At 33.6% G+C, this 72,089-nt stretch overlaps 6 protein-coding genes across 7 annotated transcripts; 4 read left to right on the top strand and 2 right to left on the bottom strand.

Moving 5' to 3' along the window:
* Positions 1–8,775: 8,775 nt before the first annotated feature.
* LOC144568583 (protein RICE SALT SENSITIVE 3-like) lies at positions 8,776–12,534 on the top strand. Its single transcript, XM_078318952.1, has 7 exons — positions 8,776–9,253; positions 9,386–9,439; positions 9,550–9,687; positions 10,036–10,141; positions 11,091–11,132; positions 11,268–11,324; positions 11,846–12,534. The coding sequence occupies exons 1-7, from the start codon at positions 9,117–9,119 to the stop codon at positions 12,299–12,301; spliced, it is 990 nt and encodes a 329-aa protein (XP_078175078.1). The 5' UTR covers positions 8,776–9,116; the 3' UTR covers positions 12,302–12,534.
* Positions 12,535–16,313: 3,779 nt separating this feature from the next.
* LOC144568111 (defective in cullin neddylation protein) lies at positions 16,314–20,941 on the top strand. The gene is made up of 11 exons (XM_078318341.1): positions 16,314–16,449; positions 16,792–16,853; positions 17,064–17,200; positions 18,689–18,747; positions 19,187–19,210; positions 19,329–19,411; positions 19,517–19,581; positions 19,695–19,744; positions 20,080–20,181; positions 20,514–20,573; positions 20,701–20,941. The coding sequence occupies exons 1-11, from the start codon at positions 16,444–16,446 to the stop codon at positions 20,809–20,811; spliced, it is 759 nt and encodes a 252-aa protein (XP_078174467.1). The 5' UTR covers positions 16,314–16,443; the 3' UTR covers positions 20,812–20,941.
* A 1,873-nt stretch (positions 20,942–22,814) lies between these two features.
* On the bottom strand, positions 22,815–31,744 carry LOC144568181 (P-loop containing nucleoside triphosphate hydrolases superfamily protein). 2 transcript variants are annotated; one of them, XM_078318441.1, is made up of 27 exons: positions 31,610–31,744; positions 31,290–31,433; positions 30,661–30,807; positions 30,231–30,383; positions 29,728–29,981; positions 29,207–29,373; positions 28,784–28,908; positions 28,445–28,481; positions 28,263–28,354; positions 28,066–28,179; positions 27,725–27,838; positions 27,517–27,603; positions 27,222–27,402; positions 26,961–27,061; positions 26,761–26,859; positions 26,558–26,671; positions 26,368–26,484; positions 26,194–26,274; positions 25,913–25,984; positions 25,720–25,830; positions 25,558–25,643; positions 25,363–25,434; positions 25,045–25,272; positions 24,810–24,960; positions 24,636–24,680; positions 23,796–24,398; positions 22,815–23,381 (listed from the first exon to the last, which is right to left on the bottom strand). In XM_078318441.1, the coding sequence occupies exons 2-27, from the start codon at positions 31,401–31,403 to the stop codon at positions 23,034–23,036; spliced, it is 3,813 nt and encodes a 1,270-aa protein (XP_078174567.1). In that variant the 5' UTR covers positions 31,404–31,433; positions 31,610–31,744; the 3' UTR covers positions 22,815–23,033. The 2 variants fall into 2 exon arrangements, with proteins under 2 accessions (XP_078174567.1, XP_078174566.1); XM_078318440.1 differs by having other exon boundaries at positions 31,507–31,716.
* A 14,402-nt stretch (positions 31,745–46,146) lies between these two features.
* LOC144568550 (RING-H2 finger protein ATL46-like) lies at positions 46,147–47,906 on the top strand. The gene is made up of 2 exons (XM_078318914.1): positions 46,147–47,575; positions 47,716–47,906. Exons 1-2 carry the CDS (start codon positions 46,621–46,623, stop codon positions 47,721–47,723), a joined length of 963 nt encoding a protein of 320 aa, XP_078175040.1. The 5' UTR covers positions 46,147–46,620; the 3' UTR covers positions 47,724–47,906.
* Positions 47,907–51,004: 3,098 nt separating this feature from the next.
* Positions 51,005–51,987, bottom strand: LOC144568113 (uncharacterized). Its single transcript, XM_078318343.1, has one exon. It carries the CDS (start codon positions 51,787–51,789, stop codon positions 51,274–51,276), a length of 516 nt encoding a protein of 171 aa, XP_078174469.1. The 5' UTR covers positions 51,790–51,987; the 3' UTR covers positions 51,005–51,273.
* An 11,729-nt stretch (positions 51,988–63,716) lies between these two features.
* Positions 63,717–67,655, top strand: DHAR3 (dehydroascorbate reductase 1). The gene is made up of 6 exons (XM_078318921.1): positions 63,717–64,108; positions 64,296–64,386; positions 64,676–64,819; positions 64,905–65,022; positions 65,298–65,438; positions 67,384–67,655. The coding sequence occupies exons 1-6, from the start codon at positions 63,937–63,939 to the stop codon at positions 67,468–67,470; spliced, it is 753 nt and encodes a 250-aa protein (XP_078175047.1). The 5' UTR covers positions 63,717–63,936; the 3' UTR covers positions 67,471–67,655.
* Positions 67,656–72,089: the final 4,434 nt, after the last annotated feature.

The following is a 72,089-nucleotide window of genomic DNA, read 5'->3' on the forward strand; positions in this document are numbered from 1 at the left end:
ACAATCAGGGCACGTGAACACATGTAACATATATATATATATAGAGAGAGAGAGTAAGGCTACTCAACTTTGCGAATTAAACAGAGTGTTTTAATTCACGCTCATATCTCTAGTTTCGAAGTCCAAATAGCAGATCCAAACCGTTAGATGTTTAATCTATATTAAAATGTGATTGGAGACCAAATTTTACATTTTTTTTAATTTTTTTACTATTTTTTGAAATTTATTGAAAATCGTTGTTTTTATTAAAATTCTGCACCATTAAAAAACAGTGATTTTCAAACCATCTTAATAAATAGTAAAAAAATTCAAAAAAATATAAAATTTGGTCTCCAAGCACATTATATATATATAAGGGTTCAAATGCCTCCATATGTTGTACCTTCATCAAGCCTCCATTTTTAAAAACTTAAATAACTCAAAGTTTAAAACTTAAACGTCAAAATAAAAATGTTAGATGTGATCTATGTTATTTTCTCTATGTGCTCATAAAAAATTATCACATTTCGATTTTGCTTTTATGTGAATCAATAAGTTTAAAAATCAACGTCTAGAAATTATCCACATTAGTATACATTTTTATATGCTCAAGATAACAACCAAAACAAAGTTGAAATGCCATAATTTTTTACACGTGCATAGATAAAATGATGTAGTTCATATCCAACGATTTTATTTTGAATTTTAAGATCTAAATTTTGAGGTATTTAAATTTTTAAAAATTGAGGCATGATGGAGGCACAAAAAATGAAGACATTTGAACCCTTCTCATATATATATATATATATATATGATTTGGATACGGTGCTATGGGTTGCATAGAGGGATACGGTACGTACTACGGCTCAATATTTGAGTTTTTTAAATCCTAACGGTTGATCCGAACCGTTCATCTTGTCGTCCATATTAATATGTGTTTGGAGACCAAATTTTTTACTATTTTTTTAGATTTATTGAATATCGCTGTTTTTTATGGTTCAGATTTGTCTGAAAAACAACGATTTTCAATAAATCTAAAAAAGTAGTAAAAAATTTCCAAAAAATATAAAATTTGGTCTCCAAACACATATTAATATGGAGAACAAGATGAACGATTCGGATCGACCGTTAGGATTTTGAAAACTCGAATATTGAGCCATAGCACACACACACACACATATATATATATACGGAGGGTTAAAATGCACCCTCTCTTTATGCTCCTAACGTGCACCCTCCCCTCATATCTTCATTTTCAAAGTTCAAATAGTGGATTCGAACCTTCCAACGTGTTCTTCATATTAAACTAAACAATAATAAAAAAAAATTAGCAAAGTGATGATTTTCAAAAATTCTGAAAAAATAGTAAAAAAATTTCAAAAAATGTAAAATTTGGTCTCTAACCACATTTTAATATGAAGAACACGTTGGAAGATTCGAATCGACTATTTGAACTTTGAAAATGAAGATATGAGGGGAGGGTGCACGTTAGGAGCACAAAAGGGAGGGTGCATTTTAACCCTCCTCTCTCTCTCTCTCTCTCTCTTTCTCTCTTTATATATATATATATATATATATATATATATATATAGTAGGGTTAAAATGCACCATTGGTTTTGTGCCCCAACCATACCCCACATTTTATCTTTATTGTCAAAGTTCAAACAGTCGATCCGAGCGGCTCAATATGATCTCCATATTAAAATGTGCTTAGAGACCAAATTTTATATTTTTTTGAAGTTTTTTTTACTATTTTATTAGATAGGTACAAAATCACTTCATCTGGACCATCCAAAAACAGTGATTTTGTACCAATCTAAAAAAAAATAGTAAAAAAAATTCAAAAAAATATAAAATTTCATCCCTAATCATATTTTAGTATATATATCACATTGAACGGTTCAAATTGACAATTTGAACTTTGTAAATGGAGATAGAGACGTGAGATATGGTTGGAGTACAAAACCAATGGTGCATTTTAATTCTACTCATATATATATATTGACCCCTAATTATATATACAGTCATGATCTGCCATACCACTAAAACACATATGCCCATACTCCCACCACCCAAACACAAATTAAAAGAGTACATATCAAGTCTCATGACATTTGTGATTCCACATCCATGCTATTAAAATCTTTACTGGTTTATTATCTGGTTCAGTGAAAGAGAGCTTGAAAATAGAAATCAATAAAAATTTTATGTGATATATAAGAGATAGATATCAAAGATGCCATTTGCAAATAAAGGCCCCCATGCTTGTCAAAGTTAATTGCCTCCCTCTAGCATATGTCACTCTCATCGTTTCTAGCCATGCAGATGCACTTGACATTTATTGGTGCATATACACAACATGTATGAAAATTTTACTCTCTCTCTCTCTCGTTCTCTCCTTCACTCTCTAAGGGGTGCAGCTTCTCTACAATAATTCCTCTACAATACAACCACGTACTGGCTATGGTTAATTATATATGCTAGTTGTATATATCAAATTGTTTTGGGCATTAATTTACTACTAAATTAATTATAGTAATGTTAAGGATATTTAACATGAATGATTGTAGGAGTAGGACTAAATTTTTTTTTCTTCACCTAAGGAATTCATAATTTAGCATTCCTAACAAGTAAGATTAAATCCCTTGGTAGCTCCTACCAAGATTTCGATCGAAAAAAAAGGTAAGATTCTAGGGTGAGAACCCTAGCTAGCTATAGCTCGAAGTAAGAAGGGAGGTGGAATTATAGCAAGGAATAGTGCATGTCCTTGTCAGTACAAAAAGGCTGAGAGATGCTTTGAAAGTGAATGGTTGTAACTTAGAAATTATTTCAACATAGCTTGGTTTGTATCTTAGGGTCTAATATTGATGGACGGAGCACTACCTCAACTCATATATACCAGTTCTGCCACGGTACCAATAATTGTACCAACGTACAAGTGTATGCACTAGCTAACGTTTATATATATATATATATATATATATATATATATATATATATATATATATATATATATATATATATATAGGTGCGGTCAAGGCACAAGCTAGCTAGCTCAGGCTTGGTTATCATATATATAGTCTATAGACTCAAATTTGACGTACAGTGGTGGTGTCGTTAGTGTGTCGGGTCAGAATACACATGCACACACCTTGAAAGAACTTAGGATGTACAAACTTGCTATAATTCCTTGACTACTTAGTATGGGAATTTGAAACGCAAGTATAGCATTCATCATTAATCTATGTTCACATTTGTTATCATAATCACAATATGATGTTGTAACTACGATACATGACGTGAGTCGTGGTGCCATTACAACTATTTAAGTAGAGGCTTACTGCACTGAGCGATACCAATGTGCCAAAGGAGCTACAAAAATGCCAAAATTGAATAGGATATAATAAAGATTTAGTGTGTTACGAAATTAAATCATAGTAATAAGAACATAATTAAAAAAAAAATAATCAAGTATAATAAAGTTATATAATGTACCACCACACAAAAGAAAAATGTGAATGAGTTAGGATAGAAGAGTATAGGATGTATATATATGAAGCACCACAGAAGATCAATGAAGGATTGGAGATTGGAGATTGAGGTGATAATTTTGAAAGATAATCTGTGGGTCAAAAGACTGGAAAACTAAAAAGAGGTTAATTAGGCCCAATGGTGGAGGCTGAGGTTTTGCTTTCAGTGTCAGGGAAAAGGAGAGGAAAAAAGTGGGAAAAAGTAGAAAAAGTGGAGATGAAAAGGCTGCACTGCACTAGTAACTAGTTTTATTTATTTATTTATTTACTTTGACATTTCACTATCTCAATCTCTCAGAATTCTGAAAGAGGAAAAAAAACAGGGAAAGAAAGAAAATCACTCTTAGGTCATCATGCAATCTCAGGGGACAGAGTACACTGCCCCATTATACACTCTCTCAAATCCATCATGCTTCAATGTGGCGCTCGCCGTGTGTATGTTCAAACAGTCGATCCCGTTAAAAATGATCTTTATATGAAAATGTATTTACATATCAAATTGTATTTAATAATGAACTTTTAGATACATAGAAAATCACTACTTTCTCATGGTCCAAAACTTGTATATCAAGAATTTTCTATCTATATGAAAAAATAGTAAAAAACTTGTAAAAAAAATGTAATATTTAATCTCCAAGTAATATGAACATACAGAGACCATGTTCAACTATTCGGATCTAATATATTTTATTTTAAAAATAGGAATATAAATTTATAACACGAGGAAGATCCATAATATGCATATTACCATAATCTTACTGATCATTTTGAAAGTGTCGGTTAAGTGAGATGGTGTGTGAACCGAACCATTAAAAATTTCCATGCATGGGCCTGTTATATATAGTGATACATATTCTGTGAATAAAGCTGCTGCTGGGGGCCCACCAATTCATTAAATGCTGGTGGAGATGCCATGACTACTCAAAGCAGCATTTCTAAGCATCAATTATATATGATGAGATTGAGAGGTTATTTTCTAATGAGCAGACCACTCATTGGTAACTAATTAATAAACTTTGTTTGTTTCTTGTAATGTACGGATCATCACTTTCTTTATAGTTTCTATAACCTAAAATCTGCAAAAGCGAGTACTCAATGGATTGATTTGTCACATCCAAACCACCACCTGACCTAGCTAGCTACTTATTCATATATATAGCAGTCAAGAAAGCAACGTTTGTAATTTTATAATTATGTCAGCCATTCTTATTCTCATATAACATTTAATAAAGACATATATTCTATCTCATATATGTTTGAATAAAGACTTATATATATTTTTGATGTTTTAAAAATAAAAATCGTATAATTTTATAATATGTGCTGGCCTATGGGGCCCATTTTCATCGGTCTAAGTCAGATCTATGCAATGTGCTGGAACTGCTGCTTGTGTTCTCTTTTTTCAAAGTCAAGACAAACTTTGACAAGTAAACGTTGCCCAAAGGCACGTGATTTTCATGCTAAAGAATGCAACTTCTTGGAAATTGCATAGTTAATTATATAATTTTTGGGATATATATACGCGCGTATATATCACGAGAGAAGGATTGGAGGAATTATATATATTGACTTGATAAATATGTGCAACTTGAAAACAAAAAAACACTCAATACCTAATTAAGTTTCTACAACTTGTAAAGAAATAACACATAATTAATACCTAATTAAGAAAAAAAATACCTAATTAATTAAGACGTGAGAAGAAATAACACACAATACCTAATTAAGATCCTACAAGCACGTGTGTGTGTGTGTGTGTGTTTCAGAAAACAACAATTATTTAGCATAATTATTCTAGGTGATGAACACAAGTAGCCGTTATATATGTTAAAGATTTGTGCTACTTTAAAATTGGACAATCCATATAATTATAAATTACTCTACTATTTGTAACTAATTAGTTTTCTAAGAAACGAACAATACATCTTTTTATGGTGTGTTGTGAGTTGGATATTACGAGAATTCTACGGCACATATTAGTAAAATTATCTTTTACTGTGCGTCTTGTTAAAATCAGACACTAAGAAACCCCTCTGCTAATGGCAGGCCTTGGAAGCGAAATATTGCTAGGGATGAAAACATATCGGACGTGTCTGATTTGTATCCATACCGCTACAAGAATGAGACAGTATCCGTGTAATGGATGCTGTCGGTATACCATCGCGAATATTACCGTCGCTAATAGAAAAAACACCTTTCTGTTGGTATACCCTCGCAGATAGTCATTTTTTGCTCTCGCAGATATTGTTTCATTTTTGTAGTTAATCAATATATAAGATGTCCAAATTACTTCAAGTGGATACAAAAATGTGTATGATTTTTGAATTTACAATATAGGATAATATCTAATCCACATTTGAAAAATTAGATATAGATATTTGTATCTGAATATTCGAGTGGATACAAATATGAAAATGCTTTTAAGTTTTAATTAATTCGTATTCGAATAGTAGATATATACCATATAGTTTAATATATATTATGAAAACAATTGTCTTATTTACTAGATAAATATTATGAACTTAAGTGTTTTTTAATAAATTTCTGATCCAATATCCTGAAAATAAAAAATAAATATAATTATAATTTTACCGCTAGTATCCGATCCGTTTTCAGGTCTTCTACCTCTTGTCTTGTGGATACTTTTGTGTTACTTTCTGTGTGTAGCCTTAGATCAAACTCATTCTGTGCGGATTTGAGTTTGAAGTGGCCTCGGCAGGTCAAACCTTGACCCCTCCATTAATTGCATTGCATCAGGAGTTGAGGACCCACAAACAGAGGTCTATACTTCCAATTCTGTACCACCACTGTTCGATCGGGTATATTACTATATATATTTTAATTTAAAAGGCTGCGTTAGATCAACGAGATTCTGTAAATAATCGATCGGTGAATGAATGCATGATCATGCATCACACCCATTATTGTTTTACTAAAACTGGTCAATTTTTAAACATACACACACACACACACCACATATATACAAAGTAAATATATATATATATATATATATATATATATATATATATATATATATATATATAGGATTTGGCTAATATGCTATGGGTAGCTAAGAGGCCTCCCGTGCTACGGCTCAATATTTGACTTTTTAAAATCCTAACGGTCGATCCGAACCGTTCATCTTGTTCTCCATATTAATATGTGTTTGGAGACCAAATTTTACATTTTTTTGAATTTTTTACTATTTTTTTAGATTTATTGAATATCGCTGTTTTTTATGGTCCAGATTTGTCTGAAAAACAGCGATTTTCAATAAATCTAAAAAAATAGTAAAAAATTTTCAAAAAATGTAAAATTTGGTCTCCAAGCAAATATTAATATGGAGAATAAGATGAACGGTTCGGATCGACTGTTAGAATTTTGAAAAGTCGAATATTGAGCCGTAGCACGGGAGGCATCTTAGCTACCCATAGCACCGTAGCCAAGTCCTATATATATATATAGGGTCCGGCTAATTTGCTGCCGGCAGCATTTTAGCCGGAGGTGCTGCCGTGTTTTTTTTTTTTTTGTGATGTCCAAACAACAAATCTAAACTATTAGATGTTTAATCTATATTATAATCTACTTCGAGACCAAATTTCACATTTTTTGGAATTTTTTTTACTATTTATTAAGCTGGTTTGAAAACTGCTGATTTCAGTAAATTTTTGCAGCATTGAAATCAGCGGTTTTCAAACCAGCTTAATAAATAGTAAAAAAATTCCAAAAAATATAAAATTTGGTCTCCAAGTATATTATAGTATAGATTAAACATCTAACGGTTTGGATTTGTTTTTTGGACATCACAAAATTAAAAAAAGGCCGGCAGCACCGCTGGCAAAAATGTTGCCGGCAACAAATTAGTCACAGCCTATAAATATATATATATATATATATATATACACTAGTAATCGTGCCCGTGCACAGCAACGGGAGCAAATTATGTAGTAGAAATCATTAAGTTCCTTGATAAGGAGGAGAGATAATTTAAATCAAATTTGTAGAGAAAAATAGTTAAATACTATATTTATCTACAAGATAACACATGTGAACTCTAGTGTAGTGCTAAGAATTTTGGCACCAACAGAACTCAACTGGGTTCGAATCCCGCCTTCAGCAGAAAAAAAAAAAGAAAAAGGGTGCACAGACTCGGTCCGCAGGTGCCGTGCGTCATTCAGAGGCGCGTTCCACATGTGCGACGCACGGTCTACGGGCACTGGGATCATATGCGGCGCGACCAGTGCATACTTAAGTGTTGAAGCTCATAATTTGGAAAATTCATCTATGTGCGATCTGGAAATTCAACGGCTGAGCATCATTCTGAAAAAAAACAGTAAATCAGGACCCTTGCAGGATCTAGACATTAAGCTCCTTAATAAGGATGAGATATATATATATATATATATAGAGAGAGAGAGAGAGAGAGAGATGGGCTATGGTGCATTGCAATGCATGGAGGGGTTTGTGCATTGGGTCATAAATCTAAAATTCAAAATCCAAATGACCGATCCAAACCGTACGTTCATCTTGTTCTCCATATTAATATGTGCTTAGAGACCAAATTTTACATTTTTCTGAATTTTTTGACTATTTATTAAGTATTTTACAAAATTGTTGATCCAACGGTGGCTTAACAAAACAGTAAAATCAGCAGCCACCGTTGGATCAACAATTTTGTAAAATACTTAATAAAAAGTAAAACAATTCAGAAAAATGTAAAATTTGGTCTCCAAGCACATATTAATATGGAGAACAAGATTAACGGTTTGGATCAGCCATTTGGATTTTGAATTTTAGATTTATAGTCTAATGCACAAACCCCTCCATGCATTGCAATGCACCATAGCCCATCTCTCTCTCTATATATATATATATTCAGCATTAAAGTCCAAATAAAATCTTTAAAATATTTCTTTCATTCCAAAAAATAATATCAAAACACATATACTCCCGTGAAATGTGACTTTAATTATTCGGATTAATTGTAATATTAAACGGGGTCCATATCTTCAACAAAAATTATTGAGCACAGATAAAAGGTAGTACAATTAATCAGTGGGGCAAAACTAATTAAAGAAGAATCTTAAATCTTCTGTGCATTCAATGTCAGAACGTATTGCTGCCTACTGGTATAAGATAATAAATTAATACGGCAATGACTCATTACATAAGATAATACACACCAGGGGCGTCACAGAAATCTTGGAGGTGGCGATAGAGGAGACCGTTGGCAACAGATAAATTGTGGGGGCTCTTCATGTCAAATTGCTAAAGTAAGGCGAAAATAATTGTGTTTAATTGGTTGCTCGTGATTTATTATAGTAGCAGTGCGCGGTGCGCCCACAAACACAGATATAAATAAAAGAGATCAGATCATCAGACAGAGAGAGAAAGCAGAGAGGGGGGTATATATTTGGGGCCAAGTGTTGGTTCCCTCTGTGGTAGCCTCACAATTCACAAACAAAGAAAAGCAGAGAGATAGGTATAAAAAGAAAAAGCAATTAAGGATAGGATAGAGTATAGAATAGAGAAGCAAAGATTTAGAGGGGAGGAGATCTTAAATTTGAAAAATATAAAAGAGAGAAATAAACGGTAGGGATTGAATTAATGGAAGAGCAGCTCAATCCATTGGCTGTTACGCATCTCTTACAACACACACTAAGAAGCCTTTGTACCGCTGAGAGTTCACAATGGGTCTATGCTGTGTTTTGGAGGATCCTGCCAAGAAACTACCCCCCACCAAAGTTTATAAGCTCTTTTACTATTAGTTAATAATATATAAATGGTTCATATAAAATATGTACCTTCTTGATCGAAATTAGTATTTTTTTTTTTTTTTTTTTTTTTGTAATTTTTGTTTTGTTCTATGTATATAGGTGGGATCTCCAAGGAGGAGCTTTTGATAGAACCAGAGGAAACAGAAGGAACTGGTACTTCCTTTTTGTCTCTTCATTTCTAATGTTTGCTATGTATATTTATTATGAAGTCTTTTATATATCTTCTTCTTCTTTTATTAATAAATGTGCTTTTTTGCATATAGGATTTTGGCATGGGAAGACGGGTTTTGCAATTTTGCGGCATCGGCATGTGACCAGGGCTATGGAGAATGCGAGACGGGAGGTCTCCAGCCGGAGCTTTTCTTCAAGATGTCGCATGACATTTACAACTACGGCGAAGGGTTAGTACATTTCATTTCAATATGTTAGGAAAGGTTTTCTTAAAATAATTATTTGCATTGTTTTTTTTGGAAATAAGTAATTATTTGCATATTGTAAGAGAGAAATATGCTCCCAGCGCTATATACTTGTATCAGTGCAGCAACCATTTGCAATGTTATAAATAGTTTTATTAAAAAAAATATGATATAGAAAACGGTATAATAGACGAGATTGTTGATTGTAGCAAATATAATACTATGTTACCATTAGAGCACTAGTATATACAGGTACTTATATTATATATATAACACAATCAGTATCTTTGTGAGGTACTTAATAATGCATTAATTTGTTAATTATTTGGCTAGCATGATTGGGAAAGTGGCAGCTGATCACAGCCACAAATGGGTTTTGAAAGAGGCACAAGAGCAAGAAGCCAATCTCCTTTCCTCCTGGAACAACCCTGCTGATTCTGTATATATCTCCTCTCTTTTATTTTCCAATTATTATTGCTTCCTTTTTCTCTGATATATAATTATTACTGCTACCTCCCTTTCTTTCTTTCATACTCTCTCTCTTTCTCTGGCCACCAGTGACAGTGCCACATTACAGTATCAGATATGGAGAGAGAGAGGGGGGGGAGAGAGAATGTGTGAACACTAAATTTACGCGCATATATTTAATTATCAGTTAATGATATGTAATAATGATGGAGTTAAGATTTTCTCAACTAAATGCGCACCTTATATATACATATTGCATAGAGAGTGAGGCTACGTACTATGCATAACATGTACATTAGTACAACACATATTAGTATATACTATGAATTAATATTTTATTTTTCAAAGTCCGGACAATCAATAATAACCATTTAATATGATCTCATATATATGAAAATGTACTTGTAGATCAAATTTTATATTTTATAGAATTTTTTTAGATTAGTACAAAATCATTATTTTTAAAAGATCTACAATCAATCTGAACTATTTAATATTTTATTTTTCAAAGTCCGGACAATCAATCTGAACCGTTTAATATGATCTCATATGAAAATGTACTTGTAATTGAAATTTTATATCTTTTAGAATTTGTTTAGATGGGTACAAAATCTTATTTTTAGAAGATCTAGAATCTTTAAGGGTCTGTTCAGAAGTTACTGTTCACGTGAAAAAAAAGAAAATTCACTCAGACTAAAATTTTTTTTTCTCATGTAAACAATAAAAATCAGTTTAAAAATTTTGCATTCCTATTCCCTTAATTCCGCGGAACATGCCCTAAATCAAGTAATTTTCTACCTATCAAGTATGCCCTAGGCCCCTATGCATGATTTTAATTGTTATTATTTTTTATTTTTTTAAAAGATCATAAGTTTAATTATTAATAAATTGTTATGGTACAACCTTTTTTTCTTTTTCAGCAACCAAGGACATGGGAGGCTCAGTTTCAGTCCGGTATCAAGGTCCACAGATAGTACCACTCTTTTTAGTACTATGTTTTTCTTTTCCTTTTTTTTTTATTTCCTTTGCAATCACATCCTTTAAACGGCTGACTTGCTTTGTTTTGATTCTCTCTGTTTTTTTTTTCTTTCTGGCAGACTATTGCTCTCATAGCAGTGAGAGAAGGTGTGGTACAATTAGGATCCATGAAAAAGGTCTCTCTCTCTCTCTCTCTCTCTACATTTTCTCTTCCTACCAAACCAAACTTCATTCACATCTCATCAACTGGTCTCATTTAATTCATCATCAAATATTCTCATTACCTCATCATGCATGCATTTCTCTCTGTGCAATCATGCGCGTGATCAACGACAAATATGCTTCTTCTTTTTATTATTTTCTTGTGACACGTTTTGTTAAGTGTACTATAAAGGTTTATAAATCATAAAAATCCTTTTTAGAGCAGGTAGAGATTAGAGGCCCCCAGTTGAGACCATGCCAATTCATTCTCCATTTCTCCTTTTTTTCAAATTCTTAATTTCCCCAATTAAAAACTTTTATTCGCTGTTGCGCCAGTGTTTGAACCTGACACCAAACGTGACAGATACCACCTTTTATTATATAATAGAGTAACAGTTCATACCTTTCTATGTTAAATTGAAATCAGATTTAATAGCATGCATGTTATAATTATTTGTTCTATAAAACATAATACCCATGTTATATATATATATAGGTTGTGGAGGATTTGAGTTACGTGGTTCTACTTCGCCGTAAATTCAGTTACCTTGAGAGCATTCCGGGAGTACTTTTGCCGCACCCGTCATCCTCTGCATTCCCGGCATGCGCAAGTGGACCTGAATCTTGGCCCGTGGGCCCGGCAGGTCTAGTCCCGCCCATGGAATTGTACGATCCATTTAACAACCCGGTTCGCATCATGCCTTCAATGAGTAGCTTGGAAGCACTTCTCTCTAAACTCCCGTCTGTGGGGCCATCACCGACAGGCTCCTCATCATCTCAGGGACAGTACGACATCCCAGTGTTCGTACCGGGACAGAGATCGTTACCAGTGGTGGCAAAGGAGGAGATAGAGGATGAATATGGACATGAAAGGGTGGTAAATATAGGAGGAGAGAACAGTAGTTCCATGTCATATTATGTGGATGTGGCCAAGCATAGTGAAGGGTTTTAGTGTAGCAATTGCTCATTGCTATGATATATAATTAATTAATACGCAGTTGTTGCTAGTACTAAGATCAGCTGTCAGTCAAAGCAATTAGTTTAATTTTATGTACTTGCTTATATATTGTTATGATATGATATATAACATGCAGTAGTTGCTAATGCTAAGAGCTGTCAGAGAAAACAGTTAGTTTAATTTAATGTATTAATCCAGTGATAATTAATTTTGTAGTGTGCTTTTGGCAAGTGTAGTTGCAGGTAGGTATAATCTCTCTTTTTTTTCTTCCTTTTTTCACACCTGAGGAAGTACATTGTAGGACTATTTGGTGAGATTAATTATTATTATAAAATAGTTATGAGAATGTCTGTCTACCTGGCCAAAAATTATATTGTATATTTAATTTAATATTTCTTAGCTCTCTTGACATTTTTCGGCTGATCCAAATCATTCGGTGCTGTACTTTACTGTTACTAACGCAACTTAAATTTAAAGTAAATTAATATATAATTAACACTTTTACAATTTGCGCTTGCTAATACTTATTAATACAATTTGTTTATAATTTTATACTCAAAATTAATTGATCGTTGATAATTGATAATTGATACTTAGACGAATTAATAAGTATTAACAAGTTTTGCTAGTATGACACCAGTGTCATTTTTGCCTATATAACATCAACTTCAAAGCCTATCGAATCAGTTTCAAACAGTGAATCAAAATTGTTCAAACCAATCTAATTCATTAATTAGTTGTGCTTTACATGCAAATTTTATAATTTTTCAAATTTATTTACAAATCAAGCAGTCAAATGTAAGAGTTATTAACTAGATTTAATGCATTCATTTTTTTAATATTTTTGACCGCTTGACTTGAAACTAAAATAGCTAAAAAAAAAAAAAAACTTTTGCATATAAATACATCACTCGTAAAGTAAATCGGTTTGAATGGTTTAAATTAGTCATTTAAAGTCTATCTAATAAAAAAAATTGAAGGATACTATCTAATAAATTTTGAAGTTAATGTTATGTAATACCAATGTCATATATACTAGCCGGACTCAGCATTAACACTTTTTATTTTTTCTGCTCTCTACTATTTATCATTTCTTTGGACAAGTCCCACGAGCAAAACCTTTCCCTTTTTAGAATATTTAAAAATCTCCATATATATATATGTACTTAATTTCTCTTGCATCTCGACTCATGATCTTCTTCTATACTTTATAGGAATAGCAATAATTTTAAGGAAATGAATTGGCTGTCTTTTACAGGTAATGTAATGTGTAATTGTGGGAAGCTATCAGATCCGGAACTGATGGAATGTTGTTCTATTGATAAAAATAATAATAATTGTATTGAATAATTTCTTGCGCAGTCCGTACAATAATGCATTACATATATAAATAGTAATAAATAAACAAAAAAAATATATATGTACTTGGTATTTTTTTTCTAAACATGATATTTTTCAACCATAATACTTTATGATAAGTATATGGGATCATGTATTCAACGTTGAGCATATATGTAATATAATTATGAGTTGTATACTGTCATATATAATTGTCACAATTAAGTTATTTAATATGAAATTAAGATATTAGACAATCTATGTATTTAATAGAGTGTGATTCATAATGTGTAAAACAATTTAGATAAAGGTCAAATCATTAATAGATTAATTATGAGATTTGCAATTCAGAAAAATTGTCTTTATAGAAAAATAATTTTGCACCCCTATATAAGGATGGATCACTAAGGCACAAGATACCACGTGTGTAACAACACAATTCAGATTTCTGAACAATAATTATTTTAGAAAGAATTTAAGTGTCTTCTCCTTTCTTCCACCATTAAAGAACTGAGAAAAAATATCCATTAGGAAATTTGGAGATGATTTCTCAAGAACCACATTTTGCTGTTTTGGAAGACTTCGTACACGACCATACGACTTGTCTCGTGCTCACGAAGACGGCTTTTCAAACTTGAGAATTCTATGACCAACATTATGGGTCACTTATAATTATGTTTTATGAGTCGGATTTGATATAGGATAGTCTTTAGATTAAGGTTGGAGAATTGTTTTTCTTTTCTGAGATGTAAGTGTTTGATCTCTTAATTGATCTCTAAATAAGACGTAGTAATTTGTTCTTCATGATTCCTCAACAAAGTAAACAAAGTTGATCGGTAATTAAGGATGTCAGTTTTAATTGAGTCGAACATATTCAAGAATAATGTCTTAAGTTTAGCCCACTGTTGTTGTCTCGGAATCTAATGTCAATGATAACGGATGAAATGAGCATCAAATTAATTCTTGTCCCCATTGAACATCATCATGACAAATTAAAACAATTTGGTTTGGCATATTGTTGCAATTGATAACATTGAATTGGGTTTTGAATATTGTTGCAATTGGTGACAACTGAAAGCGCATTGATTGATACACAGCAACAGGAATTAAGATTTATGAGAGCTGGTCCAAAAAGTCATGCAAAAATACAAAAGAGCTAAATCTATTATCTATGACAACCAACTTATATAAATATATATATATATACCGAATACGGCCTAGGTAACTATGCCTATGTGTTGATAGCTTGAATATTTCCAAAGCAAAGTCATCTGTGTCATAAACAGTGGTAATAATGCTCTCTGTGGCACACCATGAAAGTTTGTGTTGCATTACAATTCATACAGGAATGATATTGATATTGATATTGATATTGATATTGATTGCAAGCATCACTGTAACAATGAAAGAGCGGCATGTACCTGATCTGACATATATACATCACAATTTGATATTGTACCACTCCCGGATCGGAATGGATTCTCTTGACTATGATTGTTTGAATGCGGTTGAATGGATCCCTCCAATTTGGTTTGTGACTGGAGAATTCCTTTGTATTGGATTTGGGAAGTCATGAGTCAAGCGGAGCAATGATACATAAGCAAACTTTACATTAGAATTAGATGCAGAGTCGTGACTGCAGGTGGGTCCCACCGCATTCATTCATTTATTACTTAATGTAACAGTGGTTAGGCATGTTCCTCGCATCTGTGCTCCCCCTCTCCTAATCATGTCATGGTACCCCAAAATAAAGCTGCTGCCAGCTGCACCAGTGCGCTAATTGCTTTTACCATTGCCATTACTTCACATCACAGTGACTAACATAAATGGAGGAATAGTATTATAGTATTGTATACTACTAGATCTAGCCGTCTAGGCATGTGAATTCATATCCAGTGAGGTAAATGTACTGTATATATGTCAATAATTAATTAACTAAATAACTAACACCTTCATTATCAAGTATCAACAAACAACTAACTAACTAACACCTACCTAGCATCCCTTTTATTCTGCTACGAACAATCTATACCAAGATGACACTGCAAAACTTGATAATGATTTTTCAAAAAATTATAAAAAATTGAAAATAAATTAATTAATAAATTTATAGATATGTTATTGGACATTTAGATAGTCTAATAATAAAATTTGAGTATTAATAGATTATTGGGCCTTAATTTTTTATGACGTAAGAAAACAAATAATACTTACCGGACCTTGACCTTGACCTTAGACATGGATAAATAATGGGCTTTATTTAACTCGTACTTATTCTCTTGGGAGTAATTTTGGGCCTGCTATTGCGTTCAGAACTAACGATCATCTGGAAAAAGCAGATCTTACAAAAAGGCCTGGACCTTTCACGGGCGAATGGAATTATTACAAGGACAGAAGAGTCTTATCGTAATATTGTCTTGTCTTGTTGCAAAAAAGGGACGGGAGATGACTAGATGGGATGAGGACTGAGGAGGCATCGCATGATTCGCATCGCTGCAAGATTGGCTCGAGAGAGAAAAACCCCGCACCGCTAGACATCGTCTGCTCCCGGCCCATGAAATTACCATCACTGGAATGTTGGACCCGCAGTCGGTCCATGAAATAAATCGTTCGAGTCGAGTAGGAAAGAAGGCTTGAAACGAAAGCGAATGACAGAGGCCAGGAGACAGAGAAGAGAGGCGAGGGGAGAAAATCGAAACTTTCTCAAATTTTGAAAAAAAAATCGAGAATAAATCAAATATTCTCCTCCTCTCTTGAAATTACTCTCAGAGGAAAAGATAGGTTTCCTGAACGGATCGATGATGGTTAGTATCTATCTGCTTTTGATTTTTGCATTTCATTCTTTTATTTTTATACTTCAAGTTTAAAGCCAAACATGCTTGATCAATCTAGTTCTGTTTACAATTGTACACCGAAGTTGGAGATTACTTACAAAAGGTACACAAGTTCTAGAATGTAATTTGCTAAAGGTACTGTTGTTGTTCCTAGGGTTTTTGTAAGATGTTGGACTGGAGAAGAACCCAGTTCTTAGAGATCCATTTTCACTTGAACACTCTCATTTTTTTTTCTAGTTGTTTAAACAATTCTTCCTTGTATAAGTGATTTAGTAAACTACATGAGTTTTTTGTTGTTGAATTTTATCTCAGAGCAAGCTGGGAAGAGGTCAAAAAGACAAGGTTCAGCAGTTCATGGCCATTACAGGTGCCAGGTTAGCTTCTCATTGCTCCTTAAAATCTTTATTAAGTTTTGTTGATCCTGTACATACAAAGAATTTATGACAACCAACTAGTAATGAGCACATTTTACAACATACGGCTGCAAAATATGTTAATTCCTGTAGATCTAACAGTAAATAAATAAAAAGAATTTGTGTTACAATGAATATTTATAAGTTTAATTTGGTTGGGTCTTGGTGTAGTGAGAAGGTTGCTCTGCAGGCCTTGAAAGCTAGCGAATGGCACCTAGAAGGAGCATTTGATATATTTTATAGCCAACCTCAGATTAGAGCTTTTACTGACACAAGGCACCTGGAAGAACTTTTTAAGAGATATAAAGGTAAGAAAGATACTTCAAATAATATGCTTCTACAAATTTCAACAATGGGATCTTATTTAGGTATTACTAGTAAGAAGCCTGCCCATTGCGCAGTTCCGTTTATTATCAGTTCAGTATACAAAAAATACCATCTCATGTAGTACCTTTATTTTTTTGGCTCTCGAGGTCAGTTGACATATACAAATTTATGGGAATATTGAGGGTCTTAATAATAGTCATTGTGGGCAACTCAATAATTAATTGTTTTTGTAGGCAACTTATCAAAAACAACAAACATTTTGTATGTAAAAAGGAAGATGATAATTTGGACCAAAATTATGTCACCAGAAGTAGGAAAATACAAACAATTTTGCAGAAAATAACTCAGAAGAATTGACAGACATGTATAGTCATTTGAAATGTATTTCTGACCTTTTGATGTAGGAATAATGGTCATTTGAAAAGTTGTAAGCAAATTCTACTGGAGACCTCCAATAAATAACTAATACATTATAGTGTAGTGTACTCTGTGCCGTTAAAGGCAAGCGCCTTATGTGCTTAAGCACAGGGTGAGACAATTTTGGTGCTTCTTGTGGTTAAGTGGAGATTAAATAAGTGTTAAAGTGTCTGACTCTGCGTGAGACATTAAACTGCAAAGAGTGCTTGTATAATTTTTCAACAAGTCAAAATCATGAGGTCCAATTAACACACGCTGCACTTTTCTTTGCTTTTTAATATTTTTTAGCTCTGCTGCTAGTTCTATTTGTAGATTTATCTCTACTTTGCATAATATAGTATGTATTTGTTTTTGAGGCGAAAGATGTATTAAACTGTTATTTTCCTTTATTCACAACCTACCGGCCCACAAGTACATGGTGAACATTATAAATAATTGACGACTTGGTGAGCTTAAGAACACCCTAGTTCTACTCTATACATACATATATGTGTGTGTGTGTGTGTGTGTTTGTTCTATCGCATTATGTTTAACACATTCTCCAAGGACCAAGTTTTGATATTATATTACAGGAAAAACAGTAACAATTACATGCAACTCAATACAATAACACTAAATATAATATTTATTTATTTTTCATAGAAGTTCAGTGTATGTGTTTCTCAAATATTGGAATTAAACTTGATCTATCCAATTAAGTCATTCGTCTTGTATCCAGATAAACACATTTTTTGCACTTTATTCGAAAATAAGTCACCATCTTCATCATTGAATCATTATTACTTTTCCTCAAAAAAATAATATGTAGTGTATGAAAAGTTTTAAGTTTACAAAATGTCCAAAATCTAAATCGCACACCTTGTATAACTCCAGGGAATTTGAGTCATTTGCGCCTTTTGCCTCTTTACTGCATTGAATTTAGTGTAGCATACTGTAGTGTAGGTTCTGCTACGAGTCATGTGTTCTGTCAGTATTTCCTTCATATAAATTTCCTTTTGATATTTCTTTTTTGTCTGAATTCCTTAATCATTAATCCACTCATTTCTATGCAGATCCCGATGTTGATATGGTCTTCGTAGAGGGGATATCTCTTCTTTGTAATGATTTACAGGTACGTTATTTCCAATGCAGATACAGTCCATTGTAATTCCATGCTGTGCTATGTATGTTGCATTCCTTCAATCCTTCTAGTAAGAAGTTTAGTTTGCAAATTGTATCATAATAATGTTTGTTGAAGACTATTTCAACTATGTTTAGGTACTCTTTAAATAGGTTTAAACCTTATTGATAATATTTTTCCCAATAGCACTTACAATATTTCAATTTTGTTCCAAGAGACTGGAAGTTAATTGAAATCAATGTCTCTCATAATTGGTAAAAGTCAGGTCATATCACCCCCAAGAATTTATCATTTACACAGTCGAAAGTCTAAATTTGTGCTTGGGCAAAACCAAATCTAAAATATATTTTAACAACTTAAATAACCTCCCTTTGGATTTATTTGCAATTATGAAACAGATGAAGTGATACATTTTTGTTGAATTGTGCAGGTGGATCCTCAAGACATTGTCATGGTGTGTATTACCCCTTGTGTTGAAAGACAGTGATTACGTTTGTTTTTTACTACAAGTAAATAGCAATATTTATTGATAAGTACTGATCGTATCCAACTACTTCGCTTGTTTTGTTTAGTTGGTTTTATCATGGCATATGAAAGCTGCTACAATGTGTGAATTTTCTCGCCAAGAATTCATTGGTGGATTGCAATCTCTCGGGTAGAAGTTTTGCTTGGAACTCATTTTCTGTTTCCTTTTTGAAATTTCAACCTATGATGATAGAGCAATTAACTTTTCTAAACACTACTTGCCAAATAAAAACAGTGTGGATTCAATTCCTAAGCTCCGTGAAAAGCTCCCATCCTTGCGCAATGAACTCAGAGACGAGCGTAAGTCATACTTGTTTCTCTTCATGGCGACTTAATTGAAAGAAAATAAATTGGAAAGTTTCATTGGTTGGTTTTTGTTTTGTTTAAATGTATGTGTTCTTCTGGATTACCAGATAAGTTTCATGAGATATACAACTTCGCCTTCAGCTGGGCACGAGAAAAGGTAATATTATTTATTTTAATTTTTAGTGTTAGCATCCTGTAGATATTCGATGGATGTTCTCAAGTAAGCATATGAAGTTTTAGTTTTGTCAGGTCGGAAGAAATGAAGAAATATTTGTCGAACTATTCTCGGCTTAATTGTCAAAAACCTTGTTGTATACCATTTTATCATGCTAGTGACTTAATAGTTAAATTTACTTGATTTGTTACTTTTCATTCTGAAGGAATTACTCCATTTCTTTATCCAGATTTTGCAGCATTATATTCTTATTCATCTTTGTTGCATTGTTTTTGTAATTTGCTGAAGACTTGATTGTGAATTTGGCAACTTTGTAGGGTCAAAAATCGCTAGCACTGGACACAGCACTCGGTATGTGGCGGCTACTGTTTTCTGAGAAACACTGGCCATTGGTTGAGCACTGGTGCCAATTTCTTCAGGTTATTATTTCTTTCCCTTTTTTTTAAATTTACTCTTTATGTGTCTTATGATTGCTTCAATATGGGATTTATATGAGTAAGGCTTAAATTTGTATAAAATTGTAGTCAAACAATACAACAAGGGTGGTTAGTTGTTACTCTTGTTGCTTTGGTAGCTAGGTCATGCATCAGTGTATTCCAGTATTTGATTGTGACTGGGGATATTAGTCCTATTTTAGGATTTTTTTTTTTTTAATTCGTTGATATTTCAGTCCCTGTGTTTGAGATAAATTGTTGGTGTTTTATATTTCTCCAATCAGGGATAGTCATTTTCAAATTGGATAATATTTCAGGTTCGGCATAACAAAGCTATCTCAAGGGACACTTGGTCTCAGCTATTGGAATTTGTCAAGGTACACGTGTAGACAGTTTTCACCCCTCCAACCCCGAAAAAAAAATATATATATAACTTTGTTACAATTCATTTTGGTTTCACCAAATCACCTCAATGATTTTTTTTTTACTTTGTTTCCTTTTCAGAACATAGACCCACAGTTATCAAACTATGATGAAGAGGGAGCATGGCCGTACTTAATAGACGAATTTGTGGAGTACCTTACTGAGAATGGGATTGTTCCAAGTAGAAAATGAACATAGGGTTTAAGTACATTTATTTATTATGCTTGCATGATTGCTGTATGCAATTCGACTTGGGATCAACCCTACGTCAGAACTCATATTAGACATTGTTGGATCGAAAAAGGATTTGTTGGGAAGAAAATGATCTCTTGCTCTGTGGCACTTCAATTTGTTTGCTGCTAAATTGAAGTTGTTCGCTTTACTGTTCTTTTGCACGCAATTTGTTTTTTAAGTTGATAGACCTCATCTTTTCTCAAATGTCTTGTTTGTCATGTCTGTGCATGGGGTGGGTTATCTCTTGCTTGGATAATGTTAGACAAAAGTATGACTTGCATCAAATTTTCCCGAATCTAATTTGTTGCTAAGTCTTAGGTAGCAATTTTGACTAGAAATGTTTCTGACGCTTCTCAAAATTCAGTATATATCAATGGAAGATGATATTTTTGATGCGTCAGCGGGTCAAACCTTTTTTTTTCCTTGTTCTAAAAATGTTGATAGCATGAAGGTTGATAGTTTGAGCCTCATCGAATACAATACGGGTCAGGTAAATGGTTAAAAGGGTGCCATTGACACCCCTAGTTTGAGGTGGTGATTTTGAGAAATACGAAATACATCATTTAGGTTTATGGTCTCCTTGGAAGATTGTCAATTACTTCACGGGTAATTGTCGGCTGTCATTTCGAAAAGTATATTAAAATCTGACATGGAAATTTGACATATGCAGCATTTTTTCAGAATAATTATATGAATCTCTACATTCCTATTCTTTCTCTGTTCCCACAGCAACATTAGTGAAAAGTTGTACTATAGTCTTCATTAATTATATAATCTCTCTTTTTCAATCTTCACACTCGTCTTGCGTCAATCTTCATAGGTATAAATATTTGAAAAATAAGAAATAATACTTGCAAAATAAGATATTAATAATTGCATGTGTAACTTGATATGACCACCCTTTTTTTCAATCCTTCAATGGTCCTCGCGTCAACCTTTCCCGATTATCCCTGCGTTAATCTTTCTCTAACAAAAATAGTTGATCACATATGTACCAATACTCTAGGGCATAGGTATAAATACTTGTAATACTTGATATTAATACTTTCACATGTCAGGTAGTGTCACATGTAAAAAATACTTGTAAGTATAGGTATAACTACTCGTACGACGAGGTATAAATAATTGTGTAACGACGAGCCTGAAAGTACGTTATCATGGATCTCATTTGAAAGAGAATTGCGTAGAAGACGTTCGTAGTTTTAGGTTCGCAAAATTTTCCATAAATTGTCACAAATGTGGATGAGATTGAACGAAGACGTGTATGATCCTCATAAATTGTCAAAAAAAATTTCACCTCTAAAAACGTGTATGATCCTCATTTGTAGTTTGAAATTTGATTAAAAAAATTTATTTATGTAATAATTATTCACCTTATAGATATAAATACTTCTATTTTTAAATATATTAGTATTTTAGAAAGAAAGAAAAAATCTGGAGATTTTATAATCCCGACAGTTATGGTGTAGAAATAGTACGGAGATAGAAGTACGGGAACAATAATTATCACGATCTTTTTTTAATTAGTAAATTTTGTGCATTTGACAACCTTCCGTATGTTATATAAAACATTTAAGCTGGTTCTGAATAAAAGAATCCTTACAATAGATTTCTTAACAGGCAGGCCATCCCTATTTCCTCTCATGGACAGAGCACTAAACAGTGGATGGCGCTTTAACCTTTCATCTCACTTAATTATTTTCTTTATGTGACTTGAACAAGAGCAATAGTGGGAAAAAAAAATGACACTGTCAATAGCAACAGCTAATTGCTCCGTACCATTTTTTTTTTTTTTTCAAAAGTAACAGAATTATTATTGTTACGAGCTTGCAAGAATTAGAAGCAGCTCCAAGATCCGCTACAAGTCTTAGGAAAGGAACAGCATGTTTCCACTTTCCATATACCAAAAACCGAGGATGATTTGCTTCTAAAAAAATGAATTCACAGCAGAGACCAATATATATACTAAATTGCTGCTAAAATGGCTTCACAGAAAGAGCATTCCATGCCTAATAATATCATCCCAAAAGTTAGCTCCTAGAGAAACAAATAAGAGTATCCAACAACCACGGCCGATTTCATATCAACAAACGCACAACAAAGATTGTTGCGATAATAACAAAACCGCCCTAATCTCTAATCGACCCACAAAATCCCCATGTTACTCCTGTCACCTGACCTCATCTCAACTCATTCTCTTTCTCATTTGCAGTCTTCCTAAGCCGAGAAGGTGACCTTGGTGCAACGACAGTGCCACCATTGTCCTTGTTAATACTAGTCATATCGTCAGATCTGACAGCATTTCTATCAGCAAGGGGAGGGTTGGTGGGATTTTCACTTGGAAGTGTTGTAGACGACATGGCCCTCGGCAATCTCAAGGGAATATTCTCGCAGCTCCTAGGAGGTGTGTCATTATTTAAAGATACAGATTCTGGAGTTATGGTGGGTCCCACTACAGTGGGAATGATCTGAACTTTAGATTTACGCCAATGCTTCCGTTGTTTCATCTTATCACTGGGCCCATCGGTCTGTTACACCACAACCTAAAAGCATTAGTATGTTTATATTTTATATTCTTAAAACTGGCACAACATTCTGCCTTCAGAGTTCTAAAGCAATGGGTACCCACAAGTTTACAAAGTCCGGATCTTTGAAGTAACAGCAAGGGGTACCCACAAGTTTACGAAGTCCGGATCCTTGAAGTAACTCAAATTTTGAGTTTAGATCCAAATTGTCCCATCGGCACAGGGCCCCTAAAGCAGATCGGAGATCTAAACTCAAAATTTGAGTTAACTCTGGTGATATGAATTCCAAGTTTACCTACAACTAAATTAATCATATGCCTACAAAAAAAGGTACATATTCAGATTTCTGAACATTAAAAGAGGTATGCAAGATCAGTGATTTCTATTCAAGAATAATATGATTCTACAGAGACATACCTTCACATTTCCAATATCACCAAGTGGCTTTCTCGACTCGGATTCCTTTTCCTCTTTTTCTTTTGCTTCAAGCCCACTCTCCATTGCACTCTCGAGCAAAAGGGCTGCTTGCGATGCCATATTGACATTCTTCTCCTCATCAGCTTTGTCGGAAAAGGAACAGCTCTCCTCCTCTCCATTCTTACTAAACCCACGATTGGCACATTTCGAAGCTGAGCAACCGCAAGAGGAACCACACTCAGCACCGGCAAAGCGGCACTCACACTTCTTTGTCTTACAGAAAGACGACTTGGTGCAAGTGCAACACTGGCCAGATGCAGTTTCTTCAGCCCCATCAGATAAAATCTCTGACTTCATGCCTCTGCTTGTAGTGCCCGAGAAGAGATATCGAGAGGGTACAGAAGTTGCTTTTCTATTCTTTTTCCGTGTTTTTTTTATGCTGGTGACCCAGTCTGACTCTTCATCTGCTGGATCACAAGCAACAAAGTCTGAGTCATCTGAATCCACATCAGAGATTTCCATGTCAATTTCAGATTCTGCGTCATCATTTGCTTCAATGCGTACATCGCCAACTTTTTCCTCAATGTTAAGCAAGCCAGAATCCTATGGAGAAAATAATAAACAACAAAACTAAGTAAAAATGTAACATCTCAAAAAGATTGCAATTACCACATTGCTGAGGGTTTTGCAAAGGGCCATGTTCTATGGTCTTCTGAAATAATGTTCTTGGGAACCATCAAAAAAATATAATAATGTTCTTGGGTTCTACTTCTAAACAAGATAGATGAATCACTTTGAAAGCACTATCAAATCAAACAGAAACAAATCAAGGAAACTCACCATAGGTTTCAAATAACGTAGTTCATTGTTCCTAGCAGAGAGAACCTACAACAAGGAAAGAGAAAATAAAGAAAGTTAGCAAGCATATCTAGTATGAAGGCTAGCAATGAAAGTTTAAACTACACAAAAGACAGACGCGGATTCACAAACTAATGCAAGAATTGGGGTTCTGACCTCATTGAGATGCATGTTCTCAGCCTGAAGCTCTCCAGACTGTGCTTCAAGCTGTCTAAAAGTACTTGTCAGGCGAACAACTTTTGCCTTTAGTTCACTGATAAGCATGTCCTTTTCTCTGCACTCAGCTTCCTTGTCCCTGACCTGACATCTGAAGAAAAAACAGACGTTATACTCATGTTGCATGCTTCCGTCTCGCAACATGAAGCATTGGTACATTTAATTGGAGCAATACCTGGATGAAGAGGCAAGATTAAAGAGGAAGTTCAACATATTCTTAGCCTCAGGGAGGGACCGGACTTGATTCCATCTCCCTTTGCTATTGAAGCCCCGCTCCCTTTCCTCAGCCTCTGAGAGCTGGGATGCCATGGACACCATAGTGCTAGAAGATGCTGCCAGCATATTCTCTAGTGCTGAAATTCTCGAACTCCGTGCACTAGGTGACATTGTTTGTGGGCGGTCACTGTCATTTAAGCAACAGGCAAAACAAATCAAGAGATAGAAGCACCACTAGAGTTGAGAAAAGGAATGAAGAAAACAGAGAAACAGCAACCTCATTATTTTCTTACGGAGCATTTCGGCCTCTTCCTTGAGCCTTGCGATCTCTTTAGACATTGCAGCTCGTCTGTTTACCAGAATATACATAGAAGAAAATAAAAAGTACAAATTACGATAGCAGTAACCTTACTACATGAATATGACAAAGGAATGACACTGAACAATATAACAATATAAAAGAGACACTTACTCTTGCATTTGCCGCTCATACTGCGACCGAACTTCATGTACCCTTACTGTAACCTCAAGTTCATGCTCCACAGTATGCATCAAGGCCTTCAAGATTAGAAAATACAGGGTAAAAAAAATGAAAAAAGGTAACAGTGTCAAAAAGGTGAATTCTAGCTACTACCTGGATGCCGGGACCATTAGCCAACTCACGTGATGAAGCCTTCTTTGCCTCTAGTAGCTCCTTCAGGCGTTTTGTGGCCATGGCAGCTTCTTCAGTTTTCCTTTGTAGCACCTACACAATCAAAGAGTTTTGTCTACATGAGAACTTGCTCTTTATTAGGAAATTGTTACGCAGAAGGGTTCAAAAATTATACCATTTTTTGCCTCTGGTTCAGAGCTAGAAGTTTGTGCATCTCATATTCATTTCTTCGCCCTTCTTTCTTTAGCTAATAACAGAAAACAATGTTGTTAGGGAAAATTATGGAAAAAATAAAAAATATTATGTTAATATTTGTGATTTTAATGGACACGTGTGACTCGTTATATTATAGCCTGAGTTGACAACATGGAAAACTCTAGTAACGAGTTGAAAACTGTTTAAATACAGTAAAATGTGTGCCCGATTAATATAACGGAAGGATAAAATAAATCACACCTGTAAGACCTCTTTTTCCCGGGAAGCCTTCCAAGCCCTGAATTGCTCAGATTCATGTTTAATTTTTTGTTGAAGTTGAACCTATAATCACACGACAATCAAAAAAAAGATTTAATTTGGGGGCAACAAACGCATTCAAAATATAGTCCGATGAAGAGGAAGTTAAAAGCTTACCTTCTGAGACTTTATTCTCTGGATTTCATCCTGTAGCCGCCTGGCCGCTTCATCGCTCTTTTGTTTTTGTCTGAGCATCTGGGCTTGTGTCTCTTGCTTCTTCTTCAGCTCAGATACCTGTACAAAATGTACATTAGTATGATACACCCGTACATGGAACTGCCAAACTGAAATACTTGTAAGGTGTTACCTGTGCCTCAAGAGTGTTCAACTTGTGCAAATAATCTTCCTTCAACTTCTTAGCACTCTCATCAGGAAGAGAGGATATGTTTGATAATTTGCAGCGAAGATCTTCAATCTCTTTCTGCAAAATTGACAATCAAAATTAATATATTCTCTTATGCTTGGAACTCTATTAGCACCCAAGAACAAATCAAAGAAAAGGTGTTAGACCTGAAGAGATCTCTTCTCTTGTTCCATATCCATAAGCTTCTTCTCATAGTGTTGCTTGAGCACAGCAGTGTCTCCCCTTGCAAATTGTTTCATCTCAGCCTTTTCCATACGACAGAACATAAATTTGTATTAGTCACAAGAAAAAACAATACATTTTTTTCCTGAAAATTCCTTGGAAATAACTTTGCCTTAAATTATACCTCTTTTTGTTGGAGTCGCATATCAAGATCCTTCAGTTCTTTATCAAGCCTGTCTTGCAAGGAAGAATGCTCCATTTCCTTCTCCTCATCTTCACCCTCAACTAAGCATTAAAAAATCCATGAATAATATCAGCTTCTTCACTTTCTTGCTATAAAATAGAAAACCGTAATAAGACTGTTTCAGTTCAAAGATGAACAAGTTGATAGGTCCAATTGATATAAGCATAAATACAAATACAGGATGTCATTAGATTAGATTACTTGATGCATTAGAAGATTCCACTTCACCAACTGAGCCCAAGTCTTCAGAAATTTCATCCTTGTCTAACTCCAGCCTCTCATAAAAAGCATTTCTGGGACAGGAGGAAATGCTTTTATTCTTTCTTAATTCTGCTTCAAGCTGTTGGATCCTTGATAAGTAGCTCTTAATTAGGTCGACATCCTACACGTGTTTAACACATGAATCAAGCGAAAAAATAATTGGCACAAAAACACATGCTCCTCCTCAGGAAATGAATAAAAAATCTTTGAAATGATTTTTTTTTCAGTTTGCAACCTTTTCATTATCCAAATCATCAATTTCATCCCAAGGTTTTCCACCACGAGCTGCTTCGATCTTCAAAATAAGCTGGTCCTTCTCCACCTAACCACAGAATTCACTAATCAAATACAGACTAAAGCGATAAAATTTTGACTATAATTACAATTATGACGAAAAAATGCACAAGATTGTGCTTAAATCTTGTCCAGGTGTACGAGTATACCTGAGCGGCTGTGGCTTTCTGGGCCAACTCATCGCATATTCGTCGAGTCTCCTTCAATCGATGTAGAAGTTCTTGATTTTTCAACTCTAATAGCGAAACCTTCTCTTGTAGGATCTGTACGTTTTTTGACACCAATTAAAGTTTTGTCTTCAATCAATTTAGTTTCAAAATCTTTTATTAAGTTGAAAGGTTCTCTAAAAGAATTCAGAGACAATCATGTCATGTTAGTAGGGCAGCAGGCATGCACTTGCACTACCCAAGATAAATGGACATTTTGTGAATAGCATTTACCTAATACTATGCTTAATACAACAAAGAGCTTAGAAAAGGTATGTTTGTACCTGAATCTCTTCGAGCGAAGCACCACCGCTGCGTGCAAAATGAAGTTCACCCTGCAACTGCTCCAACTGGCTTCGCAGCCTTTGCATTTCAGCTGCCACTGGGTCGCGATTGATCTAAATACATGCATAAATAATGGAAATTAATACCACAACAGAAGAAGAAACAACTCAAGTTTGTAAATGATAGCTTATCTTACAACTGCTTTGTTCTGGATGTTCCGGGCCCGGTTTGCGTACTTGAGTGTGTTTATTGTCTCCTCAACGTTTGTGTCAGCAGGACTAATGCAAGCTGCAGACAAGATGTACATATCGAATAAGAACTGAACAGCATTTTCTAATTGTACCACTACAAGAAGGAAAAAGAGAGAACAAAACACACCGATCATAACAGTCTTGCTGTTGCCTCCAAGAGAATCCTGCACAAGGAATTTTTTTCATATCTAAATCAATCAAACATACAGAGCACGAAATTTTTAAATGAATACTTCCTACATCAATTAGAGGAAACAATTGCTCCACAAGTAACAAAGTTCTACAATTATAAAGACTACCAAATAACAACTCAAATCAGCAACGACAGTTGTACTGCAAGATGTAAATTGCAAGTACAGTAATGTTACTATTCAAAAATCAGCAGCCAAATATCACAGAAACAGAAAAATGAACCAGCAGTCAATTTCTTTGTCCCCTTGAAAAGTAAAATTTCTATGCCTTATACCTGCAGCAGTCTAGTCAGCTTGCTGTCCCGATAGGGAACAAAAGCTCCCTCTTTGCGCTTCTTGTCATCACCCAATGCACTGATTACATTTCCAAGAGATAGAAGGCCTTTATTTATATGTATCCCTGGATAAATATGAAAAACATTACGTAAACAAAGTTCCAGTTTCTCACTTCAAGTGTGAGAAATGTTAAACATTGTCAATTGTGTAATTCTTTTTTTGGACAATTTTCTTATTCTTGTTTCTCTGTTCCCTACTGCAATCAATTTTTGGACATATAATGATATTTTTTTTTAATGACAAGGAAACAACCAACACCTAACTTTCTTCTTTTGTTACTGTTTGTTCATATTGTATTTACTTTAAACCTAGGTCCTAGCAACATACTGAACAGTAAAGAAGGAATATTATATGGTCCCAACCTTCTTTAAGCCTCAAGCCATCAGCCCCGGTACGCTTGGCACGCTCTGAGCCAGCTAAATCAACCAAATGAAGTTTGGAGATTAGGATATCATCTCCAGCATCGCTTTGGAATGAACTAGTGGTCCGCTTTTGCTCAATGCAAATGGTGAAGATAGCGTGAGACCGGCTGTGAAGGGAAACAAGGGATCTTTTAGAAACTAACATAAAGACTGAAAAGATGTTATGGCACTTTCATAAAGATAACTTTGCCTATAAGAATCAAGAAATATCATTTCTTGTCTTGGTTTTAGATACGTGAAAAACTTGCAATGTGTGCACATTAAATCATGCAACTTTTGATAATACAATTGGCAAGGTAACAGTAATAAAACTAACATCAGTTATTCACAATTCTGGAGAGATTATAATAAGTATTCCAATCTTTTACTACAAGGAAAATGAGATCTTCAACATTTGACACCTATGCGTGCTGAATGTACAAAATAACTAAATAAAAGAACCGAGTAAAAAAGAGAGATACCTCGACTGGCTATTCATATGTGTGCTAGCAGTGGCACGGTTCAAAGACCCTCGAGCCAAGAAAGAAGCCATTTCTTCCTTTGATTTCACTGCCGGTTCACTGACACCAGCAAGGGTGATGCCACCAAGTGCTGTTTCCCTGATCTGAATCGGCACTCGGTTAGGACCAGATCCCGTTCTCATCACTTGACAGGTCTCAGATTTTGCTGTCTGGGTATGTGGGTCTAAGAGATCAAATACCTCCTCTTTAAAAATCTGCCGTGAAGATTTAGTATAAAAGAACAGTATTGATTAAGACAATTAAAAAACATTTGGTTTGAATTTAGTTTAGAAGATGGACATAGATTACTATCAACAGAAACTGAATTTTTGTCAAAGCATGGGATATTCAAATAGGTTAGAAAATGAGAATGAGTGGATAGTAATTGCAAGCTACAGTGTTGATAGTGAGAACATACCACACCAGTACAAATATTCATTGGATTTTATTTATCATATTCGTACCTCAATGAATGAAACTCTGATGAGAAATTCTATGTTGTCCCTCAGTTTGTTTACTTTATCAAAAATCTCCTCCATGACTTTGGGTATGATCCCGCCAGCATTGGTTTCTCCGGGATAATTAGTGCCCATGGTATATGTCTTCCCAGAGCCAGTCTATAATTTAAAAAAATAGCAAAAATATTTGTGAGAAAATAACCCAGTTATCTATGCACAAACAATGTATATGCATTTTAAAGGGATTAATATACCAGGTTGACTCAGGTATTATGTAATTAGTACAAATTGTTGCTTATTTCAAAAATGGAGGGTTATATGGGGCTAAAACTGGAACAAGTGAAGATTGATCACTCAACTAAGGGGTAACCGAGTCTAAGAAGGCTTAGCTCACCATTCGGGTAAAAAGTGGAACAAGATGGCTCATATTACAAACCTGTCCATATGCCAGCACAGTGGCATTGTAGCCACGGAATAACGCATCAACCAGGGGCAGTACGGATTCCTCAAAAATTCTACATGATTGTGCACCTGACGACCCATACACATGGTCGTATGTAAACACATGTGAACCAATTTGGACCTGCACAATTTTCAAAGGAAAGGAGGTTCACAGCTGCTGTACAAGAAAAGAATGCTAGTTTTCACAACAAGTGAATTGTGCTGCTATGCAATTGATCAATACTAACAAAAAGTGTGTGTGATGATTGCAGTTTGCATGTTGAATTAGTTTAATTAAAGTACGGACTAGATGGTTATTTCAAAAGGAAGTTTTGTTCTAGGGTATTGTCCAAACAACATGTATAGTTCTCAGTTAGGAAAAGTCGCTGTGACAAGATCAATTGATCATTTGTTTCCTTGCAACGAGAGTGAAAAGAAACCTTGCAGTTTTATTTCCATAGTTAAAGATGAAAACTCCATTTTTGTTTGACTATGGCTGGGAAAAGCACAATAAATACAACACAAGACTGTTCTCATTTTTGTAATTTGGACTGCTTTTACACATAGTCTCACAAATTTGACAAATAGGAAAGAAGAAATAGGAGAAATATGCAGGGATCTGACCTGAGGTTCGCCAGGGGTGACAGTCACACAATCGGTGCACCCATTGAGAAGCTCTGAGGTGATCAGCGGTCGAATATTCACAGCGACCTTCACAGAGTCATCTGAGCCCTCCATAGCTCCGATGCCTGCTTTATCTCCTTAAATCTACAAAAATACAAGCAGATCAGATTAAAAGAAACAATATAGTGTTGATATCCATTAAGATATACCTACTAACCTCAAGAAAACTCAGACTTCAGCGAAATGGGAGCAGATGGTGATAGGAAAGAGAGGAGACACAAGATAAGATCGGGAAACCAAGGGATTAGGTTTTGATTTACCTCTATCGTTCAGAAATCGAGGCTAATAAGAAAAAGTGAATGATTTGGATTTGGAGAGGTCCAGATCGAGGAATTCGTATGTGAGGGAGTGGTGGCGAATGAGAGAGAGGTTAAGAGTTCCCAGACCGCTCTTCGCGATTTCGAATTTGGAATTAGGGGTCACGTGAGCGTCATGTGATACAGCGACCCGTCCTTTGAAATTTCAAGAATTAGGTGGTCTCGGTGCACTAGTTACTAGTTAGTGTGTGAGCTGTCAGATATGCTTAGTGCTACGCAGGCCGAAATTTTTATTATCATCATAATAAAAATAAATAAATCAAAACACCCCCCGTTTGATCAGAATTCTAAAATTGCCCATGCTGCAGAGCCAATTCACGGACTCATTTAATGAGGCCCGCACAACCAATCCGCGGTCCCAAACTAGAGTCTGCAGATTCAATCTGCAGCCCACATGTCTACAAAATTATTATTAATTAATAACAAAGCTCAAAGTTTGAGATATCTCAGATAACGTCAAACAAAACTCAAAGCTCAAAGTTTGGGCATGATTTTCAAGTAAAAGAGAAAAAGGAAAAATGAAAACAAGGGCCGCGTATTCAATTTGTGACTCCAGTCTCCATTAAATGAGGCTACGGATTGGCTGTGCAGCCTGAGTATTGGTAGAATTCTCCCAAAACAATGGTATTTTGGTTTATTTTTTATTATGGTAATGATAAATTTTCGGTTACACAGGAGAGCACCAAACTTTTAACAAGTGATGCAAGAATTTTATTATTAAATTACTATCATTTTTAAAAAAATTTAACAGTTTAATAATATTGTTGTTCCTTTCAAAGAATTTATCATTCGTTTATTTAAATAAGACTTGACCAAGTACTGAATAAAGAAAAATTAATAACAAAAATATCCTTTCTCTCAAAAAAAATAACAACGAGGTCTTTAATTGATTCCCACTAAATCAAGCAATGTACATATAAAAAATAAAAAATCTAATTTGACCAACGATGTGGACTAAAAAAGCATAATTATTTCTCAAATTTGTATATGGCATACTAATATTTTCTTATATCAAACAAACAAAAACCAATTGATTCATATATAAAATTACAATGATAAAACAAGAGTGATGCTATGATGTTTTCGGGAAATAAAGATGATGTTTTATTTTCCACTTATATTTTTATTTTCAAAGCTGAAACAGTCAATCTGAACTTCTCAACATGATTTTCATATTGATATGTGCTTGGATGCCAAATTTTACTCTCTTTTTTTTGGAAATATTTTGCTATTTTTGAATTTTTGAAAATCAGTGTTTTCTGAATTTTTATTATTATTTTTTTATTAAATGAAAAACTGTGATTTTAAAAATTCTAAACATATAGTGAAAATATCCAAAAAATGTAAAATTTAGTCTCCAAGCACATAACAATATGAAGATCATGTTGAGAAATTCGGATCCACTATTTGAATTTTGAAAATTGAGATATGAGCGGGAAGTAAAACATCATCTTTACTTTCCAAGACATGATAGCCTATCTCGATAAAACAAAATTTCTTTTGAATATTATCATTATACAAAATTATCCGTGCAAAATATGAAAAGCTTGAGTTACTCTAAAATTTACTTGTCAAACAAATAAAAGAAAACTAACAAAGATATGACATGATGTTTTTGTTTGTTAGTTTTTTTTATTTGTTTGTATTTTATATTAAAATAAAAACTAACAAAGATATGACATGATGTTTTTGTTTGTTAGTTTTTTTATTTGTTTGTATTTTATATTAAAATAAAAACTAACAAATATATGACATGATGTTTGTATTTTATATTAAAATAAAAAGACCCGTGCCTCACTAGCTAATACACAAACTTCAATGGTATTTTTGGTTTTAATAATTTAGAAAATTAAAAAATTAGTTTTGCATAAATAATCATGAATTAGAATTTCACTTATCTACTTTGATTACTAAACTCGGGAATTTTACGTAAAAATTTAAAGGTGGACCGGTTCCTGGTCTATACATTTATTATAGTTTTTAATATTTGTCTGGATCTATTCGAAAAGACGATGAATCTTTGATGAAATAAAAATTGGGCCACGTGGTTATTAATACCCAGCCAAAAGTATTATTTTTGTGGGTTTGAATTTTCTTGTTCTGTCTGTTATCCGTTGCGGATTTGAATTCAAATCAACAAAATGACTTATGTGCCCTTTTCCAAGTCAAGTAGCCCAAAGAAGTCGAAGTTTTTATCATTTAAATGTGGATTTTAATTATGAATTGTGTTAATATCAAAATTTGTGACTAATCTAGTCCAGCTGCTTTTGTAATTTTGTATTATGTTATTATTGTTGATATTTGTATTGTTGTTGTACATTATGTCGTTTTTTTTTTTTAAATCTTCGTCTATGCTGCTTTTACTATACATAGTTTATCACTAAATTTTTAGTTATATCGTTACTTCATTGTTATTTCACTGATGTATTTATTTTTTTGCTATATTATAATTATTGCAGAAGGCTAAAAATGTGTGTACTTATCTTTTGTGTCTATGGAGTTTAAATTTCTGAGAGGGTCGTCTGGTAACTTTCTATTCTAACACTATTTTTAATTTTTATGTTATTTTACGCAAAAGAAGTAAAAAGGAGAAGAGAGGATATAATTTTTCATGAGTAAAGCTAGCGTGTGACATGCTCACCAAGAAAGTTTGGTGAGCATAACTCCAAAAGTATATCGGATCGACGTCAAATGTCAAATCCAAACCGTTGAAATCCATGTAATTCATTAGTGATGCATATACATGCAAAATTTTGAAAGTTTCGAGTTTATTTGCTACACGGTCAAGTGGTCAAAGAAATGAACATTTTATTATAAGTTATTTTATATATTCAATTTTTATTATTTCTTTGACCACTTGACCGTGTAGCAAATAAACTCGAAACTTTCAAAATTTTGCATGTATATGCATCACTCATGAAGTACATGGATTTCAACGGTTTGGATTTGACATTTGACGTCGATCCGATATACTTTTGGAGTTATGCTCACCAAACTTTCTTGGTGAGCATGTCACACGCTAGCTTTACTCATTTTTCATTGGCTATAACCTATTTTGGATATTGCAAAGCTTGATTGTAATTGTAATTGACAAAAAAAAGGAATAGGATATGGAGTTAGGTCGGTCCGGACCCTCTAAGGTAACTCAAATTTTGAATTTGAATCCGGACTCCGATTAGATTTTGGAAGAGTCCAGCTAAGGTTAGAATTTGTGAAATCTTTTTAATTTCGTGTGGATTTTGTTTGGACGGTTCTTTTCTTCTTCTTTTTACATTTATGGGCAGTCCGAATTCAAACTCAAAATTTGAATTACCTCATCTAATACAGAATTTTACTGGAGCTGCGTTGTCAATACTATTCAAGACTAGTATCACAATAAAGATATCTAATGATTAGAATCTCTATTTCAATATTAAGCACGTTGGGTGTCTGATCCGCCAACGACTACAATTGAAAGATGAAACTTCGGATTTAATCTCAGCCCTCCAATTACATAATTTGTCTTCTTTTAATTAAATGCATTTGTTTTATGTATAGAAGTCTAAATTTAGTTAAAAACATGCTCATCACATGTGCTGCCACACAATACGTTAAATTAAAATTGAACAAACTATAAAATTTAGCGATATATTTCTCCGTTTTCTTATTTCTTTGTTTCCATATTTGTCACACCCCCGATCCGGAGGTGCGACGATTATTACCGCATCTATTTACCATAACAATATACGTAACATAAGGCATGGATCTTTTTATGCATTGCCAATAGCATCCATTATTTTTGCCACATCCCAATTTATTTACAATAATTATCTGACATTTTATAGTGGATGATGCTAGAGATATATTCTCTGCACCCTATCAGATATAATAAACTCAAATCCCATACCTTTAGGTGACCTTGCTGTCAATTACCCAGAAGCGCTATTTATCTCCATATAATAAACCTGTAACCCACAAGGGGAAACGAGTGAGAAATAATAAATTATTTCTCAGTACTGATTGTCACTCAGATTATTGAATTCGAAGGAAATCCATATTCAGAATGAAATCACCGCATGAGAAACAGCAAGTTTATTTCATAATGACGAATGCAAATGCTCAATAACAGTATCCAATTGAATAACAAATATTTCATAATTAAATCAGAACTCTAAGAATCTTATCAAAATAAATGGTTTGGGTCAAAATCTTTTAAACCATAAAGTCAGGTAATGTTTGGAACCTAATCTTTATAACCGTTAAGTCTGGTAACGTAAGGTTTCTTAACTTTACAATATCTAGTCTAGTAGCACTGAAAGATATCATACATGTATTTGTCGTGTCAGGGCTTATACCATTCTAACTATTCTGACATATTGTTAATAGAACCAATACGGAAACAATATTACAATACTGTCATTATCGGAAAGAAAATCAATGATAAGACAGTTACCACAGTTCATCAGTCTTACAGTCACAATTCACATTTATTCAATATCCCCTATCCAACCGGTACTGGATTCAGTTGAGGCCATTCACCATATGCGTATAAGGGTCCTGGAGTAAAATCTAGTAGGTAGCTAGACTTTACGTATAATAATCCTTGTTCTCCACTAAATGGAGGTTCAAGGATTTCAGTATTCAATATTCATTCAATTCAATCACTATGGTCTCAATCAATCATTTGCAATAAGAATCAACCAATCGATAAACAATATCAACATGACAGTCAACAGACTTACCTGTAATTCAGTTTCAGTTGTATTGGGCTATGCATATGATGCAACAGTTCAACCAATGCAGTCAATCAAATATTCAAAATGCACAGCAAGTTACGATTTAATTCCTAATTATGAATCTCAGACTAATCCAATAACCTCACACCTGATATTGTATGGCAATAGATGAGGTCGCTAGCAGTCTGTTCTTCCTGATCATTTTGTCTTATCAGTCTTTCTCGTAATTATGCCTATGTTAATAGTAATATACACATTCTAATCAATACTTATATTTATTTTCGATATCATACGATAACATGTAATATCAGTTAAATTCTTATAAATGTAATTAGACATTTTATAAACCATCCCAACCCATTTTAAATGCCCATTAGTTATTTAAATTCAATTTCAGATCAACAGTTCACCTCTGTCCCAATCAAACATTACGGTCAAATTTATTTTCCTTTATTTTTCAGAAATAGCCTAATTTAGATTAAGTCACATAATTTACCTTTATATAAAGTCTAATTTTCTAAACTAAGTACGAAGACCAAGACTATTACTTCAATTATCTACTATTTTTCTCAATGCAAAATTTCAAGAGACTATGCTAAAAATATTTGTGCTCTGCCTAAGATCAGGCATACAATTCAATTTCACTTAATTCAACCTTAAATCAAAACTATAAACAACCATTTTTCAATTTAGTCCTTCTGACATAATCAAATTATGTATGCATATTTAACCGATAATATCAATTGGGTCTAGATTTTCAATAACAACAGTTTCATTCCTGTTGGAATCCCTGAAACAGGCGATTCCCAGTATTCCAGTCCATTAAAAATAATTTCAGTATCTAGACCCCATATTCTAGTTAAATATACTATCATAATCCGATTACCCAATTCAATATCCAATTTAAACCACACAAATTGAAAACACAGATTATATAAAACTATGATTACCTTATAGCGGTCAATTCAGAAACTCCAATTCGAATTCAACGATTATCGCGACGTACAATCAGAATTCCAATCGGATATATAATCAAATATAATCGATATCAAAATATTTCTTTTATTTATTTTTCTCTTCTCCTTTCAATTTTTCTTTTCCTTTTTCTCTCTTTTTTTTTCGTTTTCATTCTCTCTGTTTTCTCTCTTCTTTTTTTTCTTTCTTCACGGATGAAGATGAGAACAAATTAAAGGGTGTTAATTAAGGAGATGAATGCATGGAGGCCACGTGGAAAGAATGCCACCTTTTTTCTTTCTTTTTTTCTTTTATTTTTTGATCTTTATATTTAAACCTTTAAAATATCTAATATTACAAAAAGGTCCAAAATAAATTTAGAAAAATTTAATAAAATTACTGGGGTGTTATAATATTTCTCCTCTTCAATTGAGCAGACTCCACCTTCCATTTTCTTATTTCTTTGTTTCCTTACTTCTTCGTTTTTATACGGATTACAATAGAATTTTTTTTTATTTCCTTATTTCCCTTTCTTTGTTTCTATAAATATTGTTGTGGGCAATTTAAAATATATTTTCAATATTTAATATATCAATGTGTGTGTGTATGTCACACCCCAGATTTTTACCATCCGGAGCGTGATTATATAAGCATCTTCACACTTTTTCTTGGCCCGTCAGCCTATGTCGCCAACAAAAAGGAAAACAAAATAACAAAATGGAGTCAGCTACAAAGCTCAGTAACCGGTTATTTAACGACGCGCTTCTCTACAATTGGCTTAATTTAACAACTATTCAAATAGGCCGGATTAATCCACACAAATACACATCTAATTATGCACGCATATTTAACCAACAATAGCTCGTCGGTCTAGGTTATCCATAAAACCAATCACATCATATTCACACATGTGTAATCCCTGTCACAGGCGATTCTCACATTCTCATAACACAATTTCTTTAATCCGCCAATCCAATGGAAAATCCATCCAACATTGGAAGGCCGCCAACTCACTGGAAAATCCATCCATATGCCATCATAATTCAATATGTAATACCAATATTCAAATCAATCATACAAAACGAAAACACTGTTATAGAGAAGTCTGGTTACCTGAGAGCGACATACTCAGAAATTCTGATGGATTGCAACGATAATTTATAATTACTGCAACGCTGGCAAAATTCAAATCATAAGGTTCTTCTTAATTTGTGGGCTGTACGAGGAAAATGAGAATGTGGGAATCCAATTGATAAGAGAAAGGAAATAAGGGTGCGGTTGGAAATCCAAATCAGAGAAAGGAATTTAATTTATAGGAGGCGGTTTAAAACTGATATGAGACGGCGAGAGTCTAGATGGCAGGGAGGCGTCTATTGGATTTCATTTTATTTTTCTCCTGATGATTTAGTCGGTTATAAGTGATTTAATGCATAGAAATAAAGTTGAGTTAAAAGGGACAGTGGCACCAAATAAAAACTAATAAGTTATATATATATATATATATAATGGAAATAAATGCGGCCACACCGTCAGGTCCAAAATTTGGAATAACATTTCTATTATATACCTTTTTTTTAACAATTATATCTATGTATATGTATTCTAAAACTATATTTTGACAGGAGTTATAATTTTTATTATTATAAATATTTTTTTTATCAATAGATCTATAATTTTTTTTAATTATCAAAAACATTGTTTGCATAAAATAATAATAATAATTTAATTTTTCGGGATGTTACAGTATATATATTATAGATTGGAAACAAAGAAGAATATAAATTGTAACGTGTGTGTATATATTTCTCTTATAATGTGTGTGTATACACGATAAAACTTTTTATTAATGTTTTTTGATATCATATTATATGTCAATATTGAATTTTTTTACGATATTTGATATTAAATTCGAATCAAGCTATTATTTGATATCATTAGTACTTAAAAATAAAGAATCATCACATCATCAAATTTTTATCAGAGATCATGATTCAAGTTAATTAAAAATACAAAATCATATAAATTATCTATTAACATGTCTCTTAATTTTTAGATAATTATTATTTTTATTGATATATTTTTTTTATAAATTTTTTTTCTTATATTATATTCCGTTACAACGCACGGGCACGATACTAGTAACCGACTATGAGTCTATGACATAAAGTATATATGGAAATGGAGTAGAACTAGGGTGTTCTTAAGCTCACCAAAGTGTTTTGTGAGCTTAACTCCAAAACCCATCAAATCGGTTTCAAATGACGAATCCGAACCGTTGAAATCTGCCTACCTTACAAGTGATGCGTCTACATATGAAAATTTTAAACATTCAAATTAATTTAGTATAAAGTCAAGCGGTCAAAAAACGTTCAAAATTGGATGCACTAAAATTAATTTATTAACCTTCTAATTTTGACCGATTGACTTTATACTAAATTAATTCGAATGTTTAAAATTTTCACATGTAGACGCATTACTCGTAAGGTAGACGGGGTCCAACAGTTCGGATTCGTCATTTGAAACCGATTTGATAGGCTTTGGAGTTAAGCTCACCAAACACTTTGGTGAGTTTAAGAACACCCTAGTTCTACTCTATGGAAATGAATCTAACGGGATAATAATCATAATACCAAGTGAGCTTCCCAGCTTCTTTATTTGTGACAATTAAGCTCTGAAAATTTTACTTTCACTAGTACTGCTCCGAATTACTTTTTTTTTTTCTTAGAAAAAACAAGGATCAAAGTCTTTATTTGTTTTATTAATGGTTGAAAAAAGGTTGTTAGGTTTCGATATGAAACCTATTACATGGTTTTTTCAAAATATTCTCAACCAGATTGAGTACTTGAAAAGAAAATCAAAAATAAAAAAAGGAAGTGAAAACCATTGAAAACTTGAAATGAAAACTCTTCTGGGTGTTCTTCAACCAGATTGAGTACCGCTCCGAATTATATAATCTGCGATAAAGATTCTCCTTGGCAACGGCTCGTATATTATATAAATGCTCAATTTTAAATACAAAATCATTATAATTTCATCATATTCTTATAATAGTTATTTAAAATATTGTGATATATGGCTTTTGAATTTTGGCTATTTAAAATATTGTGATAATATTATTCGTACAAAACTTGTGTTTAATGTTTAAATTTTACAGTTGAAACAACATGTACAAAAATTAAGTTTATCAAGTTACTTTGTGAACTCAATTTCAAAATCTATCAGATTAGTTTCGAACGACGATTTCAAAAAATCGATTTATCTTACAACTAATGTGTCTACTCGCAAAAATGTTAAGTTTTCGAATTAATTTTTTATAGAGTTAAATGGTAAAAATTGTTCAAAAAATGAAAAGATTAAAATTAATTCATAGACCTTATAACTATGACCGTTTGACTTTATACTAAATTAATGTTAAAATTCAAAACTTTTGTATGTAGAAGCATCACTCGTAAATCACTTGTAAGGTAGATCGGTTTTAACAGTTTGAATTTTTCATTTGAAATTAATCTAATATATTTTAGAGTTAAATTCACAAAAAGACTCGACGAACTTAAAAAACACTCTAGTTCAAATCATTATAATGTAGGCCGAGAACATTCATAAAAGAAAAAGAGTAAGGCTATGGTATGAATATTACAATTGTAATATTGATTCATATTTTTATATTTGAAGTTCGAACACCTCAATATAATTTATATATGAAAATGTTTTTATAGATTAAATTTTACAATTTTTAGAATTTATCTACTATTTTTTATATGTATAGAAAATTACTACTTTTGAATACGCGTGTAAATACGTGGTGTGCTGCAACTTGGGTGACGTGACGTCTTATGGTCAAATTTGAAGTGACGGTAACAACACATAAATGATCACGGCATATTAATTACGCCATGACTAAGGCATGTTGTGACCACATGTAATTGGTCATATTTGGTTATATTTAACTATTTTTTGTAATTAAATTAGTTTTTTTAATATTCACTATTTGATCAAGATCTAACGATCCTAATCACAGTTAACTTGTCATGCTGTGACCAAATAAGTTCGCTTTCCATGTTTGTCAAATTTTGAAAAACAGTCACATCATGCTAATGATAACGGCACGCACATAAGAGACACACATGTTGTGCTGTGACATATCCGGTCATAGTGAGACTTTTTTACATCCCTGCTTTCAAAAGATCCAAAAAATTTAGATCGAGTGGTTTTCTAATTATTTAAATTAAGTTATAAAAAAAATTAAAATTTAAAATTTAATCTTTAAATACATTTTCATATACCACATCACATTGAGAATTGAGTAGTTAAGATCAATAGTTCAGACTTTCAAATATATATATATATAGAGAGAGAGGGAATTAGCTATTCTATTTGTATATACATATTAGGACATAAGCTTATAAGTCATTTTTATGTTTTCAATGCTCAAATGTTCAAATCTAAAGCACTAAACATGGTATCCAAACTAGAATGTCCTTGGAGACCAAATTTTTTATTTTTTGGAATTTTTCAAACAGTGGTTTAATATGGTAAAAAATATCTAAAACAATAATAATAAATTCTGAAAAAAATACTGTTTTGAAAACTCTAAAAGAATAGTAAATTTTTTTCAAAAAATGTAAAATTTTGTTTCCTGACACATATTAATATGGAGAACATGTTGAGCACTTCAGATAGACCAATTGGACATTGAAAATACAAAAATAACTTATAAACATATACCCTCATATGCTTATGTAAGTAGAGTAGCCAACTTCATATATATATATATATATATATATAGAGTTAGGCTGGGGTGCTATGGATAGCATAGTGGCCTCTATGCTACGGCTCAATATTCGAGTTTTCAAAATCCAAACGGTCGATCCGAACCGTTCATCTTATTCTTCATATTAATATCTGCTTGGAGACCAAATTTTACATTTTTCTGAATTTTTTTACTATTTATTAAGTATTTTACAAAATTGTTGATCCAACGGTGGCTGCACAAAACAGTAAAACCGTTGGATTAACGATTTTCAAAGTGGCTTAATAAATAGTAAAAAAAATCAGAAAATTATAAAATTTGGTCTCCAAGCAGATATTAATATGGATAATAAGATGAACGGTTCGGATCGACCGTTTGGATTTTGAAAACTTGAATATTGAGCCGTAGCATAGAGGCCACTATGCTATCCATAGCACCCCAGCCTAACTCTATATATATATATATATATGAGGAGGGATCAAGTTACAACAAAGTTACAACATCATTTTTTTTCATTTTCAGAGTCCAAATCATCGATCCAAACCGTTAGATATTCAATCTATATTAAAATGTGCTTGCAGACCAAATTTTACATTTTTTGAAATTTTTTTGCTATTTATTAAGATGGGTACAAAATCGCTGTTTTTATTAAAATTCTGCACCATTAAAAACAGCAATTTTGTACCCATCTTAATAAATAGCAAAAAAATTTCAAAAAATGTAAAATTTGGTCTGTAAGCACATTTTAATATAGATTGAATATCTAACGGTTTGGATCAACGATTTGGACTCTGAAAATGAAAAAAAATGATGTTGTAACTTTCAAGTGTTGTAACTTGATCCCTCCTCTATATATATATATATATATATATATATATATATATATATATATATATATATATATATATATATATCTGTATATATATATATATATATATCTGTATATATATATATATATCTGTATATATATATATATATATATCTGTATATATATATATATATATATCTGTATATATATAGGGAGAGAGAGAGTTGGGCTACGGTGCTTCGCGAAGTAAGGCGAGTGTTTTACTTCACACTCATATTTTGCGATTTTAAAGTTTAAAAAGTCTATCTGAACCGTTCAAGTTGATCTTTATATTAAATTGTGCTCGGAGACCAAATTTTGCATTTTCTGAATTTTTTTTCTATTTCTTTAGAATTTTTGAAAATCGCTATTTTTTATAGTTAATAATTTTTTGAAAAACAACAATTTTAAAAAATTCTAAAGAAAAAGTAAAATTTGGTCTCCGAGCACAATTTAATATAGAGATCAATTTGAACAGTTCGGATCAACGTTTTGAACTTTAAAATTGAACATATAAACATGAAGTAAAACATTCGCTTTACTTTGTGAAGTACCGTAGCCCAACTCTCTCTCTCTCTCTCTATTGAGAGAGAGAGGGGGGGTTGGCCACTCTACTTCCATAATCATATGAGCGCATATACTTATAAGTCATTTTTGCATTTTCAATGTTCAAATGGTTCATCTGAAGAGCTCAACATGTTCTCCATATTAATATGTGTTTGGAGACAAAAATTTATATCTTTTGAAAAAAATTTACTATTTTTTTAAAAAAAAATTCAAAAGAGGGATTTTCCATTTTTGTAATATTTTTATGACTATTTTGAAAAATTCTGAAAAAATAGTAAAAAAAATTAAAAAAATATATAAAATTTGGTCTCCAAGCACATTATAGTATGGAGAACATGTTGAGTGCTTCAGATCGACTAGTTGAACATTAAAACCGCAAAAATGTCCTCATATACTTGTGGAAGTAGAGTAGCCAACCTCTATATATATATATATATATATATAGAGAGAGAGAGAGAGAGAGAGAGAGAGAGAGAATGCTAAGCTCAAAACGTTTTTTTCCTAACTCCTGTAACAAAACGACTTGGTTTTTAATTTTTAAAGTTCAAACAGTCAATCCAAACTGTTAGATGTTCAAATCATCTTAATAAATATAAAAAAAAATTCAAAATATGTAAAATTTGGTCTCCAAGCACATTTTAATATATATTGGACATCTAACGGTTTGAATCGACTATTTGAGTTTTGAAAATAAAAAAACCGAGTCGTATGTTCTGGGAGCTAGGAAAAAATGTTTTGAGCTTAGCCATCCTCTCTATATATATATGAGTAGAACTAGGGTGTTCTTAAATTCACCAAGCCCCTTGATGAACTCAAGTCTAAAACTCATCAAATCAACTTCAAATAATAAATCTGAACCATTGAAACCCGTTTATCTTAGGAGTAATGCGTCTACATGTGAAATTTTTAAACATTCAAATTAATTCAGTATAAAGTCAATCGGTTAAAATTAAAAGGTTAATAAATTAATTTTAATGCATTCATTTTTTGAACGTTTTTTTTATAGCCGTGTGACTTCCCGCTTGTAGGGCATTAAAGGGCTCACCGGCTCGAGCGTTTCCACTCACATATAAACATAGCTGTGTAACGATCCTCTGCGTAGGACACTCTAGCTCGAGCTTCTAAGCTCAACTTTGTACACGAGTTAGGCTGTGACTTCCCACCTTTGTTTGGGCTCACGTGTCACAAATTATACCCTTTTCTCATTGGGTAATAGGAAATGCACGTTGACAAGGTTACGTTATCCCAGAGACGTAGACATTTTAAGCCAAACTCCGTTATCATCCTGCGTGTCAAATTTCTCTAACTCGCTCTATTTACTTTATTTGTACACGCTTGTTTGTTTATTGCTTGACTTGTTAATTTAGAGGGTTAATTAAACCGAAAAACATCCAAGAGTCTTTCAGACTGCCTATTCACCCCCTCTCTAGATGTTGTTAGAGACAACAGTAATAACTCATATGTATTTTAAAAAACCAGCAATTGAACCGGTTGAATCACCAATCCGATTAGTGAACTGTTGAATAAAAGCTTTGTAGATTCGATGTCAGGTGCGGTTCTGATAACATTAGTCTACCTATCTAAACTAATAGTTAAAAAAAAAAAATCTGATCTACAAGTATATTTTCTATAGTTATCGTGTTTATCAGTTCAGATTAATTGTTTAAAATTTGAAAACGAAGATATTAATTTATAATATATATGAATCCGCGTTATGCATAGTCTCGTTCACAAATTTTCTTAAAAAAATATTATACTACCGTCAGGTCGGACTTTACTCAACCGTTTAAAATTTGTATCTAAAATATATTTATTGGCTTAACCAGAATGCAATCTTTTTCTAAATCCGTAATATTTGAAGTCATATTCATATACTCATTTAGGTTGGAATGATCAAGTAAATCGAGTTAAGATTATAGCCTTTGAATTGAATTTAGCGGTCCGTAAAAATTCATTCAAAAATTAGTGGAATACTTGAGCATTTAATTGAAGTATTGAACCGTAACTCTATTAAGATGAATTCTAATCGTAATTTAGCAGAGATAGTGATGAGTATCTACATATAGACATGCAATTTGTAACAGAGAACGGAGATATCTAAAAAGAAACTGATGCTGAAATATAAAAGAATCCTCATTAAAAAAAAATGACCTGAACTCTAAGAATACATATATTGTCTGGTTCAGTATGAAACGAGTTGTAAATTTTTTCGAATTTTTTTACTCATTTACTATTAATTTTCAGATTTAGAACTAGATAAAGAATTCATATAAATAATATTTTTTATACAAAGGAATTATTAATTTAAGAAGGGGTAATCCTGGCTAAAACTGTGTACTGGTATCATATTAAAACTGTGGTATCAAGTTATCATATAGCCGGACAAATAGGAATTGTAGTAGCAAAATGAAAAACGACTTTGATCTGCCTGTTATGTTATGTGTGGCGAGGATAAGCCCAGTGGATCAAAAGTCACATCCTATTATCCTACTATCCTACTATCCTACTATCACAAAGAGAGCAGAGCACCAACAAATCCAACAAAGCCGGTTTTAGTTTGGGCCCAGCAAAGCCTATCTCACTTCAAAAATAAACAACATAACTGCATAAGGCATTGCTCACTCGACGGCTAAAAAAAGGAGGAGAAATTCAGAGAAGAAGGAAAAAAAATGGAAGAAAAATAATGTAATTGGTGGGTTGATTTTGAGAAGAAAAACCTGAACGCATGAATGGCCTGAGTACTTGGCAGTCACATCACAAAATCAAAAAGAGAATCACATGGTTGCCATCTAAGAAAGGGTTTGAAACTCCACATCCACACCCCCTTTCTCTCCATTTCCTTGGCATTTTCTCCTCCTTTGATCTGTACCTCAACTAAAACCTAAATTTCTCTGTTGTTTTCTAGCTCACCTTTTCACCAATTACCCACCTTCTCTCTTCTCCTCACCGATCTGCATCATATCTCTTCCTTTTTAAATGAAATGAAAGCCGCCTCCTAATTCTATCTCCGGTCGGTTCGTCTACTTTTTTCTCTTCTAAACCGCAAAGATTCAATCTTTACTCCCCACCCCAAAAAAGAATCTCTGACCAATGACTTGGATTTGTTCCCAAATCAGAGAGGATGAGAGATTCAATGGCTAAAACCGCCTTCTCTCAGAGAGATTCAGTTCAAGTCTCGCCACCTCCGCCAAACCAAGCGCAACCCAACAAAATCAGCCCAGCTGTGCTTTTCATAATAGTGATACTCGCCATCATTTTTTTCATATCTGGCCTTCTCCATCTCTTGGTCAGGCTTTTAATCAAGAAGCAACCGGACTCAAACCAAAATCAGGCTGGGGAAGCAGGTTCTGAGACGATCCAACGGCAATTACAGCAGCTGTTCCATCTCCACGACTCGGGGTTAGACCAGACAATAATCGATTCACTACCCGTTTTTCTCTATCAAGAGATTCTTGGCCCAAAGGAACCTTTCGACTGTGCGGTCTGTTTGTCCGAGTTTCTCAAAGAAGACAAGCTCCGGCTTTTACCGGGTTGCGGTCATGCATTTCACATCCATTGTATCGATACTTGGTTGCTCTCCAATTCAACTTGCCCCTTGTGTAGAGGTTCTCTTGGTGTCATGATTGAAAACTCAAACTTTCCATTTGGGAACTCAATTGAAGAGGAAAGGTGTGGAGATGATCGTGATGACGGAAAATTAGAAGAGGACAAGATTGTTTATAGTATAAGGCTTGGTAAGTTTAGAAATGTGAGCAAAATTGAAAATGTGAATGATGCAAATGGGGAGATTGAGAATGTATGTAAAGAGATAGGTGAGACTAGCAGTAGTAATTTAGATGCAAGGAGATGCGTCTCCATGGGGTCGTACCAATACATTCTCGCTAATTCAAGTTTACAAGTTGCTTGTACCAGTGCGAGGGGAAGCAGTATGAGGTTTGTAGGTAGTGTTACTAGAAATGAGACGCCAGATGGAAGGAAGATCAGTGCCGGTACGAGAGGAGAGAGCTTGTCAGTGTCTAAAATATGGCAACGGTCGGGTCAAACCTGTGATTTTCGGGGAAATGCTTCATCGCAAGGTAACTCTATTTTGGTTAGATTACCAGTGATGGAGGAAAAAGGTGGCGATTTGTGAAATGTCCAATTTAAATTTGGTGGTTGATGCATCTTGGTGGGACTAATTTATTCTCCTTTATTTAATTTATGTCCATTTTTGTAGCTAGTTAATGACAAGAACCAATGCTGTTCTCTTAGAATTGGGCGAAATTAGGGCCTTAATTCCAATTGATGGTCTAAAAAGGTACAATGGGTATGAAAACACGTTTATTTCCAGATTATTGTAATTATTTATTGGTTAATTGTTATGAAGTACATGTTTTGTTCTTTTATTTCAAATTAGGGTTCTGCCAATACAGTGCTAAGTTGCTTGAGTTTGATCCAAGAATACCAAATTGTTTCCAGTTAGACAGTGCTAAGTGCTTGACCCAGTGGCCAGCACTAGCAGCATTATACTGGTATATTATGTACAGAAAATCAGCAATTGTTGATTTGAACAAAGACAACATAACCTATTTGGATTTCCTTTGTTTGTTTTACGAGTATTGTGCCTTGGATTGGAAACATGTTTATGGAAAGATGGAAAGATATAAGAAGATTTTTTTTTTTTTACTTCACATCACTGATGATTGATGGATATCAGATTAAACATGGCACCTGAGGTAGGTATACGAATTCATATCACCTAAGGCAACAGAATATTTCTGTTTAGATCCTGACCGTCCGATCAAAATCCACATGAATATTAAAGGGACCATGTGCATTCCACCTCGGGCCGGATAGGCCTGGATTGTGATCGAACGGTCTGGATCTAAACATAAATATTTTGTCACCTCATAGGATATGGACTCAGTATACTAGTTGGATTTCGTCTAATTATCCTGGACCTATCCTATTGTACCACTTTAACCATTAAGTATCCAAACTCTAAGGTACAGTCTGAATTCAAACTCAACTCACATGGCTTAATTTTAAATGCAATCTCACCTTAATTCCTGTAAAAGAATATGGCTGAATTCTTTAACAGAGCCACAAATCAATGCCTTGAAAAGGAAAAAAAAAATAGAGATTTATCAGATAGTCATGTGAAGGTGACCCTACATGCCAAGGGCAGGGCATTAAATGCCTGAAACTTTTCATTGGATGTTTCTTTCAAATCAAAGCTGACTATAACAGTTAGCAGAGCCCCATATCCTGTATTATTGAGTCAAGCTTTCAGAACCGGTTGCGTAGACATCAAATTTCAAAATTTGTGGCCCTCTTTTAGGCAATTGCATCTTTATTCATGTGTTTGTGTTCCTTACAAAGGATTAGTCTTTCTGACCAACTTACATTGTAAAGTTTTACCCCATAGATTTGTTTTGCTTTGAAAGATCCCAATCCCATTGGTATAAAAGTATAACCACCCCCCCCCCCCCCCCCCCCCCCCCCCCCCCCCCCCCCCTCTCACCCCTACGGGTCCAGATCCCCTAAAGTAACTCAATTTTTGGGTTTTGGATCGGGACCGTTCGATTCGAATCCATCGCTCGGGATGTGTGCGCTCCACTTGGGGATGAATTGTCCCGGATTCGAATCGGACGGTCTCGATTTAAAACCCAAAAATTGAGTTGCTTCACTAGATCTGAATTCCACCCCTACTCTGCAAAGGCCGGTATTTTACATTTTGGTCCTATTTTATTTTCATTATTCTGATTAATTCTTTGTTTTTAGTCTTTATATTCCAGCTCTTTGAAGTTTATAAATCGGAAAGGGGCTTAGAATGAGGTTTCTTTTGTTAAAAAAACCAGCATAAATCAACAAAATAAAATAACAATGCTGAACTCTGTCCTGATGATAACAAAAAAATTACACGGTCTTATCCATGTTTTACTAAGCACCACTTTTTAAATGCTGCAATCCAGTTCTGTCAGAAAATATTTTATTTAAAGGCCATCTTCTTCCATGTTAACTCCCATTTTATCAGCTAGTTAAAATACATGGTCAAGTCCATGACAAAAGTGGCATAAATAAAAATCTAAACTTGATGATTTAGCTTGAATTTATGACAATAAAGTTCTTTGGTTTGCACCTGATAGCTTCTATTAGGATTTTAAAAAAAAAAAAAGTTCTTTGGTTTGGGGTGATTGGAAATTTGGCACTGCGGTTGGTTGAGCAGCATCTCAATTCTCAACCAATTTAGTGTTTGCCTTTGTCATTCTCAAATCTTGGCAAGGATATTTGTTGGGATGACCGCTATAATTTACATCAGCATATAAAATATGTGTGGTATCATTTTCCATACCACTTTACACCAAAATTAATCTTAGATTTTTAATTCTTCTTTTTGACCCGGTGCACAGTATGAGACAATCCTCAATAGAAGTTGTCATAATCTTTCCATCAAAATTAGGTAAAGGACACTTTTCTGGTCCCTTGATGCACTAACCAGCAACATAATCTTCCCCGAGTCTGTAATTCTGTATCGCCTACCGCGCAGCACGTGTGCTGTATGAGCACGGACGGGTGGATGTCTAGACGAGTTTATTTGAGATTAAGTCGAACGGTTCAGGATTTGTCCTGGACAGTTGGTGTCGGAGAAGATTGCAAATTATCTTAAACAGCTCGGAACGAATTGATGAATTTAATTGGCAACAAAAAAGGGAAAATAATTGATGATTTTTTAGACCATGTAACGTATGCATAATTCCAGTTTTTTTTTTTTTTTTTTTTTAAAACTTGGTAGTAGCTATCAAAGCTCGACCTTTGAGTATAACAACTCTATAGCATTTTTCTAGCCAATTGTGCTACCTCCCCTTTCTCAATTCCAGTTCTTTGTAGACCCCAGAATATATGAATTATTCTCCCTCTGCCCGTAGGCTTATAATTAGTGGCCATAACAATTCAAAAGGATTCATAATCTATATTACATTATTACTGTATGTATCTTTGCCTGTGTGGTAACTAGTAACTACAGTAGATGAGTGGAAACTCAATTTATTTAAATATGAAAATTAAGTGTAGAGGATAAGGGCGTGTTCGGCCGATTCACTGTTCACGTGGGAAAAAAAAAATTCAGTTCAACTGAATTTTTTTTTTCCCACGGGAACAGTGTTTTTCAGTTCAATTCCCGTGCCCGTGCCCATTCCCATTTGTCGGCCGAACAGGCCCTAAAGCATGATATCTCTGTAATAATTAATAACGCACCACTTGAGGAGACGTAGGCTTAGTGCCTGGGCAACACTTCTCAATTGCTCTCTATCAAGTATCAACTATCTTTTTCTTTCATCATTACTCGTGATCTTATCTCTACCAACAATGAATGCATCGTATTCGTATAAAAGGCTTGGCAGTTAGTACCAGTTAGTGACCCGTCACGCGTATTACCACACCACGAACATTTGGGTCACAAGTAATCACAGCTTGCTGCGATCAGCAAGCACGAAAATTGAGATATAAAAAAATTATGCCGTGCATGATTGACTAAAATAAGCTACTTCTAATTGACATTACAATCATCCCACCCCTCCAGACCTAAAACAATGAACGAAACAAACAATTTACATAGCACGATCATCAAGTATAGAAATTAAAGATTAAATGAGAATTCTTTTTTAAATTACACAGCAACAAATCTCTATCAATACCAGCAAGGAAAGAAAGGAACATATTTATTTCCTTACAAACCATTACCATGTCATGCATGCCTGCCTCCCAAGGACCTTCACGCGCAAACTATCATCACCTAATTAATCGGCACCTCAAATAGTGGCGGCGCATCCCGGCCGCCCAAATCCATTGAGCTCTTAGCGGATCCGGGCAGGATAGCAAACCGGGTCGAAAAATCCCGATAACCCGCGTAATCCTCCTCAGGGTTGGCCCCATGCCCCTCGTCGAAATTCATGGCGTAGCTTAACGGGTCATACTGGAACCGGGTTGAACCCGCACGGGCACCCGCACCCGCAGCCCCACCCTGAAACCGAGCATTTCTATTGAACCGACGTATAAAAGTCTTCCAGCGGGGGCCTGCGACAAGCTCAGACCACTCCCGGATCTTCATGAAGGCTCTGAAACCGCGGGACCACCAGGCGGTCGGGGTAGGGGACGGTGGGGCGCGGTCGGAGCTGAGCTGGATGCGCTCCCAGCTGGATTTTGGCCATGGGAAGCAGCAGCATCGACGGCCCTCGAAGAAGCCCTCCGCAGCGGCCATGGACTCCGGCGAGGGGTCATCCGACGGACCTGGTTGCGAGTCTCTCTCCATATGTTTAGGTTTAGGTTTAGGTTAGAATAGGAAGAAATAAAAACTGGAATTGGAATAAATTAAAAGTTTCTTAGACACGCCATGACAATTGACAGGGAAAGGGGGGGTAGGGATTATGAACTGGGGTTTATTTTAGGATTGTATATATGTATATCTTTGAGGGAGGCTGAATACCTGATTGATTGATCCAGGATATTAATTAGTGGCGTCAAGTCGTCAACGGGAGATGACGTGGCGAGATATAATTGGGGTGGTAGATGAGAATAAGTATGTGGAAAGGTTGCACCGGGGTCATTGAATAAGTAATACCCGTATTGAGAGAGCCGTTTGACCAAATCCAGCTGGAGCGTAGCTGGATCCCACTAGTAACTGTCTCGGTGTATAACGAACGCTATGACCCGGGGGTACAGAACAGAATGTATTTGTTGAGTCCGCTGATTGGTCGGATGGTTCGTGGGGCCCAACGACAGCGTGTTCCCAATGATTTTGGGGTTTGGCGAGGGAAGAGAGACGAACGGCGGCAGTTGCCAGTTGCCACTTGCCACTTGCCAGTAGGGAAACAGAGGTGCGGCGAGCAGGTACCTTTGCGCATTTTTCGGATTAGTGGTATAAAATTCGTTACTATTTTGCATGCAAATTTATTTTATGTATAACTCTCCACGGACTTCAAACCAAGAAGGAAAAAATAAATAAGGACGGTTCAAATGTCTTTATTTTTTGTGTCTTCATCATGTCTTTATTTTTAAAAACTTTAATAACTCAAAATTTAAATCTTAAAATTAAAAAAAAAACCGTTGGATATGAACTATATTATTTTATCTATGCACATGTAAGAAATTATGGCATTTCAACTTTGTTTTGATTGTCATTTTGAGCTTGTAAAAATGTATACAAATGTGGATAATTTCTAGACGTTGATTTTTCAACTTATTGATTCATATAAAAGAAAAATCAAAATATGATAATTTTTTATAGGCACATAGAGAAAATAACATAGATCACATCTAACGGTTTTATTTTGACGTTTAAGTTGTAAATTTTGAGTTATTAAAGTTTTTAAAAATGGAGGCATGATGGAGACACAAAAAATGGAGGCATTTGAACCCTCCTCAAAATAAATAAATAATTTTTAATTTTCTATGCAGACTGACGTCTATGGGACTACAAATGAGTCCGCATCGTCTGCATTAACTCAAAAGAGCATCTTTTGAATTAATAGATATCGACTGTCTAATTGTATACGGAGCCCATCCGGCTTCTCCTAAAACATAGAGTGTCTTTAATATTAGTGTGGATTTATTTTTGCATGAATCTTAAAGCTGATTGGATGATCCATATGTATTAACTCAAAATATTCCTTTTTGAGTACAAATAGAGTGAGAAAAATAGTATGGCAAAGTCCGTTACGTCACAGAATATCATAACGGAGTTAGCTCTGTTACAGAACAACACAGCTAAGGTATAGAACGGTACGGTATGTGTGTCGGTTACGTGTTATTACTTGCGTGTTTTGTGTTGTGACTGTTTATGTGTCGTGACCATTTTTTAAAAATTGGCACGACACGTGAGTCGCATATAATTAGGACCGTTAGATCTTAATTAAATGGTGAATTTTGAATAAATTCATATAAATTATGATTAAATGGTCACGCGAGCGGCGAGTCATGCGAGTCACATTTGGTCACAACACGTTTGGGCACGGCATGATCATTTGCATGCCGTGACGACCCAATGACATTTTAGTCATGACACAAAATGACACATCACGTGAAAAATTAATTTGATCACGACATGGCATGACATGAGACCAAAATCACGTTATAGGTACGGCACGTTTTTTCTACTCTAACTACAAATCAGAAAAAAAAAATGAATATTAACTAATAATATCACACTATGTTAATTTTATTACATGAAACAGTGGAAAATTCATATCTCTAAATTATTTCCGCACTTTGTAATATATATCCAAAAATATAAATATTTTGTTGAAAAAATGCTTATAATTGTTAACAAAAATATTTAGGTAATTTCCATAGTAGAAATATGAACATCTTTGTTACCTAGGAAGAATTTAAAAAGCCTTTTCAAATCATTTCCATAGTAGATATATAAACATCACATCTAAGAATATTTTTTAAAAATTATAAACATTATTTTTATAGATTGATTGCTTGTTAAAAGTTTATGCAATTAAAAATTATTTGATATTTCAACAGATATTGTTAAATCTAGATTGTTGCAAATCTTATATTATTTTGATGAACGATGAAACATATACAATTATCAATTATGGCTATTATATTTATAAAATATAGATTGTATTTTATGTGTTAATTTAAAAAATATAAAATATATTTTACTATTATCAAAGTTGTCAAATTAATTCATTTTCAATATTTCTTGATAATTTATGCGACATCATTCATGTGGATATCTAATAATTGTTGACGTATATTATATGTAATACTAAGGGTGTGGCTAATTTGCTACCAGAAGCACTTCGACCGAGGTGCTTCCAGGGCTATATTAGCATATGTGATGTTCAAACAACAAATCCAAACCGTTAGATGTTTAATCTATATTAAAATCTACTTGGAGACCAAATTATATATTTTTTGGAATTTTTTTACTATTTATTAAGATGGTTTGAAAGTCGCTGTTTTTTATGGTGCAGAATTTTAATAAAAACAGCGATTTTCAAACCATCTTAATAAATAGTAAAAAAATTTCAAAAAATGTAAAATTTGGTCTCCAAGTAGATTTTAATATAGATTAAATATCTAACGGTTTGAATTTGTTGTTTGAACATCATATATATTAATATAGCCCCAGAAGCATCTCAGTCGAAGTGCTTCCGGTAGCAAATTAGCCACACTCGTAATACTAATATATTTATTGGAAACAAAATAAAGATGAATGATGCACAACTGTACCAATCAAAAGAGGGAGGAATAAATGAGGTTCTCGCTGTTTTGTCCGAGTTGTAACGGCTCTCAAGTTGGTGGCCGAATAATTAAATATATAATCTGAACTCCAGCAGCCCATCGTGTGCATTTGCATTTGCATTTGCATCAGGTCAATAATACTATACGCACCGAATCACATTGACTTAGTCAATAAACGGAGGAATTGGGAAATGGCTGAGTCCGAAGTTTTTTATTTGATCAAAGCTGATACCGAATTTGAATAAGATTAAAACTGATGAACTCTGACGCCATTTGAATTGGCAGAAAATAAAAATGAATTAATGAACTGCCAATTCTACGCCAAATGTTGAGATGGCGTCCAGGCTAGAATAAGTACACGATAATTAATTACATTTTTTTTCTCTGTTTATGACAACATGTCAAGTGTGTACGGGACTCAATTTATAATTTTTTGGGGATTCAGACCGAACCCGTATCCTCCAACACTAAGGACAGTATGAGGTGGCGAACTTCCAGCTCAGCAATTAAAGTTTGATGTTAATTTAGATATACTTCTATTTTTGAGATTTGAGTCATATTTAAAAAAATAGTCCGAATTTAATAATTGCACGTATGATATTAGAAGTGATTTGAATTTATTTGGATCCCTCAAATATTAATTTGAAGTAGCACAACACTTGCATGGAGTGTTTTGCGTGTCTGCAACACGTGCCACCATGTTCGGGGCTTGGACAACAGAGCCTGCACACGCATACGTGTGTGTGTGTGTGTGTTGAGCTTGCGCACACACTCAAATATGTCATGACACACACTTGCGATCCGCCAATTTAAGAATCGTCCAACGTAACACGAACAACACACCGTGAGCACGCAACACGCGCAATTAAATTTCCACCAATTATGCTATGCTTGACATTGCGTGATTGGTGAAAGAGAAGTGTCACGAATAGTGGTTTCTTCCCTGATCAATACGAGTCGTTGATTCAAATCTGATGCCTCAAATAATTAAGCACACACATTATACATATGCACAACACGTTCAAACACACCATGCCTAGGCATGACTGTTAGTTTGTAATAATTTAGAAGTAAATAATACGATAATTTAATTATATATCATTTTGTTGCATTGAATATTATTGTATTATGGATCATTTCGAATTTATAACTGGAATTGTGAAACTCCATAATAAAGATGATATATATTCTCAACAAGTCACTAACCGAGGTAATTAGCAGGAACACTAATTAACCGTTACAATGTTAGTATGTGGATTAAAAGATGGTCAAGTTTTACAAACCATTGACACGAGATGTCATTTTAATCACATAGATACATGTTCTAGGAACATGGTATTTGACAGACTCAGAATGAAACATTAAATAGAATTGTATTTGTGTCATTAATGTTTTCATTTAGTATTAAGTTATACAGTATGAGGTATTCATCATCCCTACTAAGAGATGTGTATGTGTAAGTGTTATCTAATGCTGTCCGTAAAAAACAGTCATAACGGTAGCACTTCCGTATGTATAGCTTAGCTGAGGAAGTGATGGTTTACCAAAAGTACTATTGTCCCTCGTATTTTGTACGAGCTATAGCATCACTGGGCCCCTTGGTAGAGTTAGATTATCTGCATGCGGTATAATTACTAGAGTAATTATATTTGATAATCTGCTCAAGATCAAGAAAAGATTAAGTTAGCAAGGATGACATACATCTACCTTGAAACTGATCTGATAGCTATATGACAAAAGAACTGACACAAGTAAATTATTTACTGGATCGTGATATTGTACAGTACAACATCATCTGTGTAATTGGATGGTCATAGTGTATACTGCCAGATGCCTCCTACGATTATAGAAGTTAAAACAGTTTTAATTCTATCTACCAACATAACATAGATCCTATTGGGTCACACCGTATAAGAGCTATTCGGAGAATCTTACTGATTAATTATAAATTGATTATAATTAATATTAAGATGATTATAATTAATTATACGTGATATAATTAAATTATAAATGTCATATAAAAATGATAAGCAGAAACAACGGTTAATTTATAAACGTACACGTTACGTTGTATAAAAGTTACCGAACAACAACCGAAAAGAAATATAATTATACATGACAATTATATATATATTTGATTTGGATTTTAATTGTTAATTATGGATTTGAATTATGGGTTTAAAGCCCAAACATAATCAAAACCTTAATTAAAATTAAAAGCCCAAAGTTAAAGCCCAATTTATAAAGCCTTTTACTAATCATGACACACCACCTTCCACACTCTTCTCCATGCTTCTACATCCTAAGGTGTCATGCAAGGTGGCATGACATTTTGGTAAATGGGCCGAATTTGAGGGATATTTTGGTCATTGACAAACCTCCTCAAATGCCTATAAATAGAGGGGTGAGGTGAAAAGAGAAAAACTTACTAATTCACATTCGTATCCGATTGTCTGATCGATTCGAGTTTCTATCTTTTCTCTCTTTTACGGTTTCGGTTGTTACGAGATTCGAAAATAATATATTTTTACGAATTCCGCGGTATTTTTGTTTTTGCTTTTGCTTTTTAGCAAAATGAAATAACTTTGAGTCGTAAATATATTTATTTCGGTGAATAGTGTTTTTGCATAAAATTGCGATTTACGGTATTTCTGGCAAAAATAAATAAACCGCTCTCCGGTTAGTTCTGGTGGATAACCGATAGAGGTATCATTCGTTTGATACTCCAAGGCAACCATTCCTGATCGATTTTCTCGCTCAGCTACATTCCAACTGAGATTTGGAAACGAGGTATAAACATGTTATATTAATCTATTTAATTGGTAAATAGATTTAATGTTTTAGAAATCAATTATGGAGTAGATCTGTAAAAGAATTAAATGAGGTTTTGATGCCGAAGGAATACTGAATGTGGACCGTCTTGGAAAGTTTCCTGACATACTCCGTTTAATTCTTAGCTTAACTTAAACGTAAAATTTTTGTTTTACACACTTCTGCAGTTAAGCTAAATCAATGGATTTGAACCGTCAAAAATCCAACAATGACATGCCATAAGCCGTACGTGTCATTCTCAATTTAGACACCGTGCAATATGAGAACATGCTCTCATACGTGCTGGTACACCATACCTACTTGATACACACAAGCACAAATACATGACAATATTCACTATCCAACTATATCCCTTTGCTACAAATTTAAATCACCTAAGGTAACATAATATTTCTATTTAGATTCAGACAATTCGATCAAAATCTTCATGAATATTGAAGGAATCCGTGCATTTCATCTCGGACCCAACTGACGTGGATATCGAACGGTTCAGATCGAAACAGAAATATTTTGTTACTGCAGAGCATATGGACTCCCTTGTTTCCTGCTCCACGTTCGCTCCACCACTCAATTGTATCCCACACCAATTAATCCCCACCACTCAATTGTATCCCTCACCAATTAATCTCATTAACTTCTCCACATGCATAATTAGTCGATGTCGATTATGTGTTGATACATCTCGCTTTCGAGGATGTCAAATTTGTGCCGACTGAGTTCAACGTCCATCCCCCGTTTAAAATCGGATATTTACTTCTTCTTCTTTTTTTCTTTTTCTTTTTTTACGTTTTTAGTCAAATTCGATGCCAATTTTTTTTTATTTCGTCTCAATTATTGATAGTAAATAATTCAATTAAGAAAAAGGAAAAATCGCTGCTGATCTACGTGTCTTGATTTTGTGGGAGAGAGAAGGGAGAATTAATTAGAAACAAATGGTTAAAAAAAAGTTTATATGTTAATTTTAATACTTCTTTTTTCAAGAACATTAAGATTTTTAGATTAATTTTAATTTTTTTACCACTTGATTTTATATACTAAATTAACTCGAATTTTTAAATTTTTTGCTTCTGATTGCATTACTCATGAAGTAAATTGATTTTGATAATTTAAATTTCATCGTTTAAAATCAATTTGATAAATTTTAAAGTTAAGTTGATCAAAAGTATTGAAGAGTTTAAGATCACTCTAGTTCTACACTTCTCCTTCATGTATTGAGATAAATCAAAGTTGAAATATAAATTTTTTTTAGGGTCCCACATTGGCCAGATTTCGGATAATATTTGTTTTACTTGTTAACGAATTTGGGTACTGCATTGAAGCAAAAAAAAAAAAAAAAAAAAAAATTGGGCACTGCATTCGCTGGACTTGAATTAAATTGCAATTTGGTAAATGTAACATTCGTACTATGCATTTTATGAAAAGAATGCATAATGGATACGATACAGGCAGGATGAAAGTATTTTATTACTTGTACTTATTAAGAATTTATCTTATTTATATTATGTTTTTATCCATTAAAAATTAATTTTATTCTATTCTCATCTGTTAAAATTACTGGGTAACGAAACAATAGCAGGTGAATAACGAATAATACTAATATAATAATTAATTTTAATATAACTTACAAACATAATATCAAAACTCATTCATTTCACACATTACTAATAAAAAAACAAAAACAAACGTGTAATCAATTCCAACTAAATTGATTTTATAAAGCAAGAGAATTTAAAAACATAAACATTTCTTCCGACAAATTCAATTATTTAACTAATAACAAAACATACAAATAAAAATAATATGTTTAGCATGTTTCTAATAACAAAAAAACATACACTAAATAACAAAAGTACAACACTAATTATTACTCAAACATTATTATACAAAATATCACACAAATAAATTTTACCATCACTATTATTGTTCAAACATTATCATCTAATTTTATTTTAAATAATTACCCTATAAGATAACAGTTACAAAATAGCTTTCATCCGTATCCTTATCCATTAAGCTAAGGAAAAAAAATATCCTTTTTCATTTTCATACCCGATAAGCTAACAAAAAAAACCTTACCCATATCCGCCATAATACGGTACAAATAGGATAAACTGTTAAGAGGTTTAATTGATACCCCGCAAATGGTGGTAGATTAAAAAAAAATCATTATGGGACAATGAAAATTTAAATTCATTCGTTAAATAATCAAGTCCAGATTGTCAGAATGATAGCAGTTGTAGTAGTCTTAATCCAGTAGAATTTTTCGACATATATATAATCAACGAAAAGAATTATCATATATTTAATCGGAAGCTAGCTATTCGAAAAAAAAAAAACAATTAGTTAAAAACTTGCTACATATGATTTTTTTTATTTTTGCATTTATCTGCACCTATGTCCAATAAGATAATTACTCAGAGACAATCTGTTCTTTCACCTCTTTTAAGTCTCACATCTGACACAACATCTCTCGAGCGGAGATGAGAATAAGAGAGAGAAGAGGGAACTAAAACTGAGAACACAGTATTGTTAGAGCTCAGAGCTCAGAACGTAGAATTTTTTTTTTATTTCGATCGGAACACGACAACGAGCAAATTCGGTCGTTGGAGCGGGACAACAATCTAAGAAGAGAGATGGAAATTATGGTAATAAAGCAATTAAAAGTGTATATAAGTAAGATTAGAAATTAGAGAATTTTGTGAGAATAAGAATGTAGATTTACAAATTATGATTATTTGACTCATTATAAATATATTTTTTTATCAATGAAATTGTCAGTAGATATTTAAAGCCACTAATTAAAAAAAAAGTATATTATTGGTAAATTTCTTATAAAGTATAATATGAACAGTATTGTTTGTTTTTGCTAAATGGGCATATTACCGTTGGATGCGTTGCATAGTTTTGCGAACCGTTAGTGAACTTTATTAAGCAAATCTCTTTATTCATGACCAAATGAATGTAACTAGACCGTTACTCATCGTTTGTCAACGGACCAGGAAACAAGAAAAAAAAAAGAAGAAGTCAAATACAAGACTTTTTAATTCATAAGTTTTACTTTATAAAAATATTCAAGGTCGCTCCATCAACGGAATGAACTGTTTGAATGGAAGAAGAAATTGAGATATCTTGAAAGAAATTCGTTGTAAAATTACTGCATTATGTGGGCTTGATTATTTCTTTAAAAATATTATTTGTGGATCTCACAAGTCACAACTATATTTTGATTTTGTGTAACAGCTATATGTGTTCTACAATTTGAAAAAATAACACCAAAAATTCCCCGAATAATTGTTTGGTCTTCTACTTTTTATTATTTATTTAGGCTTAATCTTTCAAATAATTTAATGCGGTGACCTCCTTTACGTCATTAAGAATTGATTCTCAGTGCTTGGTGGCTAATTAAGAGTGCTATACTCTGCAATAGGTGAAACTGAAATTACAACCGAACAAACACAATGTCAAACATGCATTCCTTTCGAGTTTACAAAAAAAAAAAAAAAAAAAATACTTTATTAGATTCAAGAATAGTAATCTGTGTTTGCCAACAATTTGCATGCACGTTGATTATAAGATTGCTGCAAAATTGCATATAAATTGTGCAAGGACTATTCTTGAAATATTTCTTTACAGATATAGTCTGCTGATTTAATTGTTCTTTCTGTGGTTTCATACTTCCTGAATTTAAATCTAACTCAAATAAGCCAGTGCATTTATTCAATTGTTCCGCAGCATAAATTAAAAAAAAAAAAAAAATTCTAAATTTGAATCCGGACAAACCATGCGAGATATGTCAAATTATTCCTAAAGAAAAAGCTCCAAAGTTGTTCTAGATAAGCGGCACGGTACAACCGTACAAGTAATCAATAGATAAATCCTAACATCAGCGTCTAAGTCGTGTTTTTAAAACTAAAACTTTGTGTGTTCTTCCATCCCATTCCCATCATAAGTTTCTTGACAGATAAGGTACGAAAGCGTGTAACGGGTCAGAAAGCGATTCCTTTTGGAAGATGCCTCTTTTGGTGCGAGAAGATTCCATGCAAACAATTCTGAAAAACAGGAGCTGCATACGTTGACCCAGTCATGTCCGCCGCCAGTCAAGAATTTTTTTTAGAAATGCCTCAAAAGTCAAAAGAACATTTTTTTTCTTGACAAAATTCTTGTAGGAATTGCATTAGACTATAATAAGTAGATTATAGATAAAACATAAAGGGAATTAAGTAAGACAAAAACACACGGCACAACTGAACTTATTAGTTTTTATTTATTTTTGGTCACTTAAATTTTTTTTTTTCTTATGAAGATAGCATGGTTCATTTCTTTTTAGATGATATGTTGTTATGTGAAACAGTAAATGAATTATTAAGATATTTCGATTTTTTAAAGCTTCAAAAAGATTGTTGCGTTATTGATTGTGAATTTATATTGGACTATTTACACATAGTAATGAAAAAAAAAATAGAACGAAATCGCATAAGACTGAACAATTAAGGTATGTTTGGTTGGATTGAGAATAAGCTATTTTTGAGGTTTGACTATTTGGAATAGCTTATTCGGTGTTTAGTTGGATTAGAATAGTTAGAATAGTGAATTCAATTTTTTTTTTGTCTTATTAGAATAAGTTATTTCTAAGAGTTTTGAAATTTGACTTATTTTAATAAAACAAATAATAACTATTTTTGATTTGACTATTCTAGCTATTTTTATTTTACAACTATACAATATTTGTCTCATGTAACATGATGATATTATTTAGGGGAAATTGGTTCCATGCCACCCCAACATGATGAATTTAGAAAAATGCCACTCCAAACTTTTGATTTTGTTAAATACCACCCCAAATCTCATTTATTAAGAAAAATGCCACAAATATCAAATTATTATACATTTGTAATAAAAAATAAACATAATATATTGTATTTTGAGTAGTATTTTCGTATATTCCAAAAATACCCTCACCCTTTCATTGTTCTTCTTAAGATAATTTGTAGCAGCTATGCATTCCGACTCATATCAGTTCATTTCTGGAACTGAAAGTCTATGTATCTCTGAGAAAGGTTTGAGTTTCAATCTGTCTCTCTTTGCTTGGTTGTTGTCTCTTCTGTGTTTCTTATTCTCGGATTAACTTCAGTACCAGTTGGTACACATTCTCCCTTGTCTACTGGTACATATCTCCTCATTTAAAGGCCCTTTTGGCAGCAGCCTTGATATATTTTGAGATATACTAGTTACTTTGACAGAAAATAAGATGTTGCTTTACCTTTCTTTTTGTGTATCATGGTTGTGATTTGCTCTTGAAAAACAAGTACAATTAATACAACTTTCCATTGGTCTTGTAGCTTAATCGGTTTATGGTTTTTGATTATGTGATTCTGGTAAACAAGTAAGGTTTTCTTTGAAGAAGTGGTGAGGCTTCTGCGTTACTGTCAAAAAAAAAGAGAGAGCGGGAGGGAGAGAGAGAGACAGAGAGATGGTACCAGATTACTGTCAAAAAAGAATTTCAAGAAAAGAATTGGTGAGCAGAGAATACTGGGAAAGAAAACTGAAACTCACGGAGGAAAAGAAAGAGGTCAACGAAAAAGAATTTTGGATCAAGGTTATTTTGGTAACTTCAGTTATTATGTAAATTGTTAATTTAAAATTATATATTAATATGGTATTTGTGACATCTTTCTTAATAAGTGAGATTTGGGGTGGCATTTTTCTAAATTCACCATTTTGGAGTGGCATGGAACCAATTCTCCCTATTATTTAACTACTATGTTCACATAGACAATAATAATAAATGCACAAAAAATTAAAAAAATGTTTAATGTTAATACCATATTAGGCCCAAAAATGAACCAATCATGCTAATTGTTTTTCTTAAATTTTCTTCTGAATTGACGAATGAATGAGAAAATAACTTGTTAAAATGGACCGCTGAGTCGCCCTTGTGCTAGAGAAAAAAAGAAACCGTTTTAACGTTAAAATTGCCCCAATAATTTATTACACCCTGCACACTAAAGCCCAAAAGCCTAAAGCTTCTGATCCAACAAAAAAGTTCTTCAAATATGCTCATGACCGTTGTATTGGGCTCTGCTGCGCTAGTGAATGGAGTCACAGATTAAATAAATCAAAGCCCGTGCTCATCACGTGCAATAAAACCCCTCCCATTGTCCAATACGGCAATACCTGATTTGATAAACCCGCGCAAGCACCACCAGTTCAGCATCCATCCGACCGCCTCAGATAAAACGCTCGAAGCTTCCAATTTCTTCCGAGCCACAGCCAAGTAGCCAACTGCTGTACGTATCCGTACACTAGTACCGAGCAAGCAGGGACTAGTACTTTGGAGCTTTCCAATTTCTTCCGAGTCACAGGTCAGATGTCGGCTACAGTCACCGCCGGTGTACGGTTTCCTCCCGCGTTTCTTCGCCCTAGCCGATCTGCGCACATCTCCCGTAAGTACCGCCTGACCACCGTACGGGCAGCATCTGATGGTGCGCTGGAGGTGTGCGTCAAGGCCTCAATCACTGTCCCCGATAGAGTCGGCGATTGTAAGCTCTCCTCTCCTTTCTTTATCTTCGCTTCTCTATTGCGTCCAGTCAATGGAGAATGTAGTTCGAAATTGCCAATAGTTTCTCAGTATAAGCTTCTGAGTGTAATCTTACGTAAGATTTGATTTTTTTTTATGATGTGTATATAGATTGGATGATTAAATTTGCATTTTTATTTTTCTTCTAGGTCCCTTCACACAGAGGGTTCTTCTAACCCTGGAGGAGAAACACCTGCCTTATAAAATGAAATTTGTTGACCTTTCCAACAAGCCTGACTGGTAAATTTCTCCTCTTAAAATAAGACAAATCAAATCAAAGGTTACCTTATTAAGAGTATTAGTACCAGTACCAGTACCAAACCATAGTATCCTGCCATGTTTCACACCAGTTACTACCTACATGGCTATATGTAGCTAAAAGATCTGATTGAACAAGAAAAGTACTGTGTGTTAAATTGTTTTTTTTTTTTGGAAGTTAGTGGCTTTGTGTTAAATTGTTAATCCCACAAATTAGTTAGTTATAAATTATTGAGGCTGTTTGTTTATTTCAATTTGTGTGCTGCTTCAGGTTTTTGAAAATTAATCCTGAAGGTAAGGTTCCACTTATAAAGCTTGAAGAAAAGTGGATTGCTGATTCAGATGTAATTACCCAAGCTTTAGAAGAGAAGTACCCGGAACCACCTCTTGCAACTCCATCTGATAAGGCTTCAGTGTGGGTTTAATCTCTGCTTGGTCTCTGTTAAAATATTAATCAATGTCCTTAGATCACTGACATAATTTTTTATTTAATTGTTTAGGGGATCAAAGATATTTTCAACTTTTATCGGTTTCCTAAAAAGCAATGATCCAAGTGATGGCACGGAGCAAGCACTGCTTAGCGAATTGACATCCTTCAATGATTATCTTAAGGATAACGTGAGCTTTCTTCAGTAAAATATCAATTTATTTCCGGATGTGACCTGCAACATTATGTTATTGTAGTACTGTTCTTTAATTAAAAAAAAAAAAGGTTACTTGCATTGGGATAAAAGGAGACGATTAATGTGGGTTGCCATTCATGTTAAAGTGCTGAGATCATACAGTACATAGTTTGCATTATGAATAGATTATGAGGAAATATCAGATATAAGATGATACACATATATAGTTCTAGGAATGTATATCTGAGTTCAATTGGCTTCTCTGTGTAGGGCCCGTTTATAAATGGTGACAAAATATCGGCTGCCGACCTGTCACTTGCACCTAAACTGTATCATATGGAAATTGCCCTCGGCCACTACAAGAATTGGTCAGTTCCAGAATCACTGCCTTATGTAAGGAACTACATGAAGGTATGATGATTTTTTATTGAGTGCTGCTTAAATCTAATTATTACTTTGGATGATTCTTACATTCATAGACATAGGTTTGCCAAATTACAATGACATTATCTGATATTATTTGTTGACAAGCAATATTTATCGCATTTGATCTGGCCCTAGCCTTTTTGAGATATTTTGCTGATACACCCAGCCTTATGTTTTTTTGAAAAATAGTGGTATAACCACCGATTTTATAGAAATCAAGCACACTTGATTTGGTATCCAAAATAGGTACCAATATCAAATATGAAAAGTCATACAACAAGTCAACAACCATAGACATACAAGTATACAAGTAGCAATAGTATCACATCAAAAGCTAATTTGCAAACAAAATGAAATACTAAGCAAATGAAAATCTCAAAGCATCTACATCCCTGAAACTATTAGAGTTTCTAATCTGATGTGGCAGTTTCTAATACAGTTTCAGGGATGTGGGAGGGTTTCTTATTTAGAAACTATGCAGGAAAATTTCTGATTAAGAAACTGTTTATAAACTCTATGTTGGCCAAATGATTGACTCAAATTGTTTCTCCTTTTTAATTTGTTGCTGACGTGGCTTAATAGAAACTCTAAAATGAGTTTTAGGAATGTGAGAGTTAGAAACTTTAAAGACCATAATTTCTAAAAAGTAGTTAACAGTTATTTAGAAATCCTTTTGAGTTTTAGGGATGTAGATGCTCTCATAAATCAATCACATTTTAGGAGACTAGTAATCCAATAAATCCTCATCCGATGGCTCGTCTCTAGACATATGACCTGGGGGGTTGCTAGCTCCAAGAGCTTGGATTGACTCATTCTCTTCCTTCAGTGTCTGATCTGGAAGGTCCTTAACATCACATGGAAGCATTAGACTTAATTTTAAGAAATAATTGTCAGAGCTAGACTTACACCAAAAAGTAGCTAAAAAGATTATCTTAAATCCTAATGATTTAGCAGAAATGGGAGTAGTATTATCATTAAAAATAACTTTATTTCTTTCTAACCATACATTCCATAAGATAGCTCCCCTTAACAATTCTACAAGGAATCTATCCTTTAAGGAGATAGAAGCATCAAGTAACTATAAATCATCTAAAGAATTACACATAAAGGTAAATGAATTATGTGTGGTAATCCAATTCCAAATCAAGCGAACATACGAACAGTGTATAAATAAATGGTCAGCGCTTTCATGTTGGTCACAAAATGCACAAGTAAGATCGCCTGACCAACCTTTTTTTGCCAAGTTAATTTTAGTGAGAATTTTATCTCGTCGGACAAGTCAAAGAAAGATTTTGATTTTTAAAAGAATGTGAGATTTTCAAATGGTATCATATTCAGAATTTGAGATACCACCATATTCTAATCATTTATAAAAAGCACCCAGCCTTATGTTAATATGACAACTTGCCCTCACTAATTGTCTGCTAATTTCAAAAGTTAATCAAATGAATTGTCTGGTTCCTTCCTGGTATGTATCTACTGTTAGAAATCTATATTCCAAGTGAACAAGTCAGCTGCAAGTATTTGAAATTTTGATGTCTTGCGAATATGTAAAGCTGCTCGGTGCCAATGGGAAGCATGTAATTATGTTTCACGAGCATAGTACCAGATGGTGATCAACTGATTTGTATACTTCTCATTTTGACAGTTTAGGAAAATATATTTTAAAATTAGTCTGTTTTTTTTTAAGAACAAGTCCAAGTCCTTGTTAGCATGTAATACAACAGATTATTAGAGAATAATGTTCTATTATAGCATTTTGTATATTTTCAACAATTAATTAATGTTTTCAAATATCCAATGTGATTTACTGTGGCTGAGCTGACTTGAATTTATATTTTTCAGACAATATTTTCAACAATTAATTAATGTTTTCAAATATCCAGTGTGATTTACTGTGGCTGAGCTGACTTGAATTTATATTTTTCAGACAATATTCTCCATGGAATCATTTGTGAAAACTCGAGCATTGCATGAAGACGTGATTGCCGGATGGCGCCCTAAAGTCATGGCTTAGGAGATTTGTAATGTACCTGCCGTATATTCAGTGTTCCTTTTCTATCTCTTGACCTCTTCAGCTTATGCTTTGGTGAAGTAATATAGATCTTGTTAACAGTTTTCAGTTTTCTTTGTATATCTGTGTGACTGTGTCAAACAACAAGACATACTTTTCAATTAATTTGAGGAATATAGTAAGCTGTACAGTAGAATGTCAAAATGGAGAGGTGCCGTTTAAACCTGGACTAGATGCTGTTGGTTTTGGCAAAATGGAAGCCGAGCACTGTCTGGGGTTGGTAAATTTTGGCCCAGGAACAGAATGGATAGGTCCAGTTCATGTTACTATGGGCCACTAAATAGTTGGGCTGAAGCCCATAATATAAGAGGTCTTATTTCTATATTTTATTACCCTGTCATGGGCCATACTTTTGTAACAAATTATCAGCTGCTTCATGGTTCATTTTTTTTTTTTGGTTGCGGAATAAAATGAGAAGGGTCTGCATCTCTTTTCTTTTTGTTATGAAGGATTTTTCTTAATGAAGAGGTAGGTAAAAAGCCAACCTAGATTGTTTTAAACGAAACAAAAATTACAGTTTATATGTACATGAGGACAAAGAGGAAATAAAATGACAGGCAAAAAAATAAATAAATGAAACAGCATGTTTTTTTTTTCGGCTGAAAATGAAACAGCATGTGGTGCTATATGCCTATATGCTATTATCTCATTAATGTTATGGTACTCGATTTGTTTTCTAGTATGTACATAGTATGTTTCTAGTATGTTTCTAGTATGTACATAGTATGGAGCAGCAACTTTAGTTTGGATTTTAGTTCATATATCTCTTCATGTTTGCAAGAATGGAATTTATATAATTGTTTGACAGTAACAAATTATCTGACTCCAATAATGGCTTTGAAAACATTGATTGTGAAACCAAAGTTGTTTAGGTTTGGATCCATGCGTTTGGCATAGATTTGAAGTACCCAGTTTAGGTGCACTGGTTGGAACTGGAAAGGAAAGAAAACAGATAGAAAGGATAAGTGTAGACAGCGATGCAACACTGTTTCCATGGATGGACCAACTTTCTTGGTACTTTGCTCAAAGAGATTACTGTTTTTCCTGGACCTAAGACCCTAGATGGGTGCCCCGATAGGAGACGTGTGAATCGACATCGACTGTGCAACAGTTTCTAACAGAGACTTGTTATGTCCTGGTGCAGATCAAGACCAGGCCCATTATAACTTGATGGTCTCTCTTTGCTTGCATTAGGTGTAAAGCACGCTTCAATAAGATATGATAGTTTGGAGGCATCTCCTGAGAACAGATCGAAGCTAACTGAGAGAGTTGCACCGTGCTAAATTGTTCACCAGATTGTTTGGTAATTATATTATCCAGCTATACATGTTTGATTTTATCATATATGGCGTATATATAAATGCTTATCTCCAGTACTGGTGGAGAACGGAGAGATGAAGAACCAATGGTTGATGGAGGTGGGGTCAGGAAGAATCCATTAGAATGTGGGACTTGGATTATGATCGATGCATCTATTATGTGATGATTGAGGCCAAATAAGCTGGACAAAGCACACTGTTTGTTTACTTGACATGTCGATTTTTCACTTTTTCTTATAGTGTCTACATTAATTGCAGTCTAAGGGATCAGCAGGTCAAAATTTTAATAGTTGCCTTGTTACTGTTATAGTGTTATGTTGTTTCCGGGATCAAAAGTGTTCCAATACATCAAGTACTTGAGTTGTTGGTTCTTTTTCTCTGTCATACTCACATGCAAGTAGAGTTTTGCCTTATTGGTTTGGAAAAGAAAACCAAACCCGAATTCGCTACCGGCCTTTTTAAGAATGTGAGTATGGAACACTAGAATACTAGATGGGCTGAGCTGAGCTGCTCACGGACGAACACACCACACCACACCAGGTCCACAAGTCCAGAACCGCACGATCGCAAGCAAGCCACGTGGGTTTTGCTGCCAGAGCCAGAGCCACTGCCAACTCGACACGTCGCCTTCAGTTCGGAGTTAATTTACTGCCTTTCAGTTTCAGAATTCAGATAACGAAACAAACTATATCACTAATATAATAATATCACAAGGGGATAAATCATAAATGAATGAGAAATCTCATTTAAGAAAAGGAGCGCAGATCTGCATCTGCTCGAGCGCACGTTGGTGCCGGGCCGAAACCGACGCCAAGCACTAAAAAGATGAAAAGAAACCGATCGAGACGAAATAGGGAAAACGGCATCCACTAGCTTCTAATGCTAAGGTTCAACGATCAAGAATTCAAGATCCATCTCCCCTTTTTTTATTCTTTTCTTTAATATTTATCCCCCAACTTGCATTTCATTTCACCTCTATAGTCTATACATATTACATAGTGTTGGTCCAGTCAGCTGCTCTGGACTTATTTAATTGGTTATGCGTTATAATTAATGATATATATCTTTCCAAGTATAACAGTTAGCATGCATATTGATTAAATGATACACTTTCTAAAGAACCTCAAGATTCTATTTCTGATACAATCAAATTATATTTGAAAAATAATCTAACAATGGTTTTTCTCCACTAACTACAAAAAGAAAAACTAACACCACCAACTTTTTTAACAAATCACTTGCCGGATGATAACATCTAATTAATATTCTCTTTAAAATATATAAAGTCACGAGCACAATTTTTATGATGCTTTTTCAGTTGTTGTTGTAGTAAGGATTCAGATCATAGCATGAAATTAGTGAACAACTTACAATATTCTTACATACAAACAAACAAACAAAATAAATTAATAACTTGGTTATCATATTTATTAATCTAATGGTTGGTGGTGCTAAAGGTTAAGAGTAAAATAATAAATATAATATATTGCTATCAAATGATACGCATGCTAAAATCGGTTAATATTCGATTTGCTGGTTGATATATTTATAACATAATTAGATCATACTTTTACAAAGATCTAATATTTTCTTTTTGCTCCAATCGGAACTCTCAATCAAGCAAACTTCCTTTTGTGCAATGGAAGTTGTGTTATAGCTAGACCATAAAATACAATGAGAATTTTTCATGAGAATTTTTAAACAAATGATATATCATGCATTTGCAGTAAGTATAACTTTAAAATATTCTAAATTACAGAGTATAATTGCTCAGGTGTTTTTTTTTTTTTACAGAGTATTCATACAATTGCATAGAATTAATTATTAGATTTTAGATTTATCACAAACAAACAATTCAACGAGGTATGCATAGCTCATATTTAAAAGTTAAAACAATGAAATGTAATAAAGGGATTACTTTATAAATAAAATAAAATAAAATAAAATAAAACAGAGAGAGTAGATCATCGTTGGGGTGCAAATTGGAGAGCAATATCAGGGGGAAGCAATAAAGGAGAGTAAAGTGGGCCGTGGGCCCATAGAACGAGAAGTCCTTGAGAGAAGAGGAGAAGGGGAGATGTCCGCCACCCGATCCTGTCTGGTCGGCCCGGGCCCAGACAAAACAAGGCCACCCCGGTCCCACCATCCTCTTCAGTCTTCCCCTTTTTTTTCTCTCTCTCTCTCTCTGTTTACTGTTCCTTTTCTCTGTATTTTTGTGCCTGTGGGTGCAGTGGATCTCCACTCATCAATACTTTCCTGTCTCTTTCTTTCTTTCTTTCTTTCTTTCTTGAGGCATAGAAATAAATAAAATTGAAATGACTATATAAGATAGGTTGAAAAATCTTGATGCATGTAAAATAATCATGAATATCTGTTTTTTCTTTTTTCATTTACAGCAAATTATCATGAAGTGTTATGTATTAACATAGGATATCTCAACTAATCAACAGCTAACAAAAATGTGAGAAAAGATCAAAAGAATAATATTGGGTATTAAAATCGATCGTTATGTAATTTCTTCATGGGAGATGCAAGTATGCAACAGTGGATCTGCATTTTATTTAAACTTTATAAACTGAGGGGATAATCATCACATGAGTAAGTGGTGATTGCCAAATGCCAATTGCCAATGGAATGGAAGCGCATACGATATGGATTGGGAATATTTATTTTATTTTTCATAAATAGTGGTCTATTAAAAATATGTGCCAATAATCTAAGATAGAATTTATTTTCACATATCATCTAAAAAGGACAAAAATATTATTCTCGTCCTTCAGAATTATATGTTATTTTACAATGTTGGAAAGCTCTAATGTTTGCTTCAACTTTTTAAAAACGGAGATGTCCATTTTTTTAATCAAGCTTTAAAGTCGATTCTTATAAATCTGAATTTTTAAATTTTGTGGGATGTAATAGTTGAAAATTACTCATGAAATATTAAGTCAATATATTATCATAAAAAAAAAGTTGAACATTTTTAACAAATTAAATTATAACGGTCTAAGTATCTAAAATTTGAAGAGGTCGACTATTAATATAAATAAAGAGATGGCACAACAGGTCAATTATTTTTTAAGGAATGTAAACTAAGCATTAAATTTTATTTCCATTTAAGAGAACTTATAAGTTTATTAATTATATAATCAACAAAAAAATTCAAATAAGACATAATTTTCTGAATTAACAAAACATGCAATCTAGAAAATAGTTATAGAAAATATTGTATATATAGAAATGTGT

The sequence above is a fragment of the Carex rostrata genome, chromosome 17, assembly GCF_964058835.1.
Source record: "Carex rostrata chromosome 17, lpCarRost1.2, whole genome shotgun sequence".
In the NCBI taxonomy this organism is placed as follows: domain Eukaryota; kingdom Viridiplantae; phylum Streptophyta; class Magnoliopsida; order Poales; family Cyperaceae; genus Carex; species Carex rostrata.

Coding starts and splice junctions, on each gene's coding strand:
- LOC144568583 (XM_078318952.1), top strand. CDS start 9,117: ATGGAAGAGCAGCTCAATCCATTGGCTGTTACGCATCTCTTACAACAC. Junction 9,440..9,549: donor AGAGGAAACAGAAGGAACTG/GTACTTCCTTTT, acceptor TTTTGCATATAG/GATTTTGGCATGGGAAGACG. Junction 11,325..11,845: donor AATTAGGATCCATGAAAAAG/GTCTCTCTCTCT, acceptor ATATATATATAG/GTTGTGGAGGATTTGAGTTA.
- LOC144568111 (XM_078318341.1), top strand. Junction 20,182..20,513: donor ACTGGTGCCAATTTCTTCAG/GTTATTATTTCT, acceptor ATAATATTTCAG/GTTCGGCATAACAAAGCTAT. Junction 20,574..20,700: donor AGCTATTGGAATTTGTCAAG/GTACACGTGTAG, acceptor TTTCCTTTTCAG/AACATAGACCCACAGTTATC.
- LOC144568181 (XM_078318441.1), bottom strand. CDS start 31,403: ATGGAGGGCTCAGATGACTCTGTGAAGGTCGCTGTGAATATTCGACCG. Junction 29,374..29,727: donor CATATGAATAGCCAGTCGAG/GTATCTCTCTTT, acceptor TTCCCTTCACAG/CCGGTCTCACGCTATCTTCA. Junction 27,403..27,516: donor ATGATTTGGATAATGAAAAG/GTTGCAAACTGA, acceptor AAACACGTGTAG/GATGTCGACCTAATTAAGAG.
- LOC144568550 (XM_078318914.1), top strand. CDS start 46,621: ATGAGAGATTCAATGGCTAAAACCGCCTTCTCTCAGAGAGATTCAGTT.
- LOC144568113 (XM_078318343.1), bottom strand. CDS start 51,789: ATGGAGAGAGACTCGCAACCAGGTCCGTCGGATGACCCCTCGCCGGAG.
- DHAR3 (XM_078318921.1), top strand. CDS start 63,937: ATGTCGGCTACAGTCACCGCCGGTGTACGGTTTCCTCCCGCGTTTCTT. Junction 64,387..64,675: donor CTTTCCAACAAGCCTGACTG/GTAAATTTCTCC, acceptor GTGCTGCTTCAG/GTTTTTGAAAATTAATCCTG. Junction 65,023..65,297: donor ATGATTATCTTAAGGATAAC/GTGAGCTTTCTT, acceptor TTCTCTGTGTAG/GGCCCGTTTATAAATGGTGA.